Source organism: Haliotis rufescens, unplaced genomic scaffold, assembly GCF_023055435.1.
Source record: "Haliotis rufescens isolate VD_foot unplaced genomic scaffold, xgHalRufe1.0.p SCAF_42, whole genome shotgun sequence".
Lineage (NCBI taxonomy): Eukaryota > Metazoa > Mollusca > Gastropoda > Lepetellida > Haliotidae > Haliotis > Haliotis rufescens.
In genome coordinates, this window is record NW_025964135.1 from 419,943 (window position 1) to 492,031 (window position 72,089).

Consider the following 72,089-nt stretch of genomic DNA (forward strand, 5'->3'; position numbering starts at 1 on the left):
GTGTATATGGTCATGTTATTAAGAAACAAACGACGAGTGGGAGTTGTTTATTGTGCGATAAACAACGACCGAGACTCGTTTATTTCTATATGAGATATCAACATTACGTACAGCCTCTTTTAGGGTGTTAAATTAGGAAAAAATACACGCTTTACAATATTTACCCGTACTTAAATAATGATGATTCCTTGAATAGAATCCGACAGCGGCCATGATAGATATATTCCATTTTAGGATTTGAGTTTGGTCCCGCATATTCTCACAATTTTCTCGTCAATCATCTGTACCTTTTCTCCCAATACCGATTGTCATATCACTCTCATTTTCGGATTCTCCAGCAACATTTATTGGGAACAACTCACTAGACACATACCTCTCAAAAATAAGGTCAAATTTACAAATTTTACTTTTCAAGTTGCGAGTGCATGTTCGAATCTCAATAAATGACGTCATGATAGAACAATTTTTTATCGTGAAATAAATATCGCTTCCTTCTTTGTTCTTTGTGATTTATCGCGTAGCTATCTTATATCATCAAATGCCAATTTCTAATTGCTTTATCATGACGTATCCGTGTCATGTAGCAATAACATACACAAATATCGTTGACTTCGACGTTGAATAGTGTCATGAAATATGATTATCCTCTTGTGTGCAATATTTCTGGTTGATAAATCTAACATATTCTTACTTTAAGAATAGCGACTATACATTATTATATATCCCTTATCAGGTGTCTGTCACATTTGCAAAATGATACAAATATAAAAATACAACTGAACCTAAATGGAATGTTTTAATATCCTTACGTTGCTGAGTGCAGCATTTAACAACAAACAAACAAAACATAATATCTTTAAGAATTATGTTAACAATTCCGATGCTAAAAATAATCTCACAATCTCCATACCTCTTTCTCTCTATGAAAACATAATAACTTTTTTTTAATAATCTGAAGGAATAATAATGGCAATACTATCATAATTATCATCACTATTTATGTTACTTATCTTCAAGTGAAGTAGTCCTCCACACTATACATTCAGTGAAGAAGCCCATGAACATATGAACTATGTAACATACATTCATGGAAATTAGATGAACAGTTGAAGTTAGCAAATGATATTATTCGGTCGAACGTCTATCAGCCATCTATTCTGTTCATGAACAACATTTCACGTGGGACCAACAGAGGGAATTATGGCTATCGACTTGCTAATTATTTTTTATATTCATGCCAGCTCAAACGATCTATTGGCTTGATTTATTGTTATGGTATCCACAAAATAAGTAGGATCCGATTTTTTCCGTTTTTGTTGAAATAAAACTGAATAATATTTGCTGTTTATATATCAAAGTTTGCCAAATTGTTACAAAATGTTTGCCCACAGCAAGGCTACGTATCCCCAACATATTGTGCTAGGCACAGTATCACTGGACTGAGGGAGGGCGGTATTCCTCCTTGTGGGTCACCTGCTTGGCAATATGGGACGGGAAAACTGCAGGGGGTGAGGGCAGTTAAGTTGATGGTACAGACAGATAAGAGAGATCATTTTACAAATGTGAAACCTCAGTCCACAAAGGAAGAGGCGAAAGCTGAAACTTGGTGAGGTTTACAGAACAAAGGCAGTTATTTCTAGTTTCTTACTGACTCTCGAAGATACATTTAATAAAACATTTAATGCGTGTGTGTGTATGTGTGTGTGTGTGTGTGTGTGTGTGTTTGTGTTTGTGTTTGTGTGTGTGTGTGTGTGTGTGTGTGTGTGTGTGTGTGTGTGTGTGTGTGAGGTAGAAGAAGAATTGTATTCCATAAAAATGGCTACGTATGTAGTTGGGGTAGATATGTTGAATGCCCGGCCAGTATGACCTTTGAGTCACTACAGTTGCAGTCTTTAAAATGCGTATTTGAGTGAAAGAAAACACTATAAGTGAGTGAAACAAAAGACTTCAGTACAGGCACACCCAGTTCCCCAACCACAAGTCTGCATGTATCAATACTCATACCTGCCACATCCTCAACCACTTAACTTACTCACACAATCATCTGACAACATGTTCGCCAACCCTCGTATCACAACGCATGCACGCATGCACGCATGCACGCACGCATGCACGCACGCACGCACGCACTCACGCACGCACACACACACACACACACACACTCATCACATTCTTTTTTCCCCACCATTATGTCTACGTCAGCCATTATGGATCCATGCGCATGCTTTCATACATAATCCATCCTCCCACCATTCCCCAACATCCATCGAACTATATCCGCCCTCATGTATCGGTATTCGTGCTTTCATACATACATACACACCCATACCATCCATCGCAGTATAACTATGACTATAACCGCCTACGTGCATCAGCACTTATGTTCACATTGCATTGCATATGCATCGAATTACACGTTTAAAATATCGTAAATATTTTACAACATGTACATATTATATATCAGCAAACAGAGATTATTGTAACGCAATAGATTTCATCCGTCAAAACATCACAGAAAGAGGGACAGCCTGGAATTTTACAATGGCATCTGAATGCACTAAGACGTTCAACTGGTCAGGAGGTGAGAGTTGCGGAAGATTACGGTAAACTTCAGTTACAGATCTCCATTACGAATATCTAAAGTATGAATAAAGTTCACAGCTTGCTATGACGTGTACTTCATGCCTGCAGAATTAGCAATGTCCTTAGCTCTAAATTGTATGTCTAAATGCTTATGTAGACAAAGACCCAAATGTATATAGGCATGACCATATTATATTCTACGCAAATATCACCACATTTAAAAACAAAGCTAGATTGAGTCTTTGAAGGGCATTAAGAACTGATACACACAAGGGAAAATATTTACGGATGTCAACGGAGGAACACTGCGTTTCGGAATATATACTTTCTCCTTCATCAGGTGCATATTATTAAATGCTATGAGGCAGAGAACATATATTTGTACCTGTAAGAACAACAAAAGTAAAAAGATAGCAAAGAAGGGAACGCAACAAGGGAAGCCTACAGATAACTGGCATGGCGCTGATTACCCCGCCTCCCGTTTGCCCATTGTCCATTTCCCATTACCAATCATTCATAAGTTAAGTTTTGGCTTTAATTTGTCCATTGTCCATCAACGTCTATTATCTCCACCCTAAAAATATGTAGTTTACTGAGAAAGTGGTATCCAAATATAATGTGTGTTACTGTTGACCACTTTCTTAAAGGCATTGTTGGTTCAAAGCTTTCGGTCATAGAAGCCGTGCCATTTTTCTTTTGTCAGAGGAGTACACAAAGTATACGTCATCTGGACTAACATTTTTGGTTCGGTGGCTGGGTTAGATCGCCAACTTTGTGTTCTGGCGATTGGGTGCCTCACTCACAGTGTGGGTTCAAATCCCGGACGGGGCTCAACCCAAGAAAGTACGAGAATCTGTACTTTACTCAGAAAGTGTTATCCCAATTATAACATTTGTTGTCAAGAAAACACAATAAATGTATATTCGGCTTTAGATGGGTAATGATATCACAGACATATACGGATATTGATGATGACTTGGAGGAGCTTCGTAACGCACGTCTTCTCAATTCAGGGATTGGTAAATCCAAATATGTGTGCGCGTGCGTGCGTGCGTGCGTGCGTGCGTGCGTGCGTAAATGTGGGCCTGTTGGATGTTACATAAAACATTCATCTTGAGCGGGATGGTAGTTCGAGTTGGATTAGCATGTTAACTATATGATCTTCTTTAGGCAGAGAATGCCGCGCATGAATGTATTGACGAAATTCCTAGGTACATGGGGCCTTTTCGTCCCCAGGAATACCCACAGTGGAGACTTCAATGGGGATAGGGTGTACACAATGTGGTACCTGGTAGATTGTGTGTCATCGGACCGGACAACGTTGGTTTTTGACTGATTGTGGCGTAAAACACACTTATTCATTTACTTATATCGGAAATTGAATGTTCATCTTAATTGTTATTGTTGAACATGTAATATATTTTTAAAGAAATAAAACAGTGACATAATAACAACAACTTTATGTGAGCGCGAGTAGCTTTTTTGGAATGAGATGAATAAGTCTTATAAATTTGTAAGCTTCTTCACAACCGTGTAACTATGAATTGACTTTATTGGGTAATCAAAAAAGAGATAGGACCTAAAATAGCCAAATTTCATACGATTTCACTTGTCCACCATCTTGGATGCAAGGCGAACACATTTCAGCGCGGTTGAAGCCACTGAGAATGCCCCCTGCAGAGTTGGACGAACATTCTGCAGTGGCGCGGCTGAGTTGACCAGAGGCTATCAGCAGTATTTCCTGTCCAGGTTATTTAGGTCAGTTGTTTGTGTGTGTGCGTGTGTGTGTGTGTGTGTGTGTGTGTGTGTGTGTGTGTGTGTGTGTGTGCGTGCGTGCGTGCGTGCGTGCGTGCGTGCGTGTGTGTGTTTGTGTTTGTGTGTGTGTGCGTGCGTGCGTGCGTGCGTGTGTGTGTGTGCGTGTGTGCGTGTTTGCGTGCGTGCGTGCGTGGGGGGGGGGGGGGGGGGGGCGGGTGAGATTAGGGGGATAGATGATAGATTTAGCAACAAGTAAGGTCATCTTGAGTGGGAGGGTATTCGCAGATGGATTAGCATATGAACTATGATTCTCTTTAGGCAGAAAATGAGGATCCACGATGTTCGACCTGGTAGAAGTGCGTTATCAAACCTCACAGCATTGGTTTTTTGACTGACTGTAGCGTCAAAACAAACTCATTCATTCATTTACTTGAACTGAATGTTCATCTTAATTGTTATGGATAGTCACGGAGCCATGATCCAGAGAACAGGGTGTCATTAGATAGAATTAAACTAAGTAATAATAGGATTACCAGAAAAACGGGGTTTTACACACAAGCCAATAAACTTCGCTCATTAACACCAGAGTAAGTCAGTACAAGATTGAAAACTGCCCCATAATTATGTATGACATGCTTGTCGGGTATTGCTACATATATATGTGAAAACAAAGTTATTAAAATGAAGAGCAAAACTGATGAAAGTTAACAATAAACGTGTATACGTGTTATATCGTCACTGCAAAAAAAATGATTGTTTGTCTTTAGTATTAACATTCAAATACGTTATAACTGTATTAGCGATATGGTCTTTGTTCCACCGGTGAGTCAGCGTTAGCCGTACTATCTCGTAGTATAATTGAATTTCTGAAGACATCACGATACAGTTTTTACGATGCATCACGTCTGCACTAGCGCTTGATAACAGCCCTGTGTTTGGGTGTTTCAGTGGTTTAAATCGCTGCTCTTGATATTGTTGATTAAACTTTGATACTATGAACAATATAATGTTATGTGAGAGGTTGACTTTAGAACGGTAACATACTAATAGTATATAGGATGACATAAACAGAACAATGAGAAGTTCGTCCAGATTAGTGTATAGGCAACATTTAATAATTAAAATAATTACATTCAACAACTCCCCTTTTAAGTCCATTTTCCTGACTTATAAGTAAATGCAAGAACAATCGGCCGGAATACAGTGTATAGTTCTTGTCCACTTCCATATGACTATATAGCATACAATAAGCTATCGGGTCCCGTTTAGATCGGTTTGGGTGGCAGCCTAGATGGCCATAGAATAGTTTCATCTTGGAATCTCCCATATCACTGGGAATCCTCTTCAATTTAAATGGAGTTACTCGTTACGATTCCGAACCTTCACGTGACTGTGTTTATGAACCATTGTCAAATAGTGGTGACATTAAATCTAGGAAACAATACGCGAAATCGCGCATGCACAGAACGGAAAATTTGGTCAAGGCATTAAGTAATCCGCATGCGCAGAACGATTGATTTCAGTACTTCCGCTAAGCGCTTCGAATGCAGTGTCAAACGCGGGCCTGTAATCTAACACGCGGGGACTGACCAATGAAATCTGAGAAGTAGAAATACCGGTAGACGCTGCTGCTTGATTGACAATGTCAATCAAGAAAGGGAGGAGCTTAACGCTATCGTTCTCTCCCAGTAAATTCCGATGTCAAATAACGACGTTATTTGGACGGAAAAACGATGGTTTGAAAACGTCCAAATAACGTCGTTTTTCCGTCGAATGACCATATACGGAAAAAAACGACGTTTTCGTGTTTGCAGTGAGTGTCAGCACCTTTCAGCGATAAGCTACCAACATAAACTCACAGGATTGCGACATACAACTAGCAATTTTATCATCTGAAAGATGTTGGAAGGCTCCTAACGAATCAAGGGTCATAGGGACGTCAGGGCTACAATTACCTATTCCATATTGATTAAAGATGCCTCAAGCTCTTAATGCTCTTTGCTGTTCTCCATATGAAGCTATTTTGTTTACAACTGCATTATTTTTTCTGGCCTTTTTTCGGTTTCATGAGAGTTGGCGAGATGGTTTACACTGACCATCTTCATTTGGTACGATCTCAGATGTCTTAGGATTTCAGATGTCACAGTCCAAGGGACATGTTTAGAATAAACCGTCAGATCGTCAAAGACAGATCAGTTAGCAAGGAGGTGCTCGCTCCACATCCAAGGTAATGCAAGTGAAATATGCCCACTAAAAGCAATGAAGCAATACCTTGCACTTCGTCCAGCGGGTTTGGTTTTTCCGTTTTGCCATGGGAACAGTCAACCTTTAACAAGATACCAGTTTGCAGCTATGGTTTCCAAATGCATCAGATATATGGGACTCGACCCATGTAAGTTCAAGTCACATTCGTTCCGTATTGGAGCACCCACTTCTGCCGCCAAAATAGGCGTGTCATCGGAGACAATACAGTTGTGGGGTCGATGGAAGTCTAAGGCGTACTCAACTTACATTAGACTCTAAACTTTGGATGCACAGTCAATAACTTCAGGCAATTTGATATTTATAAATAATTATTATTTTTCCAGATGTATGGATAATAGGCTCCTGATTCATTTATTTGGCTCATCGTCAATCATTGAGGTTGAAACTGGGGAACAATCTAGGGTTACGATTTCACTGGTTTGGAAAGCGGGGCATGAAGTGGTCAGAACTCTTGCAAGTCGTCCAGACACAATTAGGCTGTATACCTCCCCCAAGTCTAATACTCTTGCATTTGGGATCAAATGACCTTGTTGACCAGAATATTGGTTCCCTTGTTTGGCATGTTACTGATGGCATCTACTACCTGACTCAACTGCTACCATGGTTATACTGGCATGGAGTTGTCAATCCAAAGGCGATAGAGAGGGCTCGACGTCGACTGAACCAAGCTGGGTTCAAAGCAGTTTTGCATTGGGGTGGCCGCTGTATTTATAACAAGCTTACCATGTCTGAAACAGGATTTTTCCGCCATGATGGCGTACATCTTTCCGAAGTGGGAAATGCATTGTTTGTGAACACTTTACAAGAGGCTTTTCAGCAATTCATGGCAGATACTGAAGTAAAAAGTAAGGTAATTTTAGCTAATTAATCTCCTACACCATAACCAATATAACAGTAATCATAGTACAAGTATTGGAGGATATGTGTATAGACACATCTCGTGGCATAACACTCTTGGGCTGGGAGTAGTGATTTTTGTGTTTTTGGGGTCTTTGAGGCATACCCTCTAGGCCCTATTGTATAATGGTGGTTGTAGAGCCTACAGCAGACCCCCTATGCGCTTTTCCATGGGGGGTCCCATCATTTGGCTCTGTATGGTTTGTACCCTCAGAGCCGCGTTTGCTGTTCTGTCCGGGCACCTTCGGGTTGACAGTCAGCCGTGTTTAGCGTTTCCCAGCCCAGGAGTGTTCTCCAGTCCTTGTACTTTTCTGTATATAAACCTGTGGCCTTACATCCAACTCAAGTCTTTGTGTTTTTTCTTGCAATGGTGCAGCATCTACTTTTGCTAAAGCATTATCCTAAAATAATTAATTTTATTATTAATTAATAAAATGCATTATTTTGGTAATCTTACATTATTCCAATTCAAGGGGCTTTCTCCCTATGCATTTGTGTTCCACGGTCAAAGGGAAGCTACTCTTCCTGGTTTAATAGTGCAAGGGAAGCTACTCTTCCTGGTTTAATAGTGCAAGGCTCCTTATCAGTGTATTATTCAGGATTGTTCTTCACATGCTCTAAACAAAGGGAAGTAACCCATGTTGCAGCCGAATTTAGTTGCTACATCCTCTTTTCATCCACACAACCACACCGGTAACACGTTTTTCCCTCCCATCCCACCCATTACTTCTCATTTCAAACGTACATATCTGTATAACATTTCTTCAGTTGATAGTTAATCTAATTGCAAGTATTTGTATGTATCAGGAACATGTACTGCTGCTTGTTTTCCTTTACATTGTAGTTGTGGCAAGTTTTGGACAATTCAGTATATGCCAGGCAAGAGGTGTCCTGGCATAAACATGCGTCGAACAAGTCACAGGGGTTTGTATGTGCACAACAGGTGAAGATCCTGGACTAGCACATTCTACACATTACAACGCACGACAATTGGTTTGTATCATCGCATAACACTCTTGGGCTGGGAGTAGTGATATTTTTGTTTTTGGGGTCTTTGAGGCATACCCTCTAGGCCCTATTGTATAATGGTGGTTGTAGAGCCTACAGCAGACCCCCTATGCGCTTTTCCCTGGGGGGTCCCATCATTTGGCTCTGTATGGTTTGTACCCTCAGAGCCGCGTTTGCTGTTCTGTCCGGGCACCTTCGGGTTGACAGTCAGCCGTGTTTAGCGTTTCCCAGCCCAGGAGTGTTCTCCAGTCCTTGTACTTTTCTGTATATAAACCTGTGGCCTTACATCCAACTCAAGTCTTTGTGTTTTTTCTTGCAATGGTGCAGCATCTACTTTTGCTAAAGCATTATCCTAAAATAATTAATTTTATTATTAATTAATAAAATGCATTATTTTGGTAATCTTACATTATTCCAATTCAAGGGGCTTTCTCCCTATGCATTTGTGTTCCACGGTCAAAGGGAAGCTACTCTTCCTGGTTTAATAGTGCAAGGGAAGCTACTCTTCCTGGTTTAATAGTGCAAGGCTCCTTATCAGTGTATTATTCAGGATTGTTCTTCACATGCTCTAAACAAAGGGAAGTAACCCATGTTGCAGCCGAATTTAGTTGCTACATCCTCTTTTCATCCACACAACCACACCGGTAACACGTTTTTCCCTCCCATCCCACCCATTACTTCTCATTTCAAACGTACATATCTGTATAACATTTCTTCAGTTGATAGTTAATCTAATTGCAAGTATTTGTATGTATCAGGAACATGTACTGCTGCTTGTTTTCCTTTACATTGTAGTTGTGGCAAGTTTTGGACAATTCAGTATATGCCAGGCAAGAGGTGTCCTGGCATAAACATGCGTCGAACAAGTCACAGGGGTTTGTATGTGCACAACAGGTGAAGATCCTGGACTAGCACATTCTACACATTACAACGCACGACAATTGGTTTGTATCATCGCATAACACTCTTGGGCTGGGAGTAGTGATATTTTTGTTTTTGGGGTCTTTGAGGCATACCCTCTAGGCCCTATTGTATAATGGTGGTTGTAGAGCCTACAGCAGACCCCCTATGCGCTTTTCCCTGGGGGGTCCCATCATTTGGCTCTGTATGGTTTGTACCCTCAGAGCCGCGTTTGCTGTTCTGTCCGGGCACCTTCGGGTTGACAGTCAGCCGTGTTTAGCGTTTCCCAGCCCAGGAGTGTTCTCCAGTCCTTGTACTTTTCTGTATATAAACCTGTGGCCTTACATCCAACTCAAGTCTTTGTGTTTTTTCTTGCAATGGTGCAGCATCTACTTTTGCTAAAGCATTATCCTAAAATAATGCAATTCATCTCCCACAGCGAAAGATTCACTGAGTGGACACTGGCTGTCTTCCCTGGGAATGTTCAGCCATCGACCAGTTTCAACTGGTAATCCTTGGTTAGAAAGTTCTCTTTAATTTTGAGAGCAGTAGATATTTCGCACATGAAGGTTGATTCTTCAGGTAATACGACCTTTGGATTTCCGCTTGGGCTTTCTAGCTGCCGTGAGTCAATTTGCTCGTTAAAGCGTGACAAGAGACTGGGATACCAGTCTGCAAGGACAGCTAAATAAGCTTACGCATTTTTGAAAACTGATTGGTTACCCGTGATCTATGAAGATTTCGACAAAGGGCGCATGGTAATTAATTTCTTCAGCCTAAACAAACAGACAAATAACGGCGAAAGCTCATCGGATGTCGTTATTTGGAAATACCCCTGATGGTTTCAGTTTAATAATAAAAAAGTATCCCTGAGTAAAAGCATTTGCGTATTTCGGATTGCGTGAATGAAACAATTACTACTCCCTTGTTGTCATCCACATTTTCTGGTATAACCAACCCTACACTTGTGTATTTGTCGTAATTCACTTGCTGCTCAGTTAATGAATTTTAACATGTATACTTAGTTGTAGCACCACTCAGATTATAAAGGTTCAAATTTGGTCTTTCTTGTACTTAGGGTAATTATTCAATCTAAATCCAGGTTTGAAGTGAGGTGGAATGTGAGTTATGTGATATGCATGTGGCAGCCCAGCAAGAGAAGTATGGTCAGTTGCTTTACTTTTTTTGTAAATCAACTGATCATTCCCAGACATCAAAGGATCAACAGGAAATACGTTGATTGATTAATTACTGTTATCTTGCACAGTGGATATGTCAAAAGTAAGTGTTTACATGTGAAGGTAGGTTTACTAAACCTAGGGAATACACTCATTTCATGGCGTGAAGTACAGATGTAAAAACAACATACTTTGTTCAAAGGGTAACCGATAATACACTGATCGGTTGTTCATTGTTATCTAACTCAATGTATGTTTTTAAGAACCGTGGACATTATAAAAATAGTTGTCACGTGGGCTTTCTCAGCTAACTTGGCACCTATGTGAAACAATTGAAACAAACAATGTGATCAGTTAAGAAACAAACACGGGTTATAATATTCGATACATTTAAATAACGTTTAAAAACGATATATTACAATATTTTAATATATTTCATGTATATTCCAAATATTGTTTCCAAATAATTATTATTAAAGTATTTGATTCTCACATAGACATTTGACATCGAATAAGTATTTGTGTACAGCTGCAGACGCAATGGATATTGTTCCTTTATGTTGATATTCCCGGATACATTATAACTTTGGTAGGTTGTAATAATGATATTTGCATTTTGTTTTCATTCATTCGCTGCAGCTTTGAACAGAATCATTCTTGTTTGGTTGGGAAGTTTTTCGATGCGCGATAGACGTTGTTTTCACAAGTATTTTCTTTTGTAAGCGTGTATATGTTACAGTCAATGTGTAAAATATGATTCACTCAGGCAATTTATTAAATATCTAAATATTTCAGTCATTTTACAAATTGACTGAATAATCCATTCATTTATTTAACCGACTGACTAAAAATGATAAAGACGATCATAAGAGCTTAAACACATCACAATATATTAATTATGCTAAGAAAAAAAGCCAAACAATACAGAACTGTACTTGGTGATGATATTAAACATAAACAAATATTTGGAATTCGTTATCATATTAATAAAGATGGACATATTTTTCAGTTAATTTGTAAAATAAACTGAATATTTAGGCGTTTAATACATTTCCTTAGTGAAATCTGTTTACATTTTGAATGTAAACATATACACACGGTAAAATAAGCAATGTTCAGATGAAATATTTTCTTTGTGTTGCAAGTCAAAACAGTGTACACAAAGATCGCACAATTACCAAGCAAGTGACTTACCAAAACTGCATCACCATTACCGATGCTCCCCTCAAATATACCTACATTTCTAAAACTGTATTTCATTTTTGTTGATCAATGTGACCATACGTCCTTCTACTTTCAATAAAAATGCGCTTACGAATGGCGAGCACAGGTCGCGAACAAGTCTAGATTTCTGCTATATCATCCGGGTACTCACTGGGAAAATACAGTAATGCACAGGTAACAACTACTCCCGCGGAATTGCTTTAGATCAGTGCTCCTTTGTGCGTTGAAATACTATATATTGTAAAATGCCAAAATGATGTATCAAGGATCAAGTAGAAGATACATTGATCGTAGCGCTGGGAGTTTATTCAACAGACCCGTGAAAATAACACTGCTGTATCTTATTATTTATTTTAGATGACGCAGTCAAAGCTCACTTCTCCTGGCGGCCATTATCGAACGGCCAGCTAAAACACAACCCCGCGCTTACGTCTACAGGTCTCTTCCTGTAGTACGGTAATTAGTATTCTCTCCCTCAAGTGTATCCTCAATGATATAACCCACCCTCATTAATTACATGCTGCTCTTTTCCAGCCTCACGGCTATGGAGCGGTGTCCTCCCATTAGTTAGACGTCCCAATAGTTAGACAGCTTATAACAACACTTTAAACGGTTGAGTGTACACTAATCCTTATGCTTGTTACCTCAGACTTTAAAATGGAATAGTCCAGATAAGATCGGACAAACAAAGAAAAGCAGCTTTAAATAGATAGTTTAATATTATACTTCACATTTAATGACACTTTACATTTGATAAATTTTATACAGTTTGTAACAACACTTTGTGACAGTTTTTGATAATGTAAACTTTACATTTAATAACTTTTACAGTTTTATCCCAAACGAAGCAAATGTCCACAAGCATCTAAATACTCAATAGCAGACTTGTCACCCTGCTGCAGCTGATCTTTGAGTCGTACCAGGCAGTTCTCTGTCTCTCTGTAGATTCTCTTGCGGCAGCGTGGTGCCGCACCAAAGTTCAATTGCATCACCTTAGTCCTTTCACTGAACTCAACTTTCTGGATGACTTCAATGAATCTGTAGATGTTAGGGTGAACATGTGGCAGTAGGTAGTTCAGTCGGCTGTGGAATCCCTCAAGGTTGTTGTTGGTTCTGGGTCCATCAGTTTCGAAATGGTTCCACATGCGCATTGAGAATCTGGCGTCATCATCCACCCAGGTTCTCACAATATAGTCGTTAAAGTCCACAGCTCTAGGCACATATGGTGTCGACTGCATAGCTTGAACCCACGCATCCTGAACAAAGGGAATGGGCAGCAGAGCTAGCCCAGCTGCTCGTCGAATCCACTGGGTCACACGGGGGTCCTCCTTATACATGACTGCAAGTCCAAGACTTTGAGTCTTTCTCCAAATAGCCTGGGTGAAATGAAAAAAACATCCCTTGATCACTGCTTGCGGAAACTCTGTCTCGATCGCGCTGACAACGGCCTGTTCAAAGTCGATCTGTATCTTGCTAGGTGACATTAGTCTGTTGAGTCGCTCTTGAACTTCTGTCTTCAGTTGTCGAAAAAGCCGGCCATAGGTTGTTGCTTGACGATCTGGCAAAAGGGCGAACACTAGAGGGAAGGTGTTTTGACCAACTCTGGCATGAATGATGTATACTTGATCCCATAAATCTGGACATGATGTGAAGGTACCATCCATTCACTTGAAATGGTTAACAGTTAAACAAGTTAGGTGGGACCTAAAAAAAAGGTTAATTCTAACCAAGTCAAAAATACGGGATGATATTTACCTGTAAAGTGCACTTTTCACGCTCTGAAATGATGGCATCGCTGGGATGCTGGCTTCATCTACTTGAGTGACTTGCTCCTCGTACAATGCCTGCATCTGTGTGGTTTCTTCTCGCGCTCTTTTACGAAGATTGCTGACAAAGGTCACTCTGGTTTCATCTTCAGGTGGATGGTTATGTTCCGACTGATTGCGAAGAAAGTCACCGACAGTCGTACATTTCCCATTGCATGTCTTGACGACACATCTCCAATGTGTGCAGGTTTGCCTCTCACGGTTTCTGTTGTAAATATATCCATCTGATATCAACTGCTTACTTCCACGCCGAGAGGTAATGTACTCTACTTTCCTTAAACCAGCCACCATCGATACTGATAATGATACGTACCTTACTTACTTACTTACTTTGGAGATTTAACGTGCGCTTTCCGACTGATGCGTATTTCGCACACGGGCCCGGCCAGGCCATTTAACGTGTTTCCGAAAGGGGCGAAGGTGGTCTGTGCAACCCAAGAGGGGGGTTTTAGGGGTTGCTTATATAGAATTGGGGAATTTTGAGATTTGGAATAGATGCCGATGGGATTGGGGAGGAGAACTAAGGGAGCTGGGTATGGTGGATGTTTGTTTGTTTATGTGATTTTGATTTGGTAGGTTATTGTGTTTTTAGATGCGTTTTATTAGTTCCGTTTTATTAAGAATACGCCTAAGGCCTTGAAGTTTTCTAGTTTATTTTGTGGGTTTAGTATTGCTTCTAGAGTTAGAGCCTTGTTTAGATTGAGGGTGGTTTGTAATGCGGTTCGATGTGTTAGGTAGTGTGTGCAGTGGATGAGTGCGTGTTCTGGGGTTTCCGGTTGTTTGCAGTGTGGGCAGTTACCTGTAGTGTGTTTTTTAAATTTTTTTAGGTGGTTATTTAAGTTCGTGTGTCCTGTTTGGAGTTTAGTGATTACTCTGTCGATTTTTTTGGATGGATGGAGAATTTTTGGTTTGGTTAGTGGTTTGCTGAGCACTTTTTTGATTTGGCTGTTTGAGTTTAGATATAGGTTATGCCATTTTTTGGTGATTTTTTGCTTGTTTACACTTTTAATTTCTGATTTTGAGATGGGTAAGTTTAAGCTTATTTCTGGGATTTTGAGGGATAGTTTAGCTGCTTTATCGGCGTTTTCATTACCGTATATTCCTACGTGGGCGGGTATCCACAAGAAGGTTATTTGTTTGCCTGCCTTAGTTAGGTCGTTGGAGCTTTTAAGTATTTGATTTATTAATTTAGGTCGGTTTTTGGTATTTTTGTTTTGGAGGGCTTGCAGTCCACTTAGGGAGTCGGTAAGTATTAGGATTTTTTTGTGGTTTTTGGATTCTTGATTATGTAGGGCTGAGGCCATGCCCATTAGTTCTGCCGTGAATATTGATTGGTTGTTTGGGAGTCTGAAGGATTGTGTGGTTTTAGTTGGTTGTGTGGTATGGACTCCGAAACCTGTGTGTTTGGAGGTCGGATCTGAGGATCCGTCCGTGTAAATGTGACACCAATTTGGCCAATTTTCGTGTATGTATGCTAGTGTGGTAGTTTTAGCTATGTTTGGGTCGGTTTGTTTATTTATTTGGCTAGCTAGTGTTGTGTCTATTTTGGGTATTTTAAGTTTAGGGGTGAAGATATTTGATTGTTTGCAGTTTTGTTTAAGATTTTTAATTTGGTGTTCATTTAGGTAGTTTGTTATTCTTTGGGATATTGGGGTAAGTAAGGGGTGTTTACGAGCTAGAGCTTGGTTTTTGGGGCTGATGTTTTGGTTTATTAAGTTTTGGATGAGAGGGTTTGATTGGGACGCGTCCCAGAAATTTAAGCTTAGCTGTTCCCTGCGTAGACTTAGTGGCATTTCTCCTGTTAAAGCCTGAAGTGAGGTGTAGGAGGTGCCATGTTGGGTGCGTGTAATTAGTTTGAGAGCCTGATATTGTATTGAGTCAAGTTTTTTAGATAGAGAGTTGTTTAGGGTGTTGTATATGGCGCAGCCGTAGTCTAGTTTTGATCTAATTAGTGATATGTAGAGAGAGAGGAGGGTATCTTTGGATGCTCCCCAGTTAGAGCCAGTTAGGCATCTTAGGGTGTTTAGGTCTTTACTGCATTTAGTTGTTAGGTTTTGGATGTGAGCATCCCAGGTGAGATGTTCATCGAAAATAAGTCCTAAGAATTTGGTTTGTTTTTTAAATTTGATTGTTTGATTGTTTAGCTGGAGGAGTGGGGAGGCGGGTTTCATGTTTTTATGTTTGAATACTATTCCTGTTGTTTTTTCTGAGTTAAGGGGGAAGCCCCATTTGTCAGCCCCTTGTTGTATTTTATTAAGAGATTTTTGGAGTAAACTTTGGACCATGTTCATGCTTTTAGTGCGGATCCAGATGGCTCCATCATCCGCGAATTTTGATGTGTTTACTTTAGGGGATAGGCCCTCGAATAGATCGTTTATCATTATATTGAAGAGGGTGGGGCTGAGGATACTGCCCTGTGGAGTACCATTTTCTAGGGGACATTGGTCCGATAGAGTTTGGTCTATACCCACGGTTATTTTACGATTGTTTAAGAAGTCCTGGATGTAGTTTATTATCTGACCTTTGAGTCCTATTTTTTTAAGTTTTTGTATTAGCCCATCGTGCCATACCATGTCGAAAGCTTTAGAGAAGTCTAAGAAGATGCCTGTGGTATATTGTTTATTTAGCTGTCCTGTCTTAATATCTTGTTCTAGTCGGGCGAGGTTATCTAGGGTTGAGCGGCCAGGAGTGAAACCGCTTTGATCTGGGTTTATGATGTTATTTTGGGTTAAGTAATGTTGTAATCTATTTTTAGCCATTGATTCCATTACTTTACATAAGTTTGAAGTTAGGGATATTGGTCTATATGAGTTAGCTTGATTAGCTGGTTTATTAGGTTTAGGGATTGGTATGACTAGGGCCTGTTTCCAGGGAGTAGGAACCTGTCCGTTTAGGTAGATGAGATTGTATAGTTTGAGTAGTGCCTGGAGTAGTTTTAGGGGGAGTTTTTTAATTATTTGGTAAGAAGTTAGGTCTAATCCTGGGGCTGTGCCCTTTTTCCTGTTTTGGATTACGTAGAGGAGCTCCTCCATTGTGTAGGGTTGATTTATTTCTAGATTGTTATTGTTTGGTTCTTTTGTGGGTTTGTTTTCTGTTTTAAGTTTATCTTGGAATTTTTTACTGAAGTTGGTGTTACTGCTAACGGCCGAAAAGTGGTTGGCGAGATTATTTGCTTTTTGGGCGGGGTTGGTTGAGTTGTCAATGTTAGGGTTTTTTTTATGTCGTTTTAAGCCTCTGATGGCGTGGATTTTGCGCCAGACCGTTCTGGCATCACAAGACCAAATAGCGTCCATTCCAATTTGGAATGAACGTTGGAATGCTTTGGAAAGATCGCTCATTCCAAACTTTCCAAAGCTTGGAAAGATCGATCTTTCCAAAAAATCCAAAATTGGAATGGCAACATTTCCAAACATATTTCCAACACTGGAAATGTTTGGAATGACTTGGAATGGTTTGGAATTGTTTGGAAATGTTTGGAAATATGGTTAGAAGGAACAAGTTAACATATGTTTTATCAGTAATTTGAACAATAAAAAGACTATGAATTAGGGGCTTTAGGGGTTGCTTATACAGTAATTTTGAAATTTTGAGATTTGGAAAGAATGCCAAGAGTGGGTGGGGGACGAACTAAGGGAGCTGTGTGTTGGGTGGTTGTTAGATAAGGTAGTTTTGGTTTTATTATTTAATTTGGGGTTTAAATGCGACTTATTAGTCCTGTTTTAATTAGGTATAAACCTAAGACTTTGAATTTTTCTAATTTATTTTATGGATTTAGGATTGATTCTAGTGTAAGTTCGGTTTAAAGATTTAGGGTGGTCTGTAGTGTTGTTCGGTGTGTTTGGTAGTGTGTGCAGTGAATGAGTACGTGTTCTGGTGTTTCTTGTTGTTTGCAATGTGGGCAGTTTCCTGTTTTGTGTAGATTAGCTATTTTACGGTGATTATTTAGTTTGGTGCCGCCTGTTTGTAGTTTAGTAATAATTCTGTCGATTGTTTTGGATGGGTGTAGTATTTTTGGTTTATTTAGGGTTTTTTTTGAGTACTTTCCTGATTTGGCTATTTAAGTTTTGGTATATATTTTGCCATTTTTTGTTGATTTTTTGTTTAGTGAGACCTTTGATTTCTGATTTTGAGCTGGGTAAGTTTAAGCTTATTTCTGGGAGTTAAAGGGATAATTTTGCTGCTTTATCTGCCTTTTCATTACCAAAGATTCCTACGTGGGCGTGGGTCCAAATGAACTCTATTTGTTTACCTGCCCTAGTTAAGTTGTTTGAGCTATTGAGTATTTGATTTATTAGTTTGGGGTGGTTTTTAGTGTTTTTGTTTTTGAGGGCTTGTAGTCCACTGAGGGAGTCGGTTAGGATGAGGATTTTTGTTTTGTTTTTAGATTGCTGATTGTATAGTGCTGAGACAACTACTGACTGATATAGAAGATTTAACGTGCGCTTTCCGACTGCAGCGTATTTCGCACACGGGCCTGGCCGCACCATTTAGTGTATTCCAAAAGGATGAAAGTGGTGTGTGCAACCCAAGAGGGGGCTTTTAGGGGTTGCTTATATTGAATTTTTGAGATTTTTAAATTTGGAATAAATGCCAAGGTGGGTGGAGGAGGGAACTAAGGGAGCCGGTTGAGGTGGGTGTTTGTATGTTTATTGGATTTTGGATTGGTAGATTAACTAGTTTTTAGATGCGCTTAATTAGGTCTGTTTTGATTAGGAATACGCCTAGGGCCTTGAAGTTTTCTAGTTTATTTTGAGGGTTTAGTAGTTCATCTAGAGTAGGAACCTTATTTAGATTAAGGGTGGTTTGTAGTGTGGGCAGTTGCCTGTGGTGTGTCTTTTAAGTTTTTTTAGGTGGTTATTTAGGTTCGTGTGTCCTGTTTTGAGTTTTGTAATAAATCTGTCCATTTTTTTAGAGGGGTGTAGCATTTTAGGTTTGGCTAGTGGTTTTCTGAGCACTTTTTTGATTTGGCTATTTGAGTTTTGATATTGATTATGCCATTTTTTGGTTATTTTTTGTTTGTTTACACTTTTAATTTCTGATTTTGAGATGGGTAGGTTTAGGCTTATTTCTGATAAGAGATAATTTAGCTGCTTTATCGGCGCTTTCGTTGCCGTAAATTCCTACGTGGGCGGGGATCCACAAGAAGGTTATTTGTTTACCTGCTTTTGTTAGGTCGTTGGAGCTTTTAAGTATTTGGTTTATTAATTTAGGTCGTTTTTTTGTATTTTTGTTTTGGAGGGCTTGTAGTCCACTAAGGGAGTCGGTGAGAATTAGGATTTTATTGTTGTTTTTAGATTGTTGGTTTTGCAGGGCTGAGGCCATGCCCATAAGTTCGGCCGTGAATATAGATTGGTTGTTAGGGAGTCGGGAAGATTGTATGGATATAACTGGTTGTGTGGTATGGACTCCGAAGCCTGTGTGGTTGGAGATCGGGTCTGAAGATCCGTCAGTGTACATGTGACACCCATTTGGCCAATTTTCGTGTATGTATGCAAGTGTGGTGGTTTTACCTATGTTTGGGTCGGTTTGTTTATTTATTTGGTTAGCTAGCGTTGGGTCTATTTTGTGTATTTTGAGTTTAGGGGTGAAGATATTTGATTTTTTGCAGTTTTGTTTAAGATTTTGAGTTTGGTGTTCATTGAGATAGTTAGTTATTCTTTGGGATATTGGGGTGAGTAAGGGGTGTTTGCGAGCTAGAGTTTGGTTTCTTGGGCTTATGTTTTGGTTAATTATGAGACAACTAATAGGTCTCAAGATTAAGTATTCGGCTGGATGACAGCTGCCATTTAATTACAAAACAGACAGTCGTCTAGACGGCTCACATGTAAGTGCGCCGACATGTGCCTAAGATCATAAAATGGACAATCTTTGGTAACATCTAATTTATTGTTGTCTCACGCCAGAGCTGTGAATAATTCTGTTCATTGAACAATTGGAATTCAGGAAGTTATCAATAATTGTTTTACTTAAGATAAGATAAGATAAGTTGTTTATAACATAATATTATGATGTCAGGACGTACTACATTCAAAACCATATATTTTAAAATCAATTTAATGACAGACTATGATTTCCAAGTCCCGATTAGCAAATCAATGAGGTATCAGTTTCACCACATGTGCACAGACCGATTTTTCATAACTATTCTCCAGTTAAAGTCCTATCCTCTTATCAAAAAATCTGTGAGAGTGATCATCATTAACGAAACTCATTCTCGTCAAAGAATACAGAACAAATGAAGAATCAGATGCATACATTTATTGCCATGCTTCATTTATCACGAAGTAGATTTACATACATTTGTGAATAGCACTTAAACTGCGAAAATGAATTTTACCATTGTCTATATTATATTATAAGTATTAACCATAATATGGATTTCCGAATTTATAAACGACTCCAAACGTTGATATTTCAGACAAAAACAAAGTCAGCCGTCTTTTAACGTTCAAGGGAAAAGGGTTTGCTTTCACAATTGAACATTTGTTTTCACCAAAGGACAATCAAATCAAGCCAAAAACAGTAAAAATACACATATATGGTTAGCGACCGTCATTTATAATAATAATATAGTTTATTACAGTGTCATGTGTTACAAAGCAATACAACATTTAGCACATACTTAAAATACAAACACCAGGCCTCAGTGGGCCGAAATGACACCTTAAGGTATTACAAATATTAAAATACAAATAGATATAAAAAGTAATCATGCACATTCTTAATATCTACATATACACATATTCACTAACACAATCACATAATGCACTCATGCATACACACATATATACATACGCACTCACGCACGCACATTATACAGCGAGGGGGAAATTCGTCTGCTCTAACTGCCTTCACAAAAACATTCCAGGCCTTAATTACCGAGGCATCTGTGACTTAGTAGCATTACATTCGCTGCGTTTGCAGCATATAAGATGTGTAATCTGTGGAGTGACTAAAGTAATATTACGGCTGAAATCTTACTTGCATGGTTGTTTTAATAGAAAACTTACGGTTTAAAAACACAATTGTTCTTATATAATGTTTTTAGGTTTGGTTTATAAATACAAGAGAAGATTTTTTATACATGTAAAACTGGTCGAAAATACAGCTCAACAATAGAAACATAAAAATAGGAGTTGTGAATAGTGACAAATTTTAATTACATCACCGTGTCAATAATTATTGATTGATTCCGTCAAACTTTCAAACCATTTATTGCCATGGACGTACACTACTGCCTAAAAGTTCATTCCCCTAACACGCGTTGAGAACGCGTGTAACACGCATGTGACACGGGTGCTCAACGGGTAGCAGGTGTGTAACACGGGACCGGGTTCCAGTTGAAGTTGACAAAATTATCAAATGAATAATGAGATAAAACAAAACAGTGAGATGTGAAATTTGAGTTAATGAGCGGCCATTGAGCTGTGTTCACCAGACCGTAAATACAAGGTCGGCCCGTCTTAATTAGTGTTCGGTTGTTAGACTTTTATGGCATGAACCATTCCACTAGGGTCCCGTCTAGCCATTGTGGCTAGCCGACAGTAGAACAGTAGTGAATTTAGATGCGAGTTTATTGCTAGGGGAACCCCCGTGTTGACACGATTGTCGCGGGTTGGTAAATGTTCGCCATTAATAAAATGATTGTTTGTGGATTGCGAACATATTCATTTGCCCACACGAGTCATTCCATTTGATTGCAAAGATAACGTTTTTCGTTCGCCAAATTTATGCTTTAGACAGTACAATTATGATATAGCCGTCACCACACTAATGTCTCATTATTTCACGTAGGAATATGTCACATTTCCCCACACCCCACTTTCTGTTTTGTATTTTGAAAGAATAAATAAAAGAAGGTTTTGTGTGGGACACTTTTATACTAATTATAAGAGGATGTTGTAAATGAATATGAACAGCCATGCTGTCTGACTGTTGATAGAATTTGAGATCTTCACAATCACCGGGTGTGACCATGTAGACAGAATCTCGTTAGGGTTTGTGATTTTTACATTTGCCCAATGACCATAGTGAGTATTGCTGGGGATACCAAACGTAACAGTTTATTATTAGAGGTTGTGAGTACCTACACCAAGTAGATAGGATATATTTAGGATTTTAATCCTTCTTTGAGAGGCATTTAGAAGTTGGAGTACTACGTTAGGATAAGATTTGTGGGTGACTTTAATCCTTTCTTTCTCTGTGGGTAATCCTTTCACGTTGATTGGAGGAAGTCACTCAACCAGGTCATGACAGGTCGTGAGTTTACTCACTAACTACTGTGAACGTTTTTGGCATAACATCCTTCTTGTATAAACATAGAAACGATGCTCACTCACTGTTAATCTTCTGCAGTTTGCTGGCAAAGTGGGGATAAACCTCAGTGTCAAAGACGATCAAACTTAGTTCGAATCCTTGTTTATATGTGACATCTCCCAAATGGGGACATGTTCATAAACTTGGCAAGTGATGATGAATTTTAATATTATTATAGTTTATGAAATTGTTAATAAAACTTTAATAAAATTGTGCTTCACTCTCACGAAAAATATATTGTCTGTGAGTAAATTTATATGTCACGTTTCATCGGCATTTTTCAGTGATATTGGGACTACATTAAACTGGCTGGTTTTACATTTCTGATACAGGTGCTTGACTGACTGAGTAGTTCATGATCAATTAGATATGTTTAAATCAGTCAAGTTTGCAACAATAGATGAATAAGTTGATACATTTGGACCGCAGTTACTGATTAACAACTTAAGACATAGAGACAGGGAGGAGATATATAACCAAACCTATGGTCCTTTTGAGACAGTTGACAGTTAGAACGTTGGATTAAATGACAGTAACTAATTTGAACATTCCCCAGTAATATCATAAAATACATCATAACTCATAACAGTCCGAGAAACAGCTTCCAGCCATATACTAGTATTGAAGGGACAATCGCTTTTGACAGTTTAAAAATAAACTCACCTTAAGGTGCTTGGCAAGTCAAAACTGACCTCCCTGAATATGTTTTTTAGGTTTGACAGCAACTATGCTTGTGGATTTCAGCGATAGACATGATTTGTTAGCTAGATGTTATTACAATAAGCGAAAATGTCTTAAAAGTCCACAGTTTGTTTAATAGTACAAAAAGTGTGTTATAGATCTATCAACGTTTTCTTTTATTGAACATAATATTTGCACTATATTGCTGTTAGCTGTAAATAATCTAGCCTCCCCATGTACGTAACTGACATATATTTATGTATGACCAGAACAGCAAATAAAGCTCTGGTAGATAGGTACCTCGGAGATTTAACGTGCGCTTTCCGACTTAAGCCTATCTCGCACACGTGGAAGCACTTATACAATTAGGGTAAAAAAGTGTAATGATTAAATAAAGAAGTGCACCCCCCCCCCCCCCCCCCCCCCCCCCAAATATATAAGTTTGCAGCCTATTCTAATAAAGTTAAAGTGGTTGGGGTTGGGCTGGTTGGAGTGAGTGATAAAAGAATATTCAATAATATGGAAAAGTTTGAGCCTGGGGGTGGGGGTGGGGGGGCACGGCGTCGGCTGGCGAGCATGTGTGGCGGTATCCTTCTAGTAGTCTCTTGGTCAGCTTCTCATCCTGGGGGTTGGGATTCTGGTAGAGACTCTTGGCAAGGAGGGCGGCGGTATTGGCGACGAAGTGGTTTGAGGTCGGTACGCCACTACTCTGGAAGAAGTGGTACAAGTCTGTGTAGTTTGTGATGTCGTACTCGATGTCCTGTCCCCCCTTCTTGTGCACCATGACGAAAGGGACTCCTTGTTTGGCGTAGAGATGTTCCTTTGGGGTGTTGATCTGGTCAACCTTGAGATCCGGTGTCCCGGTATAAACTCTCCCCCGTACAAATTCTCCCCCCGGAGATTTTATACCGGTACAGATTCTTCCCCGGCGAATCTGTTCTGAAATAAAATCTCCCCCGGGCGGATATATTTCGCGCCCCCCTCAGTATAAAGTCTCCCCCCTGATTATTCGGTTTGTTGCAATGTCTTTAAGTACTATATTCTTTAAATAGTTATCTTTAATGTAAGGAGGGTTACTTTAAAAAATAGATTATGAAATATGGTCATAATGAATTGATATTTCAGAATATTTTATTTGGTAACTGTACCTTCCATCCTAAAATAATTATAAGACATAATCATACCAAACAAAGGATGGGAGACATGAGTCTCTACAGAACTTGTTGTTTCTAATACAGTTGTTGTTGTCTGTATACATTTTTTTAATATACCAGTTTGAGTCTACATGCGAACACAATCGATGGTTGAAATGTTAGTCTAAGAACAAAACATGAACTAATTCTAAAGAACTCTGATGTATAAAGTTACCTTCATCTTTGATTGACTGATGTATTTTCAATCTTTATTCAGCACTGAAGAGGCCACAGGCCTATAGTACGAAGCATTAAGTTTATGAATAAACTGTTATAAAATATTCATAAAGTATCAGGGGTCATTTCAACTTGCAAAATGATTGACATAGTCCTTTATAGAGCGAGGATTGGGCTGTTTTCTCACCCGATTGACTGACATACAACATTCACATGGTTTAGAATGGTACAATGAATGGTAAAGCATGCAAATTACTCTAATACGCGATATTTCATAAGAAAATATCATATCTCCGTTAAAACATAAAACCAATATTTATGAGTCTACATATTGATATAAGACTTTATCACTGTATCCAATTCCAACATTTTAGATATAAACTTTCGGACAGTTCAGTTCAAAATTCTTCAACCTTTAATACATCACAGGGATTTGTAGCAAGACGACGGGAATCTACAGTCTTGACTGTGTGTGTGTTTTTTTTATGAGAATGTTTCTCACCGACCTTAGCGTGTAGGGGTGTGATGTCCTGGGCAGGAAATGACAGTGTTTTGACTACTCGTCTTTCATTAATTAACGTTATGGGCATCCCTAATTAACATTTACTAATTCATGTTAAACCAACACAGGATGTTTTCTGGAAGTGGACAATCGCGAATGTAATAGGGCTGACACGACATGTGTTAATAACTGTCCTAGAACTTCTTAAGTTACTAAACATTCTTTATATCTAACGACTAATATTATATCCACCTATATACCACTTTATTGTCTCATATTGCGGATTCAAGAAAACACAGTGCTGAAAGTGAAGCCCTTTTCACTCCACATTCCCAACATCGTCTCTATCAGAAGTGTTTGGCAACTATTGAACTGACTGACTGACTGATATAGAAGATTTAACGTGCGCTTTCCGACTGCAGCGTATTTCGCACACGGGCCTGGCCAGGCCATTTAGTGTATTCCGAGAAGGGTGAAAGTGGTGTGTGCAACCCAAGAGGGGGCTTTTAGGGGTTGCTTATATCGATTTTTGAAATTTTAAAATTTGGAATAAATGCCGAGGTGGGTGGAGGAGGGAACTAAGGGAGCCGGTTGAGGTGGGTGTTTGTATGTTTATTGGATTTTGGATTGGTAGATTAATTAGTATTTAGATGCGCTTAATTAGGCCTGTTTTGATTAGGAATACGCCTAGGGCCTTGAAGTTTTCTAGTTTATTTTGAGGGTTTAGTATTTCATCTAGAGTAGGAACCTTATTTAGATTGAGGTTGGTTTGTAGTGTGGTTCTGTGTGTTTGGTAGTGGGTGCAGTGGATGAGTGCGTGTTCTGTGGTTTCGGGTTGTTTGCAGTGGGGGCAGTTGCCTGTGGTGTGTCTTTTAAGTTGTTTTAGGTGGTTATTTAGGTTCGTGTGTCCTGTTTGGAGTTTTGTAATTAATCTGTCAATTTTTTTAGAGGGGTGTAGGATTTTAGGTTTGGCTAGTGGTTTTCTGAGCACTTTTTTGATTTGGCTATTTGAGTTTTGATATTGATTATGCCATTTTTTGGTTATTTTTTGTTTGTTTACACTTTTAATTTCTGATTTTGAGATGGGTAGGTTTAGGCTTATTTCTGGTATTTTGAGAGATAATTTAGCTGCTTTATCGGCGCTTTCGTTGCCGTAAATTCCTACGTGGGCGGGGATCCACAAGAAGGTTATTTGTTTGCCTGCTTTTGTTAGGTCGTTGGAGCTTTTAAGTATTTGGTTTATTAATTTAGGTCGTTTTTTTGTATTTTTGTTTTGGAGGGCTTGTAGCCCACGAATCGAGTCAGTGAGAATTAGGATTTTTTGTTTGTTTTTTGATTGTTGGTTATGCAGGGCTGAGGCCATGCCCATAAGTTCGGCCGTAAATATAGATTGGTTGTTAGGGAGTCGGTAAGATTGTGTGGATATAACTGGTTGTGTGGTATGGACTCCGAAACCTGTGTGGTTGGAGATCGGGTCTGAAGATCCGTCAGTGTATATGTGACACCAATTTGGCCAATTTTCGTGTATGTAAGAAAGTGTGGTGGTTTTAGCTATGTTTGGGTCGGTTTGTTTATTTATTTGGTTAGTTAGCGTTGTGTCTATTTGGGGTATTTTGAGTTTAGGGGTGAAGATATTTGATTTTTTGCAGTTTTGTTTAAGATTTTGAGTTTGGTGTTCATTGAGGTAGTTAGTTATTCTTTGGGATATTGGGGTGAGTAAGGGGTGTTTGCGAGCTAGAGCTTGGTTTCTTGGGCTAATGTTTTGGTTAATTAGGTTTTGGATGAGAGGGTTTGTTTGGGACGCGGCCCAGAAATTAAGGCTTAGATGTTCCCTGCGTAGATTTAGTGGCATTTCTCCTGTAAGGGCCTGAAGTGAGGTGTAGGAGGTGCCATGTTGGGTGCGTGTAATTAGTTTAAGGGCTTGGTATTGTATTGAGTCAAGTTTTTTAGATAGAGAGTTGTTTAGGGTATTGTATATGGCGCAGCCGTAGTCTAGTTTTGATCTAATTAGTGTTGTATATAGTGAGAGGAGGGTATCTTTGGAGGCTCCCCAGTTAGAGCCGGTGAGACATCTTAATGTGTTAAGGTCTTTGCTGCATCTAGTTTTTAGGTTTTGGACGTGAGCCTCCCAGGTGAGGTGTTGATCGAAAATAAGTCCTAAGAATTTGGTTTGTTTTTGGAATTTGATTGTTTGGTTGTTTAGCTGGAGGATTGGGTAGGCAGGTTTCATGTTTTTATGTTTGAATACTATTCCTGTTGTTTTATCTGAGTTAATGGAGAAGCCCCATTTGTCTGCCCATTGTTGTATTTTATTTAGAGATTTTTGGATTAGGTTTTCTGCCATTTTAATGCTTTTAGTGCGGATCCATAGGGCTCCATCATCCGCGAATTTTGAAGTGTTTAGTTTAGGGGATAAGTGAGTGAGTGAGTGAGTATGGTTTTACGCCGCTTTTAGCAATATTCCAGCAATATCACGGCGGGGGACACCAGAAATGGGCTTCACACATTGTACCCATGTCGGGAATCGAACCCGGGTCTTCAGCGTGACGAGCGAACGCTTAACCACTAGGCTACCCGACCGCCCTTAGGGGATAAGCCCTCGAATAGATCATTTATCATTATATTGAAGAGGGTTGGGCTGAGAATGCTGCCCTGGGGAGTGCCATTTTCTAGGGGACACTGGTCCGATAGCGTATGGTCTATACCCACGGTAATTTTGCGATTGTTTAGGAAATCTTGGATGAAGTTTATTATTTGGCCTTTTAGTCCTATTTTTTTTAGTTTTTGTATTAGCCCGTGGTGCCATACCATATCGAAAGCTTTAGAGAAGTCGAGGAATATGCCTATGGTGTATTGCTTGTTTAGCTGTCCTGTTTTTATATCCTGTTCTAGTCAGGCAAGGTTATCGAGAGTTGATCGGCCAGGAGTGAAGCCGCTTTGGTCGGGGTTTATGATGTTGTTTTGGTCTAGGTAGTGCTGTAGCCTATTTTTAGTCATAAGTTCCATTATTTTGCAGAGATTTGAGGTTAGGGATATGGGCCTATAGGAGTTTGTCTGATCTGCTAGTTTATTTGGTTTAGGTATTGGGATTACTAGAGCTTCCTTCCATGAGGATGGGACCTGTCCGTTTAGGTAAACTAGGTTGTATAGTTTAAGTAAAGTTTGGAGTAGTTTGGTAGGTAAGTGTTTGATTATTTGGTAAGAGGTGAGGTCTAGGCCAGGGGCTGTTCCTTTTTTTCTATTGTTTAGTACGTGATTTAGTTCTTCTATGGTGTAACTATTGAACTGCATGGCAAGTATTTATAAAACGACCGGGGGAGGAAATATTCTGGGGGGAGATTTTATTTCGTAGGGAGGGGGAGAATTTATTTCGAGAGGGGCGGAACTGTACCGGTATTATTGACACCGGCCACATGGAACTCTGGGTTGGAGAGTGTAGTTGTCGCAGCGCGCATTGATCCGGGAACCAGACCGGAAGTGACAGTTTGGACCGTCGCTTATGTCATTTCAAAAGGAGAGTTATTTCCCTTTGGAACAAAAAGATTGCCCAATAGTCAGTGTTGATAAGTCAATAATGATCGGTTAATCATCACACGAACAGTGATGATGGCGTTGAAATATGAGCACATACAGTCGTGCTGTGACTCGTTTGATTGAATTTGTTGTTATTTATTGTCAAAAAAGAAAGACGATATTTGCAATTGCAATAAGCTCCCAATTTATGCATCACACAATATGTTATTGCAAATTTCCATTTCATCTACCCTGAGCCTTTTTCCAATATTAAATGTTCAGCTCTTACAAGGAACGTCACAGAAAGTAGTATAGGTAATGGTGATTCTGCCGCAACCCCACTGGAGCCAGATTTATATACCTATACTGTTACTACAGGGGGATTTTTTTATGTGTAAACGCTGATGCGATTCAACGATCGTCATGAGATTAAGTTAAATTGACTCTAGCTCACCACTACCTTGAGTCAATCAATGATACCATAGAGGGAATTTTTAGCACAAAAACGATGATGAGACTAAACTAAATTGTAATGAAAATATTCTCTATTTTTTTTACTCATACGCATACCATAATTTTTAAACAAAGTGATATTCAACATTTTTACTAAATTCTTCGTTCATTTTACTAGGAGACCAGACTATATACTCTTCTTGGTAATTGGAAAGAAACAATTGATGACCGTATTTTGTTTAACATTTTTGTGTGTTGAAACACTGTTATATTAAAGGGAAATATAACCATTTAGTCTGTTCGGGTAACCAATTCTAGCTATTGTTTCCTGAATAAAATATTATCTACTTCAGGCATACACATATTGTTTTGTGTCATGTGACACCAGATGTTGTCATGAACCAATACTCATGTCGAAAACAACCATAGAAATGTGAAACATCAATGCTAGAGAATAACCAAGTTCGATTTTCCAACGAGAAAATTCCTTTTGGCGTGAACGTTGACAATAGCGGTACAAATATATTAATGGATCACTGAGCATCTGTTGCCTCCGATGAATAGATGAAGTTATGCCGCAACAGTAAGCTCTTAGAAGTCTTGTTTGCCAGCTGGGACCATGTCAATATATCAGGTATGAAATACATTTACACGTTGAACGCATTTGACAGAGAGTATTAGTTATCTTGAACGGTTGGTGAATTCTGGAGTATTCTGGGGACGAATATATTTCGTGACACCGGAACTACTGATGCAACTGATTTCAGAGATCTTATTAATCCTCGCAAACATTCGGTTTTAACACTAACTACGTAAAAACTGTCAACATATCCACGCCGTTATACTCTGATTAAAGATCTAAAATATATTCCTTAATACAGGCTACCATTTGAAAATGGTATCAGTGTAATACCAGGGGCTAGAATATCATGGTGCAACCAGGTTTCTGTTAAACATACAACATCATAACTATCTAATTCAGCACTGATTAAATCTACTTTAAAATCTACTAAGACTCCTTTCGTTTACATGTATAATCTTTATAAGCAAAGTAACCCAAAATATAGATAATGTGTATCATCTTCCCGAAATGATCAGCATGTAGAATAGATTCGAAAACACCTGTATTGAACAACATCAACCGGCATCGTCAAAGCAAAGTGTACATGTAATTGTTACAATGGTGCTGGCGGTGAATATTAATGAAGAACATCTTGTTAAAAAGACACACCGAAACTGATTTGCATAACTGATGACCACAACATATTGCAAAATATCAAAATAGTAAAAATGATACAGTTTAACCTAACACTGAAGAGAAAACAAGAACGACACAGAAAAGTAAAATAGTACGTCATATAGAACTGAGATAAAGTAATCTGAGAAGGGATTCATACGTTATATACAACTTAAAAATATAATATTATGAAAAACGAAAGGAAAGGTGGGACACCCCCCACCACACACCCCACACCCCACGCAAGTAACTAAATGTATAATTCAGAAAAAATAAAGGAGATAAAAAAAAAGAATAAAAAAACACATAAACAAATGAACATTAAAACTATTGGCAACTGCATGGCAAGTATTTTTAAAATGACCGGGGGAGGAAATATTCTGGGGGGAGATTTTATTTCGTAGGGTGGGGGAGAGTTTATTTCGAGAGGGGCGGAACTGTACCGGTATAAATTCGCCGGGGGGGAGATTTTATTCTGGGGGCGAATATATTTCGTGACACCGGCCGGGCCCTGTAGTGGTTGATCGGAATGTCTGACTTTTCCACTAGTAATTAAAGTTCTTTGGTATGACCTCTTTTATCCCTGCTGACGTTATCCTAATGTTCAATTTCAGTCTGCCTAACCAAGCGTAAGAAAGCATTGTACATGTTCTGATAAACTATACTGATGCAATTAAGCAAATGAATATTTGCTGTGGGCAAATATCTATTTTCTATATATATAATTTTTGGATATGAAGCATTCTAGTTAATTGTGGATACACTGGGCAGACAGAATTGTGTTTATTTCCAGGCCATCCTGATCGTCGTTTACTACTATAAGGTGTATGTTTTGAGGCAAGATCAAAGGCGCCGCACAGCATTTATTAGATAACAGACGGGGTCGTCCGTTTCGCTTTAAACAACCACCCCACCCTGTCTGTAGGAGTTATATAATCGGTGCGCAAATAACTGTGTCAAGTCCACTGCCGGGCTGATGCGGTGTCAGTGTCAGCAATGAACATGAATGCTCAAATTATAGTCCTGTAGCACTCACAAGTTGCTCAGCCAAAATATTTGAAAAGTGTATATTCAATTCTCTGATAACAGCATATATAACCTTAGAAACACAGACCTATGCTTAATAATAATTTCTTCTGGATATGATCAACCTGCGGAACCCTCTATCCGATGAAGTAACTAATGCTCGCTCATTAAAAGAAATCAAATCATTAATTAATCGTTCTGATGCAATTACTAATAATTTTGACTTCAAATATTTTCATAGATCATGCCAAATTGTCCACTGTCGACTTAGGCTCGGATGCAGTGACTTAAACGCTGATAATTTTAGACGACATGTATCAGACATACCAGACTGCACTTGTGGATATCACCTTGAAGATGCAATTTACTTTTTCTATAACTGTCAAAAAATACGATAATATCAGAAACACTGTGTATTTCTACACACATGGGTATGGTCTAAAAATGATACTACGTGGCAGTAGTTAAGCAGTTCTACGAACATGACTCTTCTTAAATCAGTTCACGACATCATTGTCAAAAGAAAAAGGTTTGAGTAGCTTAATTTTATGCATGTAGTAAAGGAAAACTGCATTACCTTATTTCACAGACACCACTTGCTTCAGTGTATTGGCTTCGTGTTTTTCATTTGTGCATTTTGTATGTTTATGTTCATCACTCTCTTATATATATCCAGCTGTTGTTAAGTTGTTACCTGGAGAGGTATTACATAAGCAAGTTATGCTTGTTTACCGATCCATATTTCTTTTGAAATAAAAATACGTTTAAGCCAACACAGCTAACCCTAAAACACATGATTGTAAACTATTCAAAAAGGGGCATTAATCTCTGGCTTCTTCTCGGATGTCGGACTCAAACTCAAACTCATTTATTCTTAGAATAACATGACATACAATTATCTACAATTTTTATTATGTACAATTTAACAAAAATAATAAAAATAGGATACGTGGATACTAACACAATTTACCAATTGTATTGTACACATTGTTAAGGAATTTAGATAGGCCTTTTAGATTTCTTACACTGTTAGTGGTCATAATTTTCTTAAATGTTTGGAAACTTAAGATATTGCTTATTTAAGAGTTCATATCGCCGTTGGTGAAAAGCTTCACATTGGAATAAATAATGCAATTCATCTCCCACAGCGATAGATTCGCAGAGTGGACACTGGCTGTCTTCCCTGGGAATGTTCAGCCATCGACCTGTTTCAACTGGTAATCCTTGGTTAGAAAGTTCTGACTTTAATTTTGAGAGCAGTAGATATTTCGCAAATAAAGGTTGATTCTTCAGGTAATACGACCTTTGGATTTCCGCTTGGGCTTTCTAGCTGCCGTGAGTCAATTTGCTCGTTAACGCAACCGAGCGTGACAAGAGACTGGGCAAGGACAGCTAAATAAGCTTACGCATTTTTTAAAACTGATTGGTTACCCGTGATCTATGAAGATTTCAACAAAGGGCGCATGGTATTTAATTTCATCAGCCTAAACAAGCAGACAAATAACGGCGAAAGCTCATCGGATGTCGTTATTTGGAAATACCCCTGATGGTTACAGTTAATTAATAAAAAAGTATCCCTGAGTGAAAGCATTTGCGGATTTCGGATTGCGTGGATGATACAATTACTACTCCCTTGTTGTCATCCACATTTACTGGTATAACCCTACACTTGTGTATTTGTCGTAATTCACTTGCTGCTCAGTTAATGACTTTATAACATGTATACTTAGTTGTAGCACCACTCAGATTATAAAGGTTCAAATTTGGTCTTTCTTGTACCTGGGGTAATTATTCAATCTAAATCCAGGTTTGAAGTGAGGTGGAATGTGAGTTATGTGATATGCACGTGGCAGCCCAGCAAGAGATGTATGGTCAGTTGCTTTACTTTTTTGTAAATCAACTGATCATTCCCAGACATCAAAGGATCAACAGGAAATACGTTGATTGATTAATTACGGTTATCTTGCACAGTGGATATGTCAAAAGTAAGTGTTTACATGTGAAGGTAGGTTTACTAGACCTAGGCAATACACTCATATCATGGCGTGAAGTACAGATGTAAAAACAACATACTTTGTTCAAAGAGTAACCGATATTACACTGACTGGTTGTTCATTGTTATTTAACACAATGTATGTTTTTAAGAACCGAGGACATTATAAAAATAGTTGTCACGTGGGCTTTCTCAGCAAACTTGGCACCTATGTGAAACAATTGAAACAAACTAAGTGATCAGTTAAGAAACAAACACGGGTTATAATATTCGATACATTTAAATAACGTTTAAAAACGATATATTTAAATATTTTAATATATTTCATATATATTCCAAATATTGTTTCCAAATAATTATTATTAAAGTATTTGATTCTCACATAGACATTTGACATCGGATAAGTATTTTTGTACAGCTGCAGACGCAATGGATATTGTTCCTTTATGTTGATATTCCCGGATACATTATAACTTTGGTAGGTTGTAATAATTATATTTGCATTTTGTTTTCATTCATTCGCTGCAGCTTTGAACAGAATCATTCTTGTTCCTTTCCGTTTGGTTGGGAAGTTTTTCGATGCGCGATAGACGTTGTTTTCGCAAGTATTTTCTTTTGTAAGCGTGTATATGTTACAGTCAATGTGTAAAATATGATTCACTCAGGCAATTTTTTAAATATCTAAATATTTCAGTCATTTTACAAATTGACTGAATAATCCATTCATTTATTTAACCGACTGACTAAAAATGATAAAGACGATCAAAAGAGCTTAAACACATCACAATATATTAATTATGCTAAGAAAAGAAGCCCAACAATACAGAACTGTACTTGGTGATGATATTAAACATAAACAAATATTTGGAATTCGTTATCATATTAACAAAGATGGACATATTTTTCAGTTAATTTGTAAAATAAACTGAATATTTAGGCGTTTAATAAATTTACTTAGTGAAATATGTTTACATTTTGAATGTAAACATATACACACGGTAAAATAAGCAATGTTCAGATAAAATATTTACTTAGTGTTGCAAGTCAAAATAGTGTACACAAAGATCGCACAATTACCAAGCAAGTGACTTACAAAAACTGCATCACCATTACCGATGCTCCCCACAAATGTACCTACATTTCCAAAACTGTATTTCATTTTTGTTGATCAATGTGACCATACGTCCTTCTACTATCAATAAAAATGCGCTTACGAATGGCGAGCACAGGTCGCGAACAAGTCTAGATTTCTGCTATATCATCCGGGTACTCACTGGGAAAATACAGTGATGCACAGGTAACAACTACTCCCGCGGAATTGCTTTAGATCAGTGCTCCTTTGTACGTTGAAATACTATATATTGTGAATGCCAAAATGATGTATCAAGGATCAAGTAGAAGATACATTGACCGTAGCGCTGGGAGTTTATTCAACAGACCCGTGAAAATAACACTGCTGTATCTTACTATTTATTTTAGATGACGCAGTCAAAGCTCACTTCTCCTGGCGGCCATTATCGAACGGCCAGCTAAAACACAACCCCGCGCTTACGTCTACAGGTCTCTTCCTGTAGTACGGTAATTAGTATTCTCTCCTCAAGTGTATCCTCAATGATATAACCCACCCTCATTAATTACATGCTGCTCTTTTCCAGCCTCACGGCTATGGAGCTGAGATAAAGAGTCCAAGTCATCATAAAGTAATTAGGGTCCAATAAAAACAATGCGCCGCCAAACCTCATACATATTATCACTGAAAGTCGTACTACAGACGGTTAATGTCAAATCACAATAAAAGCATTTTAATTGCAATAACATGTTCCAGGACCATCTATTATCTTAACACCATCGGATTTAGAAGCAATGGTCGTATAAAACAAGACAGATCTATTTAAACACAACAGTATTCATGTTATTCCCACAAAATCACATAAAGAAAGGAGACATTAGCAAATACATGTGTATTATCATTTTTCGTCAGGATAACAAAATGTTCTCTCCTTGTTACCACCTCCAGGTTCAGCTTAAGACGGGTCCTCCTTTGGTCAAAAGTTTGTTCCCCCACTAATGAGTGTGTCACGCGTTGCACACGAGTGGCGGTTGGGGTGCGTGTAAGGGGAATGGACTTCTAGGCAGTAGTGTACACGGTTTGTATATTCACGTTGATTGGACAGTCTAGACTGGCGCCAACTAATCATGACGGCGTCTTCAGAACAGAACACAACTTTATTTCTCTCAGGTTTAGGCTTACGTGGATAACGGAACATTTTGTTTAAGTGATAGCACATTTGTAATTCAATCTAATATACTTTCCTTGATTGATTATATGGCTGCGGTCGTAGATCCGGATGTATCTTAATATGCTCAGTATATACACAGGGTTTATTGTTATACTATTAGGATTAATAGAAACAATTGAGTATTTATACCCTTGATCATAAAGTTAGTCACTACTTTCACACTTTGATTTGTATGATTTGGGTTATGATTAAATTGTCAACAACAAAAATCAATCCGTGTATATGTGTATTATATAGTGTACCCCAATACGTAATTAAATTGTGTATAAATAAGGACACTAGGTTACTTACTGTAATTGATTATTTGATAAACAGATTCACATTTAGTTGTGTGATATGTCACAGAAGTAAAGCTAATTCATAACAACTAATTGTCCCATTTATTTGGTTTCTATCTTTTATATGAAACAAATGCTATAACATGGGGTGATAAACTTCATTGGAAATAGACGTAGCATATAATTGTCCACATGAACAGTCAACTCTGTTCCAGATATGTTTATTCATTTTTTCAGCATTTAAATCGTTGCATTCCTGGCTAAATAATTCATTTGACGAAATATTGTTCCCTGTTTTGAATTACAGTCAGATAGTTCCAGAACAATTATACAATTTTCAGCCCTATGTGTTGCGCATAATTCCGAGATAATTCGCATTTCATATTCTTGTACGAACACTTATCAAAATTCATTTATACCTAGTACTATTATGTACATATGTATATTAGTTCAAATTATAATAATGAGGCCCTCTATATTCTCGAAACGGTCTTTGTTCTACGACAACCGTAAGTCGGTATGGGAAAACAAAATATTTGTTTAATTGTTCAAAGTTCAAAGTCAATGTCATATGATTATAGGCAAGGAAGATAAGAAATTAGATATAAAGAGTAGCCACTTTAAATGACAGAATTTCTTTTAGTTAAATTTGCTCATGATTTGGTCTTTTTCGTGGAACATAGTGCCAAAATACTCTTAATTATTTACTTTCATGTCATTACTAATCTCACATAAGGTCAAAAGTTGTACAACGTTTAACAGATATGATTATGACATGTTGTATCCAAATATTTCCAAACATTTCCAAACAAATCCAAACAAATCCAAACAAATCCAAGCTTGGAAATATGACCTTTCCAAATATTGGAATGGTCATATTTCCAATTGGAATGGTGGTATTTCCAAGTTTTGGATTTTTTGGAATGGATGATATTTTGTCCAGTGCATCTGTACGGTTATTTATACCTTCGCAGAATTTTTTCCAGTCTCTACTTTTGGCTATTTGGACTAGTTTTCGAACCTGGTGGTTTAGTTCGTGGGCTATGTTTAAATATTTGTAGTCGCGTTTTGCTTTATTGAAGGCTGATTTACGTTTTCGTCTAGTCTGTTCTATTTCCTCATTCCACCATGGTACCGTCGGTTTGCCTGTCTTAGATGTTTTGAAGGGGATGGAGGTTTTGGCTGCGTTTATTATATAGTCTGTTAGGTTTTTACAATAGGTTTCTGGATCAATATTTTCTATTTCGTTTAAGTTAGCTTCGTTGCAGATATCTTGGAATTGGTCCCAGATACGTACCCCAAGATCATTTTTATTTGTTTGATGAGTAGATAATCTCAACTCAACTCCTTCAACTGATCATACAGTAAGACAATTAAGCTACTCCATAGTTTACATAGTAAATCTCATGCCTATTGAACCTGTGCTGAGAGTAAGGTATTTTAGATTAATTAAACGAAATTGTAACATATATACTCCCTAAACTGTGAGTCCCCTATCCCTACTCAGTACTTTAATCTAATAAGGACTGATCCATTACACCTGTAGGTATAATCCCTCTTTGCCTAGGTAAAATTGTCTAACAATTGGGACGTCTAACTAATGGGACGTCTAACTAATGGGATATAACCTATGGAGCTGAGGTAAAGAGTTCAAGTCATCATAAAGTAATTAGGGTCCAATAAAAACAATGTGCCTCCAAACCTCATAAATATTATCCCTGGAAGTCGTACTACAGACGGTTAATGTCAAATCACAATAAAAGCATTTCAATTGCAATAACATGTTCCAGGACCATGTATTCTCTTAACACCATCGGATTTAGAAGCAATGGTCGTATAAAACAAGACAGATCTATTTAAACACAACAGTATTCATGTTATTCCCACAAAATCACATAAAGAAAGGAGACATTAGCAAATACATGTGTATCATCATTTTTTCGTCAGGATAACAAAGTTTCTCTCCTTGTTACCACCTCCAGGTTCAGCTTAAGACGGGTCCTCCTTTGGTCAAAAGTTTGTTCCCCCTCTAATGAGTGTGTCACGCGTTGCACACGAGTGGCGGACGGGGTGCACACCCGTATTCAACACGTTGCACACGGGTATCACACGCGTGACCAACCCGATGCACACTGGTTGCGTAACGCGTTGCCCATGCGTGTAAGGGGAATGGACTTCTAGGCAGTAGTGTATCTGGAATATTGCTGAGTGCGGCGTTAAACAACAAACAAATAAAATACGTTGTATGAAAGCATCAGGGTTAAGCAAACACACTCGTAAGCTTTCATATCAGCGTTAACTGTGTGAATCAACAAGACATATTTTCCCTGGGCCTGTTCTGTTCCTATAGGAACACAATGACTGGGCCCGTTTCTCCCTCATCAACGTCGCAGTAGATATGTTGAGAGGCCCGTGATGTGGTGTCCCTTGAGGGAAGTGTGTCTTCCGGATCTGTCCTGTAATCACAATTGATTATAATTTAATTTAATTAGACATTGTAATATTACAAGTGAAAGGTAATGATATTGTCGGAATCGTACAATGAACATTCCGCTGTGTCGCCTTTATTTGTATTTGGGATGAGTACATACGCCTGTAGTTCTCTTAAATGCAAGAATGTGTTCGCGTGTGAAATGTGCGTGTGTTATTAACGCAGCTCTCAATTAAAGCTACATGACGGCGGCCCGTATATAATCGAGTCTTGGCCAGACATTGATCTGAGCCACGATCTACGCCGTCGGTGTGCGCTGTTACTCGCCATCAGACAAATCACCGAGCCTCACCACCCGATCCGGTAAAGTCACCTCTTTTGAGGGACAATGTCCAACCCAGAATCCCGACAGGTTGTTCAGCAGTAGCATGACTTTTAAATGTATCGTCACTTCCCTGAACGTGTCCTTGGACGAGTTGCTTTAAGGCTGGACTTAGATAATCAACGTCCCAGAAGGTGCCTTCGAATCCCATTCAGAACAATGAACAGCACTACTTCTCAGTAACACACCTGTTCTTGTGAGGACTTGTATGCCCCCTCCCCCGATAGGTTTAGCAATACCAATATTCACATAGTTAAAACAATATAAAATGTACCCAAGAAGTAGTTAGTACCCTAAAATAGCAAGACATATAAATTCATTAAATATTAGTGTGGAAGAATGATAGTATCATCTGGTCACCAACCTTCTTGCAGCAATACCCTTCCTGTAGCAGATGTAGTGTGACACCAGGACACCAAGGATGAACACCACACAGCCTATCGGGAGTCCGATGTTGATACCATTGGACTTGGAATCTGCTGAGGAATCATAGCAACATAGATAATGCAGAGAAACTTCGTGAGGACATCGGTGGCTACAAGTTGGGTTGGTGGAAAGACGGGTTGGTGGTTTGGTGAGTAGGTGAGTAGAGTTTGTGGTAGTTGAATGGGCTGGTGTTAGATTGGTTGGTACATAGATGAGTTGATGAGTAGGTGGGTTTGATGTGTTTAAGATGGGTTGATGATTAGATAGGCTGGTAGATAGATGGGTAGATGGGTTGGTGGATAGACAGAATGATGTTAAGATGGGTTGATGGTTAGATAGGCTGGTAGGGAGATGGGTTGATGAATCGATACATTGGTGGGTAGATGGATTGGTGTTCAGATGGGTTGATGGATCGATCGTAGATGGATTGGTGGTAGATATAGAAAGATACAAATAATATAAAATAATAATAAATTTTATACAAGTAACAAACATTTTGTTTATTCAAACAATCACTTTAGTTAAAATGATAATCTTCGTTTGAGTATTTTGGGGTACCTGTATCACATGTCTGTGCATGAAGACAATAGTCCCTGGAACAGTTGCTGGTACAGGAAGGTTTACATCCACGTTCGCTGACGTCACATCCGTTGACACATGCGCCAGTCATCTGATCACAGATCCCCTCGCGGCAAACCTCACAGCTGTGATTACAAAACTCACCATAATACCCTGGTCTACATCCATCTACACAGACCCCGTTATGTGAGCTACAGGTGTGGTTCTTGCAGCGGTCACAGGGCTGACAGTCCCTCCCGAAATACCCAGGTCTACATCCGTCCACACACGCACCTGCAGCATCACACCTTCCCCCGCTACAACCTGCACTGCATGGAGAGGAGCACCGTGGACCATACCAGCCTCCTACACAGCCATGGATACACTCGCCACTCTGGCTGTGACACTCAGATGTACAAAACACTGAAGCACGTTCACCAGGGACCAGACATCTGATTGTGTCAATTGTGTTGGAGCTCAAACGACAGTGTTGGTTGCACACCTCAAGACAGTACACATCGTTTATTGTATAATTATTCTCACATTGAATGTTGCAGTGTACACCACCATAACCAGGTATACAACCTTCGGTGCATTCCTCAATGCCATTCCCAGTCGCCTTACACGCATTATTCTTGCAGGCTGGGTTACATGGTGATTTACACTTTCTGCCGAAGTATCCAGTGTGACACTCGGTTGTACATTGTCCTGTCTCGTCGCAGCCGGAACACGCCTGGTTGTCCGCGCACTGTGCTGTTGTAGAAAATAGATAGAAAACATTAACAATTCATCCCGTCATAGTCCGTGATTCCTATCGTAAATGTATGATATGTGTGTAGGATAAAACACGTCAGACGGTAGTTATGAGATCTCAAACCAGTTGTTTAATCCCAGGGTAAGTGATTTATCTAACTCATACATCGAAAAGAGAAACAACACTTTAGAACATTTTTATGATTCAAACATACTTTCCCTGAACCTTAGGCAACGGGCGTAAAATATTTGTTGTTGGCGTACGAGGACAACTAACATTCTGAAAGGCATGCTGTCGTATCAGCGCCTCTGTAGCCGAGGAATACACACTGGCTATGGATACGAATGTTGCGTGTTCGATCCACGGGAATATAAAAAAATCATTGGTCATTTGATTTTACATTTCATTACATTGTGTTCAAATGCAAACTTAATTTCTTGCGAGAAACTTTCATATTTTACAATATCAACGGAAGTTGTTTGAATGAAATTCCCGGGATATTATAACATTCCTGATTATGAGATTTTTCCCGACTGGAGAACAATAGGATGACGTCACTGGAGGTTTTTAAAGAAAGACAAAAAAACGCAACTATTCGTATTGTACACTGCCTACAAACAATCCTCATGCGTATTTGACACGGCGCTGATAGTTGCTTCCAATAGGATATACGCATAATATTTGCAAAACAAATTGCCCCTTTTGAGGGACAAAAGACATGAATAAATGATCGAAATGAATTCTTCTCCACGCTCATTGACAAACTGCGCCGCGAATAGCTGCAAAATTGCTGATGCGGCGTTAAGCAATATTCACTCACTCACTCACTCATTGACAAACTGGATATCGAAAGTTATGTTCAAATTGAACTTCTGGAAGAAAATGATATGCTCGCTTTATTCTGGGGCTCAGTAAACTTACAATCTGGAATTATGAACCAGTGTACATGGGAAAACATATCATTAATATTCTGTAAATATGTCTTAAATTTCAGAAAGGCATAAGATTAACCCCAATTTAATCTGCTTTATACTTATAGTGCTCACTTTAGTGCATAGTCAGTGACGAAAATATGTGTGAGTGAGTGAGTGAGTGAGTGAGTGAGTGAGTGAGTGAGTGAGTGTGAGAGAGAGAGAGAGAGAGAGAGAGAGAGTGAGAGAGAGAGAGAGAGAGAGAGAGAGAGAGAGAGAGGAGAGAGAGAGAAGAACTGTACAGCACAAAAATGGCTACATAGTTCGGGTAGATATGCAGAATGCCCGGCTACAGTATGCCCTTTGAGTCACCACATTTTCAGTCATTAAAATGCGTAAATCATGTGTGTGTGTGTGTGTGTGTGTGTGTAAATCATGTGTGTGTGTGTGTGTGTGTGTGTGTGTGTGTGTGTGTGTGTGTGTGTGTGTGTGTGTGTGTGGTGTTACCAGTACAATGCATTTGCTCTGAGAATATCAGAGATTTTGTAAATCTTCGGATGTTACTTCGGGAAGAAATTGATGAGGTGCTCGTCCGATTTAGGAATGACAGTTATATTGATTATCTTGAATGTATATTATGCCGCTCTGTTACAATGTCTGCTTATCCGTTCTTTATTCTGTGGTAAATATCTACCACAACATATAGGGGATTATTAGCTGCAGGAAAAAACTGTCAGTGGTTGATTGATTGGTTATGTAAACTTGTTCCCCATTTTGTTTGCAGATGATTAGATTTTATTATCCGAGACGTCAGTCTACTTTGTTACTGTAATGAGGTAAATATGAAAGAAACAAAGGTAATGGTTTTTGGTAAAAGGGGTCGCTTCAAAGGCGATGACTTTTGGTCTGTTGATGACAGGGCACCTGAGGTTGTCGATAATTTTAGTTGTTTAGTAAAATATAATTACCCACACCGGAAAGTTTAGACTTGCCAGGCTGATTTGGTTGGTAATAGTAAAAACAAGCCATACATGTTTTCTGCATAATATTAGGAAATGATATTTGTCTGCATGAACAAACGGCAAATTATTTGATACTTTTTGATACCTTTTATATCAATTACGGATGTGGAATTTAGGGATTCTGTTACGCTGTAGAATTGGAACGGGTAAATTTAAAAGGACAATAATACTGCAGTTTATGGGGATGTATTTAAGAGTATTAAGCTACTGGTTTACTTTTTCAAAAATGACAAATTGTCTTTGAAGTTAGCCTATGGTATTTTCGCGAAACAAGTGTAGTGAGTGAGTTGGATTAAACGCCGTTTTTAACAGTATTCCAGTTATAACACGGCGTGTCAGCTTAATGTGGGAGGAAAGCCCGAAGTGATGAAGGCCTCAGACGATTATCATTTCTGAAACCCACGAGCACGGGTATGGTGCTGACAAACCTAGAAACATAATCGGGGCGAACTGGGATTCGAACCGACAATCATAGGTTTCTGGCGTGCCCAAGGGACGCAACTCTGCACAGCGAATCGCAGCTTCTTAGACGACTGGGCCACCTGTGCCCCCTGCGAGTACGTAGAAGGTACAGCAGATATAACAATTCAGCTTCTTTAATAACGTCTAAGCAACTTCGCAATGGAAAGGTATATCACTAGATATAAATGTACTTCATTTATAAAAGAATTTAATATCTTAGAGAGGTCGCTTGATGACAGTAAATCATTTTGGAAGCAAGAAAAATACATTGGATTTAATAGTCCATCTCAAATAAATATTAGCGCATATAATTGGTACGAGTATTTTAAAGATCTGTTTCAAGTTTCAGCTTTGCACAAAGATGAGTTTAGACCTACACTGGATGTTTATGATGCTGTTGCTGAAGCAGCACGTCATCGTGAGTCCACACTTACACAACAAGAGATACTAAATGGTATACAATCATTGACAAGAGCGGTAAGTCTTCAGGGTTAGATATGTTATTACCGGCATCATGTAAAATAAATTATGCCATACATGCATATTTTATTTAAATAAGATTTATTCAACAGCCCAGTTTCAACGTGCTTGGGGTAAAGGAATAATAGTGCCAATTTATAAAAAATGGCCCAAGAGATGATCGTAATAACTACAGAGGTATAAGTTCAAATAGTGTATTCAACAATAATTAACTGTAGATTGAAAACATGGGCCGAAAATAATAACAAAATAGGTGAGAAACAGGCAGGTTTTCAGCCCGGATATTCAACAGTGGATAACCTGTTCACACTTACTGCCTGTATACAAACAAATTGAAGTAAACGTGGAGGTAGATTTTATGCTGTATTTGTTGAAAAAAACCTTTGATTCTGTAGACCGAAAAACACTTATGTATGTTCTCCGCAAATGTGCCTGTTAACACTGCAAACACGAAAACGTCGTTTTTTTCCGTATATGGTCATTGGACGGAAAAACGACGTTATTTGGACGTTTTCAAACCATCGTTTTTCCGTCCAAATAACGTCGTTATTTGACACTTATTCATTTACTTGTATCGGAAATTGAATGTTCATCTTAATTGTTATTGATGAACACGTAATATATTTTTAAAGAAATAAAACAGTGACATAATAACTACAACTTTATGTGAGCACGAGTAGCTCTATTGGAATGAGATGAATAAGTGTTATAAAGTTGTAAGCTTCTTCACAACAGTGTAACTGTCGTGATATTTGCGTAGAATATAATATGGTCATGCCCATAAACATTTGTGTCTTTGTCTACATGAGCATTTAGAAATAAATTCTATTGCTAAGGACATTGCTAAATCTGCAGGAATGCAGTACACGTCATAGCAAGTCATCTTTATTCACACTTTAGATATTCGTAATGGAGATCTGTAACTGAAGTTTATTGTAATCTTCCGCAACTCTCACTTCCCGACCAGTTGCACCTCTTAGTGCATTCTGATGCCATTGTAAATTTCCAGGCTGACCCTCTTTCTGTGATGTTTTGACGAATGAAATCTATTGCGTTATATTAATCTCTGTTTGCTGATATTCAATAGGTACATATTGTAAAATATTTAATATTTTAAACGTGTAATTCGATGCATGCAATGCAATGTGAACATAAGTGCGGATGCACGAAGGCGGTTATAGTCATAGTTATGGTGCAATGGATGTAGGGGAATGGTAGGAGGGTGTATGTATGTAAGCACGAATACCGATACATCAGGGCGGATATAGTTATAGGTCGATGGATGTTGGGGAATGGTGGGAGGATGGATTATGTATGAAAGCATGCGACTTGATCCATGATGGCTGACGTAGACATAATGGTGGGGAAAGTAGAATGTGATGTGTGTGTGTGTGTGCGTGCGTGCATGGGTCGTGAGGGTTGGCGAAGATGTTGTGAGATGATTGTGTAAGTAAGTTAAGTGGTTGAGGATGTGGCAGGTATGAGTATTGATACATGCAGACTTGGGGTTGGGGGACTGGGTGTGCCTGTACTGATGTCTTTTGTTTCATTCACTTATAGTGTATCCTTTACTCAAATAATGATTTACGCATTTTAATGACTGAAAATGTGGTGACTCAAAGGTCATACTGTAGCCGGGCATTCTACATATCTACCCGAACTATGTAGCCATTTTTGTGCTGTACAGTTCCTCTCTCTCTCTCTCTCTCTCTCTCTCTCTCTCTCTCTCTCTCTCTCTCTCTCTGTCTCTCTCTCTCTCTCTCTCTCACACACACACACACACACACACACATTAATTGTTTTAGTATCCTCGAGAGTCAGTGAGAAACTAGAAATAACTGCCTTTGTTCTGTAAATCTCAACAAGTTTCAGCTTTCGCCTCTTCCTTTGTGGAATGAGGTTTCACATTTGTAAAATGATCTCTTTTATCTGTCTGTACCATCAACTTAACAGCCCTCGCCCCCTGCAGAGTTTTCCCGTCCCATATTGCCAAGCAGGGGGCCCACAAGGAGAAATACGGCCCTCCCTCAGTCCAATTATACTGTGCCTAGCACAGTATGTTGTGAATACGTAGCCTTGCTGTGCCCAAACATTTTGTAACAATTTGGCAAACTTTAATATGTAAACAGCAAATATAATTCAGTTTTATTTCAACAAAAACGGAAAAAATCTGATCCTACTTATTTTGTGGACACCATAACAATAAATCAAAACAATAGATCGTTTGAGCTAGCATGAATATAAAAAATAATTAGCAAGACGATTGTCAAAATTCCCTCTGTTGGTCCCACGTGAAATGTTCTTCATGAATACTGTAAATCATGAAATTAACGCAATAATAAGTCAGCACATTCACGCGAGTATAGAACCCTGGCCTAAAATGCGTCATGACATTTATGAGCGTAGCCTTGCAAAAATCACTGTAGACTCACAATTCAACAATGTAGTATTGGCCGATAGACGTTCGACCGAATAATATCATTTGCTAAATTTAACTCTTCATCTAAATACAATTAATGCATGTTACATAGTTAATATGTTCATGGGCTTCTCCACTGAATGTATAGTGTGGAGGACTACTTCACTTGAGGATAAGTAACATAAATAATGATGATATTATTATGATAGTATTGCCATTATTATTCCTTCAGATTATTAAAAATAAAGTTATTATGTTTTCATATTAAACATAGAGCAAGAGGTATGGAGATTGTGGAGATTATTTTTTAGCATCGGAATTGTTGACATAATTCTTAAAGATATTATGTTTTGTTTGTTTGTTGTTTAATGTCGCACTCAGCAACTTAAGGATATTACAACATTACATTTAGGTTCAGTTGTATTTTTGAATTTGTATTATTTTGCAAATGTTACAGAGACCTGATAAGTGATATAATAATGTATAGTCTCTATTCTTAAAAGTAAGAATATGTTAGATTTATCAACCAGAAATGTTGCACACCAAAGGATAATCATATTTCATAACACTATTCTACGTCGAAGTCAACGATATTTGTGTATGCTATTGCTACATGATTGGTTATGACACGGATACGTCATGATAAAGCAATGAGAAATTGACATTTGATGATATAAGATAGCTACGCGATAAATCGCAAGAAAGCGATATTATTTCACGATAAAACATTGTTCTATCATGATGTCATTTATGGAGATTCGAACATGCACTCCTAACTTGAAAACGTCGTAAATTTGACCTTATGTTTGAGAGAGATGTGTCTAGTGAGTTGTTCCCAATAGATGTAGCTGGGGAAGGTAGATAAAGGCAGTGCCCGAACAATCGAATCCGAAAGTGAGAGCGATATGACGATCGGTATTGAAAGAAAAGGTACAGATAATCGACGAGAAAACTGTGAGATTATGCGGGAAAGACCAAACGCAAACCCTCCTGTTCATAAAATGGATTTATCTCGCATGGCCGCTGTCGGATTCTATTCAATGAGTCATCATTATTTAAGTACGGGTAAAGATTTTAAAGCGTGTACTTTTTCCTAATTTAACACCCTTAAAAGGGCTGTAGGGGTAATGTTGATATCTCATATAGAAATAAACGAGTCGTGATCGTTGTTTAACGTACAATTAACAACTCCCACTCGTCGTTTGTTTCTTGATTACATGACCATGTACACTAACATTATATCTTTTCATGTTTATCAGTCAACAAAAGCGACAAAAGCATTTCCATTATCATAAGAAAACCTTGCCAGAAGTAGCGCCAACTGCACAACACCAGGAGCATGTTTCATGATTCATCATAAAGAATGATGACACTGGGTGCTCGCAAAATCGCGAGCTCATTCCGATCCACTAGTGGCATCCGCCAAAAAGCCAATTGTTCATCCGAGAAGGCAGAGAATTGCATCAGACATCATTTTGGTCATTGATACGTAAACCTGGAAATGCCGTCTACACGTCCAACACAAAGCCAAAGCCAGGACCCAAATCCTTTAAACCCACCCAAGGTTCTGTTAATTACATACATTTCCCCCTAACCTTAAGTAATCTATACTAGTTTGAAGTAAATCGTATTTACCCATATGAATCGTCTTATGTTATTTATTGCCGATAAACAGAATATGCACACTTTCTGAAAGTACTGTGTGATAAGTCACGCACCAAACCTATACTCTCGATATACATGCTGCTATTACTTAACAAGATATATATAAAAGTTTATTAAAGTGCCAACCTTTCCTGGCGTGCTATCATTCTAATTTGAAACAATGACATAAATAGTTACTTCTCATCTTTCAATATTTTTCAAGGTCGGGTTAATCACAAACATATTTGAATATATACAACAGCTATACTTACTTATCTTCATACTTAAAGGCATCAGGTTTGTCTGTCATACAGACCCTGAAACAAATATGTCCAACACAGCCCAATATTTGGCAAAATGAAGAAAGTCTCTTGGCTCTTTTTTATTAGTTTTTATAACTATTGTTTAGCAACTGTTTTTCTTCTTCTGTTAAATATGTTCATTTCAGAGATTAGATGTTATTCTAGCATCAGGTCTGTGGTACGTTCATTGCATCAGCATTGACATTAAAACGATATTTACATAATATATAAATACATACAGAGGAAATGCATAGTATTTACCTTTTAAGGAAGAGTGCAGGACGACTTGCTTTATACATATACACGTGGACATATATGTATGGACATTTGGGTGAATAGAGATATATCTCCTAACAGATAGTGTTCGTAGATGACTGTAGAACGTACATGAAGAAAATGGAATAATTATGTGAGTAATACCACGTTTAGCAATATTCAGCCATATTGCGATATTGGTTTCCAACATACAAGACGGACCATGAAATTATGACTTGAATTTGGACCTGGCTTTCTGGTGTGATGTAACACCCTATAATCTCCGGTAGAAAAAGAGTTTAAAGCACGAATTAAGATCACGAGATGATACTGATGTATACATCTGGACATATATTTGCTAGTATTACTACGTTAATTCATCAGAATATAATGTATTTTGCACAAAAGGATATTGTAGGACCGACGCTGACATGCGCATATAACCTATTCACTAGTGCTGTAATATTTAATTCATTTGTCTTTTGACACATATCGATAGGAACATGGAGAGTCTGTCTGAAGATATAAAGACATGCATGAGATCTTTTGGATAGTTGTACTCCACGGCGGGGCTAACGCTTAGTCTCTGAAAATATATAATTTTGATTACAACGAGAAAATATATCTAAGTTTAAATGGAGCCCAAGTGTGATGGAAATTTCAGCCTGAACCTGTCGAACATCTAGGCTTGTTTCATTTGGGGCTATAGCATTACAGTAAGGTCTGGGCGGAAGGGAAAACCTCTTTGCACCCATCGGATACAACGGGGGAAAAAAAAGGAAAAATGTCGGAAGTGTATATGTTTAATCCTTCTAATTTTTGTATTTAGATACATGTTTTGACTTTAAAGTAATTACATGTATCTCATGTTCGAAAATGTATTATTGGTATCTGTGATGCTAGTACCGTTTTGTCGCCATTGTGTAGCTTTTGTGGAGTTATTATGAATATCAAATACATGTCTTGAAATATGGACTTGTAAAAGAACTCATCATTGAACCATATGCAGTCTAACCCATTTAATTGGCGTGTATGGATATATTATCCATCTACTTATACACACTTATTATGGACATATACAGAATTTCATTGTACCTTATAATTTAAAAAAATATCCGTGAAGATCTGGGTTTGAATAGACCTTCAACAACCCATGCTTGTAGGAAAGGCGACTAACATATTCGGGTGGGCAGGCTCGCTGACTTGGTTGATGCATGTCATCGTATCCCAATTGCGTAGATCGGTGCTCTTGATGATAATAACTGGATTGTCTGGTCCAGACTGGATTATTTACGAACCACCGTCATCTAGCTGGTATATTGCTGAGTGCGGCGTTTAACAACAAGCAATCAACCAAAAACTATTATCAAACACCTTCAAACAATGAGAAATTAAAATGATATTTTCTACATATTTTGCTCTATTTATAACATAATTTGATTCATAATTTAAGTATTGCGTTCCTTTCTTGTCTGTCATTCAATGTACATGTTCAAACCCCTAAACTTTAAATATTTGATTTTTCACAAATGGTTTCGTTAGTGAGTTGCCTAGATCTCTCGTTTCCTACTCACACGACCAGATTAAAATAATTCGTTTTACTATCATATTTCAGTTTATTTAATTCATTATACGAAATTAATCCTTCATTTATCACAGTATAGATCATATTCGTTTATATCACTATCTGATGTTAAGGTTTAAAAGCAAAAAATATAATTTATTCAAAATGTAGAAAGATACGAAATTTGCCATTATTTTACTTTTAAACTGTACAAAGTATAATATAATGATCAGACTGCCTGCAACGGACAGTGTTTAAGAAAGAAAGATTAGTCGATTGGTCCCATTTTTCAGATATGCCCATCAGTAGTATTACTGTATATCTCCAGAGAGAAGTTTACATTGTAGTTCTCATTATTTGTGGATAATTCAAAAAGCAACATAGAAAATATATAATCTACCATGACGAAAGAATACCGAGTATACAATAACTCGCAATTGTTCAAAAGAGATTTAAAATCACAATATCATATCTGATATAAAGAGAGGTGGTAATGATTTAATCTCTACATTGTGCCCTTGTTCGTGAGCCCTTGTTCTATTCAGCTAACAGCCCAAACCCGAAACTCCACAACATATCCGATTACACTGACCCGGGCTGACCAAGTTCTCTATGCGGTACTGACGCCCTTTTTCGTCTCCCAGACCACAGAGAATAAATTTAAAAGGAATCCAGCTCAAGTCTAGAACGATTTGGCAAGCCTAGATTGCCTCAATTCTATTCATGAAAGTAAGTATTAATAAAAAATACTGTCTTGGCTGCTTCAGATTACATTTTGTAGATGCATATTTTTAACTACGAAACTTTTTTTCTGACACCGGCACTGTCCCTATTGAAGCTATTTATAGCTCTAATAAGAATTTCGAATTGTCGTTCATTTGATGTCAATACATCGATGACAAGTGAGGATATCATATTGTAATCGTTGATGCCGCGCTACACTATAATAAAAATTATAATCAAGTTGACTAGTATGTACATTACTACAGTGAACATGTACATGATCATGCCCTTCGTAATATCAAATACTGATATATTATTGTGTGATGAATTTAACTGGATCAGTGGTAACATGTGATATTAATATTCCATCAATTTCTTTCCTGGTTGGCCTATCCATGTCTACAAAATGAAAATAATACAATTAAAATGGAGCACAGAACAATTCTTAATTTCAGGCTGGAGCTGTGGAAATCTGGACTTTCCCAATCATTATAGACTTGAGTTGGTCTCATTTATTACATTATTCTCTTGGGTCTACGTCACAGCTCATACCACAGAATAACAAGAACATGATTGCCCCCCACCGGAGCTCCTGGATTTTGGTTATATCATCTAACATGGCCAACTCTGCTCTTAAGTAAACAAGAACCTAATCAGCGAGGGGTCCTTTATCATCACTATTTTAAAAATCGGATATCTCTCCCCAAAGACCTGGTTAATATTATATTTTCTACAGAATATTCGAAGTGAGTGAGTGGGTGAGTTGGTTCTACATATGTATACGGTTCTATTTTAAATGACTGCAGCGCTCCATTATGAAAACACATTGTTTTAACGCCGCTCTTAGCAGTATTCCAGTGATATATGAGCGCGGTCTGTTGTATAAGAAATAAATGCAAATTGAATCTTGAATCTTGAAAGTTGTAACTTTTCGACAAATAAGTATCCCATGCAGTATATCAACTGCAATATACTGTATACAACATGCAGTATACAGTGTGTCGAGAGCTCTGCGCTGGGCTTGAGCACATATTTCCTACCCCTCTCCATTCGGCAAACACCTCATGGGGGTTGTAATGAGGTCACAGGTCAGGCGTGCACTCGTCAGTTGTCTGATACGGTCAAGACTAAGATCTTCCGGAAGACCACTGCACTAGATATGTGGATTGTTGATGAGGTACTACGTGTTTGGAACTGGGAGTTGAACACTAAGCACTTGTAGAGAAGAGCTCACAATAAAACGTTGACGGACTTGTGTTTTTCATTTCAAGACGTATATGTATCAGGTTGAACTTCTGCGACAGATATAACTTGGTTACCGCTTCCTAACTGTAAATTTAACTGAACTTTACGCCTTTTATAAACATTTGTGATGGGGCGACAATGCGACAACGAGACATAGCTTGACTTTGAAAATGTCGCGTTACGGCATCGTCGCCCTTTTGTATAAATTAAAGAAAATGATTATTCAAAGAGCGACAATGCGACCACGCGACAATGTCCCTTCCATAAAGATCCGTGCACATAAAACTGAGTTATGAAATATAAGTCTAAAATGCCAATAAAAAGATAAAGTGTTGCAGCTTCTGATTCCATAGATCTTGAAGAAGTATTATCAATAATGGGTTGGGTGGTGAGTTCAACTGCATGCCGAGTCTAAACACTGTTATTAACAATAATGCTCTGAGTCAATACATTTTGTCAAAAGTATGACATGTACGAGGGCTGGCTGAAAAGTTCTAAGCCTAACTGTGAAAGACCCGTATCAAGTCGATGGTTTTCATTTATTTCTCCACATAGTCCCCTTCCAGGTTTACAAATGTTTGCCAGCGATGCTGCAAGGCCTGGATGCCGGTCAAGAAGAAATTTTCTTCAGCCACCCTAATAAAGTCATTCACTGCGGAAATGACGTCATCATTACCAGGAAAATAGCGACCGGCTAGTTCTTTTTTCATTTTGGGAAACAGGTGGAAGTCTGACGGGGCCAAATCAGGTGAATAAGGGGGATGGTCAATGAGTTCGAAGCCACAATCATGGTTCGCTTACATGGCAACCACCAATTTCTGAACAGGAGCATTGTCAGGACTCCTTTAGTGAGCATTCCCCGTCGCTTAGCTTTGATAGCTTCCCGCAACTGTCTCAGTAGGTCAGCATAATATCTTCCATTGATAGTCTGGCCTTTTTCAAGATAGTCAATCAGCAGAATACCCTTGGAATCCCCAAAGTCTGAATCACCTTTCCAGCAAAAGGAACCGACTTGGCTTTTGGGGGGGCTGGTGATTCCGGATGCTTTCATTGTTTAGACTGAATTTTGGTTTCTGGTTGAAAGTGATGAATCCAGGTCTCATCCATGGTTACAAATCGGGCCAAAAAATCATCGGGATCTGCTTCAAAACGGCATAAATTGTCACGGGACGTCAGGAATCTGACACGTTTCTGATCCGCTGTCAAGAGCTTTGGCACCCATCTTGCAGAAACTTTTGTCATTCCCAACTCGTTGATGATAATGTGCTTAACCCTCTCATGAGAGATGCCCACAGCACTGGCAATATGTCGAGTGGTCAATCGTCGATAAGCCATCACATGCACCCGGGGAATGTTTTCCGGAATGGTTGCTGTTGAAGGCCTTCCTGGACGCGGGTCATCGTCAAGGCTTTCTCTGCCACGCTTGAAGTCCGCAGCCCAATTCTTTACAGTGGAAAAGGAAGGGGCATCATCCCCTAACACTACAGTTGCAGTTCTTATGTCTATGATTTATTAAATGATTGTACTTGCAAAATTGTTGGTGGAAAAAGTTTGTTTCAATCCGATTGAGATATCCCACTTAGGCTTAGAACTTTTCAGCCAGCCCTCGTATTACCCGAAGGAACATATTGTTTATACTCGTCCATGTTTTTGACGGACAATATAATTTACATGCTCGGTAAAAGTGAGGACGGGCATCATTGTTTGTTTCCGTGCTTTGTTCAGGCAGAGACCATATATCGGTATATGGTCTCTGGTTCAGGTGAACAATTGACTTGTCCTTGCATGTATTTTTGACGGGTGCCACTTGTGTGACAGGATACGCTCACCTTTTCCCGAACAGCCGTTGGATGGCCTGAACCACTTCGGATTTTTATCCCACATTAATCTGATACATCGTGATATAACTGAAATGCTGTTGAAAATGTTTTTTAATGCGATCACCGTAGTGTGTTACTGCAACTATCCAAATTTTGTGCAGTGATGTTATGTAATATGTAAAAGAAAGCATATTCAATTATCCAATTGATTTGAATACAATGTACTTGCGTCACTTATTTTATTAACGTTCAAAACCGTAATTTAAACACATATAATAACAGATTACATACACGCATGGTGCCTTGACATACTACTAGCTTTAATAGGCCATCCCGGCATAAAATAGTTCCCCCCAAAGCGAGGAACATATATACCTCAGTAAGTCAATCACAATGACAGAGCGTCGTAATACATTTACATCAAGTACAATACGTCAAAATGGCCGACATGATAAACGTGACGTGAGATATTTCAGAAGTTGTTAATTAACCTGTGGCTATTTCAAGCCTTTATCATTACTGATCAATTGGCCGATCATTGAAAGGTGATTGTAAAGATGTGTCAAATAGATACAAAGGTAAATTCATAGATTGCTGTAGATTGTCACTACGATATGTTGGATTTTTTTCAGGTTTTTTTTTCTCTAGGATGGGTTGTAGCGAGGGTATCCTTGAACGAGCAAGCAACCAAACTCTCTGACTTGTCCCAGATTAAGCTAAGACGCTAAGTTAAAACAATTAAAGGGTCTAAATATGAGAAACAACGCTTCTGTATGAATTCGTACCCGGGAATTCCCAGGGTTTTCCCCAGGAATGTGGAAGTAGTCAGTGTTTATGCCATTTCAAGAATACAGTCACATGAAAAACGTCATGTGACCGACCTCTCATCCAATCGAAAAGACGTATATCTTGTAAACTTCACATTAAAAAGTTAGTTACTGGTATAACCAAATGAAACACAACCCATTATCCGATAGAGGTAACTGTGCATAGCGGAGGGATATGTTACCACAATAAACTTGGTAACATTGTTTGGTTTGACTTCTTGGCGCGTGCTTAAATTCCATTGACATGTTACATAACCTAAAACTGGCTTATCAGCAAATATCGCTTCACTGCGCGCGACAGATACTAGAGACAGGCATGCCAGAAATACGAAACCTAATGCTTCTGAAAGGAAGCCATAGGAATCACGTGCGTCGGGGGACCAGCGCCATCTGATTGGCCGTTGACAGTTGTACAAAGCGGAGCAAAAAGCATCGTTTCTCCGTCCATTTTACGCTTGAAAAACTCGACCCTTTTCTGGACACTTTCAAGACACTCACCAATTAATCAATTTTAATGAATTTTTAGTCGTTTTTCCGCCCAATGACCATATACGGAAAAAACGACGTTTTCGTGTTTGCAGTGTAAAATGTTGTATATGATTCAGTCTATATACTCGTCTGTTACAGCATGTGTGCGGTATAACGCTGGTTTTACGGAGTGTTTCGACTGTCAAATTGGACGAAAACAGGGTTATGTGTTAATTGTGCCCAATTAGATTTTAACTTTTACAAATAAGTTCGCAGCTGAAATTCTTGATACTTGTCGAAGAGAGGTACAATTATTCCCCGACTTACATGACTTATTTCTGTTGGTGTTTGCTGATGATGTTATTTTTATTTCTGATCGAGTAAGTGGGCTACAAGAGCAAATGAATATTCCAGATAAGTATTGTTAAGCTTGGAAGTTAAATGCTAACCTGTTGAAAACTAAAATAATTGTTTTTCTTAAAGGTGGATGTGTTAAACAATGTGAGAAATGGTATTATCGTAACAAACTGTAAAATCTGAAATGTGAAAATCTGAAATGTACATATTGTAATCTGAACAATATCGAAGATCTGTTTCATTTCACCTTTATGTATCCATCCTTAAAAGACATTCGAAAGTAATACATGCCAAATAATTCGACCGTCAGTCCAACAATTTATTCGCCTTATGGCAAGCCCAAATTATCTAAATTAAAAATCTGTTATGTTACTTCTCCAATATGCCCTCAAGACCAGAAATGTAGAGAGATGAAACGACTGGTTCGACTGCATCCTGTACTGTATTGTATACACTTAATGTACTTGGGCCTATGACCTATCATACAATAAACGTTTGAATTACAAAGACTTTTTCAAGTGCCCTTAGTAAAGGAAGAGGTCGAAGTTACTGGAAACTGAAAACATCAGTACTTTTCTATAAAGGTTATGTTAAATCGGTAACGGAAACCCTGATGAAATGCGAGTGATTCTAGAAGGAAATTAATCATAAATGACTCACTGTTTCTTAATTCATTTCGGATGTAAATAAGGGGGAAATTAATTTCTGACACATAATGTATTTATAAACAAGTAAGGAAATGAAAACATGCATCTAATATAGGGGGGAAATCTATTTTTAATCTATAAAAGAAACACTCCTGCGATCATATCATATGGGATAAGGGGGACGTCAATATTCCAAGTTTCTCGAATGTTTGGCATAACGAACAGTTACATTTCTCTACTGGGGGACAAATACGTCAAACGGATTGGGTTGCAGTGAGACATGGGCGTGGTGGACCTGGACAATATTGTCTCATTACATTAATTGTAATTGTGAATGTATACTTTTACGGCTTTTTATTGGCTGGTCACATACATGGGAAACTCAAGTTCATAAGCGTCTGACAACACACTTTGACGTTCAGACGTTTTTAACGAGAAAATGACAGAAACACTAATTAATTCCTAACGCATTCCTGGGGAAACCCGTGGGAATTACCTCGCATGAATGAATACAGAACCAGTTTTCCTGATCATTTACACACGTTAATCTTGAACTCAGTGAATGAGTTGAGTTTAACGCCGCTTTTAACATTGTTCCAGTTATATCACGGCGTGTCAGCTTAATGTGAGAAGAGACCCGATGTGATGCAGGTCTCAGACGTTTACCACTTCGGTGAAACCCATGAGCACGGGTATGGTGCTGACAAACCTAGAAACATAATCGGGGCGAACCGGGATTCGAACCCACAATCATAGATTTCGGGCGTGTCAAAGGAACGCAACTCTGCACAGCGAATCGCGGCGCCTTAGACGACTAGGCCACCCGTGCCCCCCTTGAACTCAGATTTTGTGAATGCTTTGGAAAACGTCAAAGTGTTTGACTGCTTGCCGTGATCGAATATTCTCGCTGCGACCCATCCTAGTAACCCATTAAAACTATCGGCTCCGTGGTTAGACTTACATTAGCACTATACAGCAATCTATTAATATATTTCAGCACCGATAATCACCCGTCTGATCGGAGAACTGATCAATTATTATTGTTGCATGGGAATTTAACTCTAAAATAAAGAACACAATAATACATGAACATGCGGGTCTCTTTCTTTCGTGCTTTCTAACATACCGAGCAAACCGGTCCCACTAAATAACGCCCGGGGGCCTCCGGAAACGTTCGGAAACGCCTGGAAACGTCCGGTAGCGTCCGGAATTGTCCGGGCAACGCAAGGGAGCGTCCGGGAGAATGATACTAAATAATAAAGTGTATTAATATTCTATAAAATTGTGTTCTTGTATTAATTATAATAAATAACATACAGCTGGAAAAAAATTACATACACCACTCTTCTTTGTAAATGGTGAATCTGCAAAGCAAATACGATTTGATTTTATTCCAACTGACGCCGTGTTCGTAACTTAATCTTTGAGTAAACTCATTCAAATCTGTAGGATTTAATAGCTATGATCTCCACCCTTTTGTATGTGTTATAATATGGCGCCGAATGGTTCTCTCTACCAGCTTCTATGCGTGTGAGCTGCTAAGCAGCATACGTGGTAAGGATACGATGCAAATACAGAATATTCTGTCATCCAAGGTCTAGACCTAAAATCATCAACTGGTTCCACCATAGCAAATCTTGGAATGTGGACGCTGACAGGATACATAGACAATGCAGACTACTACTCCTCGGGAGACTGTGTATAAACTCAGTCATATTATATGTGCATACTTAGCCTTAGTCAATGCTCATAATATCAAAACTAACACCAGCATATGTGACACAGTGATATTAACTGCTTGTAAATATAACCTTAAAAATGTCATTAGAATGGAGAAGAATTGTATGTGATGCAATATCCTCATCTGTAGAAGGTAGGTGGAAACTCAAGACTGTCAGTGTACCCCAAATTAATCTGTTGTGTCGTCATATTGCTCACTTTTGTACACAGTTAACGACGAAAATATATGAGTGTGTGTTTGTGTATTTTATGTGTTAATAATGCACCCATCTATATAAATACTAGCACAATGCATTTGCTCTGAGAATATCAGAGATTTTGTAAATCTTCGGATGTAACTTCTGGAGGAAATAAAGAAATCCATTCATTCATTCATTCATTCTCTCTCATTTATCGATGATCATGATGTCAATCACTGGATTGTCTGATCCAGACTCAATTATTTACACACCGCCGTCATATAGCTGGAATATTGCTGAGTGCGACGTTAAACAACAAACCAACCAACCAACTCTCTCATTGATATGATATGATTGTTTAAGTATACAGCCAACCATACATCAGTCGACATAATGGTGCCTCTAGTGTCCACTATTGAGGATTCATCTGTCACTCGAAGTAAAGATGAGCTGTCCTACAGGATTCATCACCAAGTTTCCGTGAACAATGGAAGGTTCATGACGTACCGGAATTGTTTCAGACAATTATCAATGCAAAGAACGCCGCACACGACCCCATCAGCATTATTAAAGCGATTCACAACAACGAGTTCATTCAAGGGATTATTCAGTGTAAAGGAAAACTGTCGTCAGTGATTAATTATACACAGGATCAAATTAAGGAATGAAAACAGTTCTGCACAAGTGCCTCAGAAAAAAAACAGTTGGGGTAAGAGTTGACGGGGGGATGGGGTGGGTGGCTGGCTATAATGTTATTATTATGCCATATCAATATGTTATATCGCTCTGGTAGTTGTGTGCCAAAAAGTTTGGCCGAAACCTTTTTATCTCGCGATATTTTCTTTTTGAGATAAATAAACTACTAAAAGTTTTGATATTGAGCAAGCTGAGCATTTATGCATGTCATACTTAATTTAAATGTTTCGCAAAGCCTTCTTGGTAAATAGATATGGCGAGTTTTATTTTGGGGTGTAGTTATGCTAATCGCCAGTCGAATGGGTTCGACATCAGATGCTGGGGAGTGACACACTCTGTTGAATGGGTTCGACATTAGCGTGGAGAGCTTTAAACAAACAAACCTATATTTTTCTCGGTTGTCGAAAATGAGACAAACATATACATGGCAGTACGTTAGGGGATGACCCGGAGTAGAATAAGTCTTCAGCAACCCATGCTTGCCGTAAAAGGCGACTATGCTTGTCGTAAGAGGCGACTAACGGGATCGGGTGGTCAGGCTCGCTGACTTGGTTGAAGCATGTCATCGATCCCAATTGCGTGGATCGATTATCTACAGACCGCCGGCATATTGCTAAGTGCGGCGTAAAACCACAACCACAACAACAACAAACAAAACGTTTGGGGAGAGAGGGAAAAGTTTCCAGATTCGTGTAATGGTCACTTGCACGCTGATGGTGGCGATGATGCCGGAAGAGTAACGAAGGTGTCACGTGCTGGGAAGAAGCCTCACCGCTTTATGAACGTTTAGTTACAACTTTATTTAGAGTTATACCGTTTTGTATACGTCCGCTCGGTGTGCACCGGCCCGCGAGCACCCGTTTTGTTGTTAGTAAAATTTTAAAATATGACATCACCCACTCCAGACGTTTGCCATAAAGGAACGTCTGCAGGAAATAGAACGCCAGGACTTTTGAAACCTTTCTCGAAACTCATACATTGTTGACAACAGGGAGGCTCACAAGGGAAAACTGACAAAAGGCAATGTCGGAAATGACAGTGAACAACAGATCACCAAGGGAGTCAAAATATATACACCTGTACATTGAAGGAAGAGGGCGATAGTTGGGATAACATGTGTCAAATCCATATCATGTGAATAAAATATATTTACTTGTGTAACACGACACATGTTGTAGTTACATGATACAATTCATATGTATAAACAAAGGTTGTACTGTAAGTAATAAATCAGTCTTACCCTGTGTGGAAATTACCATCAGAAGCAGAACAAGCACCACAGAGAGGACCATAGCTTGTCTGGTCTGAAACGAAATTAGTCCGTTAACATGAGGTCGGTGAACTAACTTACTGAAAATCAATAAACGGCGAACATATATATATTCTTATGTTGATATCACAGTTGAACACATACTGACATAGAAATATCATGAACTTGATATGCATCAGCTTTGTGAGATTCCTTTTGAATGATCTTAATCTTACCTTTCGCACAGGGCGTTACAGCAATGAGTGAAACTAGCGACTGTTTGTAACATTTTCATCTTCCCCCTGAAGAGAAAGTATGACGTACCAATCTTCCTCCAGAGGAGGAAGTATTAGCTGCAAATATTAGTAGCCCCGACTAGGTCAAATGAAATATGAAAAACACCACCTGTCGCTAAAAGTTAAATTTGAATATTGTATTGTAGGGTGCAAAGTCTGTTTACATCATAGACAAAACTTATGGTGACAAGTTAAGGGCACAAACATGTTTTAAATGGTGTGCAAACAATATAACGGACACATGTTTATATTCAAGGTGTTACACTGCGCAAAAAGGGCCTGATTCGGTGTGCACACTTTAATTATTTCCCGCACAGCTCCTAAAACCCAATAGAAGCAGAGTCGATTGTACGATTCCGACTATATCATGAGCATCTGTTTATGAATCACTATCAAATAGTAATGATACCAGGTGTTCCCGAAAATGCGAGCGTATCCTGCCACAAACACATGCAAAGGCAAATCAATTGTTCCCTTGAAAAAAACCAGTTAATATATGTTATCAAAATAGGGAATTGAATCCGACACAATTTTTGTTACTGATGCGTCAAATTTGGAAATACTGCTGGAATATCGCTCGACATGAAGGGAAAGTTGACTATTGGAAAGTTGAAGTCATCCCTCTTGTCATACAGTCTTGTGTTTAGTCACTCTGAATGTTTATGTTTATATCTAAATATCAAAAAGATGAGGCAGTCTCTCTGGTTTCCTTTATGACATGCATCAACCAAGTCAGACCTATTCTATCCCGGATCTTCACGGGTACCTTTATTTCTAGTTCAGGTGGGTAAATCATACAATTAAACATAGATATAACAGTAATAATATATATATATATACACACATATATATATATATATATATAGAGAGAGAGAGAGAGAGAGAGAGAATTGTGGTCGCAGACAAACGATATTCTATGATACATATCGTGAAACAGCTATGATTACATGTCACTGGCTACAACGTTTAGACCCAGACCGTGGGGCATATACTTCCTCTTTAAAGGAAGGCATCAAGCGTCACCAGAGGCTGGAAGACCTAACTAGGACGTGACCTTAGCGCCTCAAAATGGATTTCTCTTCTCTTTCACCAGGGTTAACTTCCAGTTGGAAAAACACAGCGTCGTTAAAAAAAGGACGATCATTTGGGATTAAGCAGCGATTGGACTAATCGTTCGATTGCGACCTTTGAGCACCCAATGGACGGACAATTTCCAAGTGGTGGTTAGATAACTGGAAAAGGGCTCATTATTGGTATTCTCCACAATTTTATCTACAGAGATTATCACGCGAGTGTGTCTGGGAATGGTAAATATCCTGTATTAGGAATAAACATTGTATATAGCGTGCCTTGCCGATCTAAATACATAGTGTTCATTCCTAATACAGGATATTTGCCATCCCCAAACACAGAAGCGTGACAACCTCTTCATCATATAGTGACATTCTTCAATTGGGAAGATGACGCCATTGTTGCTGCAAAATGGTGCCAAGATCTTGCCAATTCTGTGGTTGGTTCTGGAGAGTGCGCAGACTTCTGCCAAGAGCATCGACTGTACGGTTGAGCAAAACTCTTGTTCCCGAAAACTAGGCGTGATCATTGACTCAACACTCAGTCTGGATAACCATGTAAGCAGTATGTGCAAGACAGCTTACATTCCCATCAGGAACATCAGACAGATAGCAAGATACGTAGACACAGCATCAGTCAAGTGCCTAGTCCATGCATTTGTAACATCAAGACTTGACCATTGTAATAGTCTTTTGTATGGTACCCAGCAGCAGCATCTGGATAGACTACAGCGTGTGCAAAACACTTATCACACGGAAGTCAATGCGTGAACACATTACACCCGTCCTGAAAGAGCTGCATTGGCTACCTGTGAGACTCAGGATCGTGTTCAAGCTGATCATGTTTGTCTACAAATCGATCCATGGGCTATCCCCAGTATAACTCCAGGAACTCACTGCCCTTTACCAACCTGGCCGAACACTAAGATCTGCAAACAAACTACAGCTTGCTGTTCCACCAACCAGCAGAACAACATATGGCGACAGAACCTTCCGAAAAGCAGGCGCAACTCTATGGAATACACTGCCAATTGATGTCAGGGGATCTGAAGATCAACACCTTTAGATCAAAACTCAAGACCATCCTCTTCAAAAGAGCTTACGACTGAGCGCTCTTGAGCAGGCAGTTGTCTGGATAAGTAGCGCTATATAAATGCGTAATTTAATTAATTAATTAATCCCAGACGTGTTCGATGGGATTGAGGTCGGAAGAACTTGACGGCCAGTCCATGACGTTGACCCCCGCATTCTGAAGGAAATGCCTTGTCAAAATTGCTGTGTGGGGTCTGGCATTGTCGTGTTGGAAGATCAAACCTAGTCCATGTGCTGCCATAAAAGGCAGAAGTTCTGGTGCCAGTACCTGGTCGCGGTAAGCAGCAGTGAGGTTGCGACGGGTGACAAGAAGCCTGGAACGTGCATTGCCACAGAGAGCACCCCACACCATGACACTTCCGCCTCGAAATCTGTCAACTTCCTGTACACAACACTGGGCGTAACGTTGATGACGGCGCCTCCACACCCTCGCCCTACCATCAGCGAATCGGGATTCATCACTGGAGACGACTTGATTCCAATTTCTCTGAGTCCACAGTGTCGCTGTGCCCACAATTGACGTTGACGTCTGTGTAATTGAGTCAGAATCGACCCGCAGTATGGCCGTCGTGCTGGAAGGTGAGCAGTTCTCAGACGGTTTCGAACAGTTTGCGAAATCAGTCTTACCCTAAACAGTTCATTTCTGGTTGATGTAGCCGTCAAAAATCGGTTACGGAGGTGACGTAAGACAATCTGACGATCCTCTGCATGTGACGTCACACGTGGTCGACCTGGCCGAGGGCGATCAGCGGTGGTACCCGTTTGCTGTAGACGTGTCTGTAAATCATAAACAGTTTTTTGGGGGTGTTTTTTAATTACTGTTAACAAGTATGGCTGAAAACACGTGCGGTATTATGGCCACGTGACAAGTTGCACGTGAAAAACTTTGAAACATTTTAAAAAGATGAAACTTGGCAAAATTCATCATCAAGGTTGAAATTAAAGTGTCAAATGTTCTTAAAGTGAAACACAACACTAGTCTCTGAGAAAATGGCATCACAAGTCAGTATCTCGTGTGTCCGCCAGGTGCATTGATGACTGCCGTGCAACGTCGATACATGTAATGGATGAGGCGGTTGATGAAGGCCATAGGCACTTGTGCCCACACTCTGAGGAACGTCTGACACAGTTCAGCTGCAGTTGTCGGCCTTGTTCGGACGTCATTCAGCCGTCTTTGAATCTCGTTCTTCAGGTGCTCAAGGCACTCGTGAAGAGCAACCTCCCCGTGGTGAGTGCTGGGTAACGCTAATAGCTCTTGCCCTGTGTGGACGCGAGGTAGAATGTGCCCTCAGCACCCCATTGCTGGTCGTAAAAGGCGACCTAATTGGGCAACCCGTTTGCCGTGGGTTGCGCCCCTGTGTCGGCGGAGGACGGGATTCTGGTGGTTGAGGGCACTGGAGCCAGGAACCGGTGTTCCTTTTGCCCAACACACCACTTCGACCCTTACTTCGTCGGGTGGTAGAATGTGCCCGATTCTATCAATCGGCTAGTCACGCCATGCCCTGTGTATGAAACACGCTCATATAGGAATATTTTGATTGATGTGAATATTGGGTATGCATGTTTTAAATGAAATTCTATGATATTAACTTGCCTAGAGTCCTATGCCAGAAGGCGGTGGCTCATGGGCCATTCTGGTACTTTTGATCTCTGAGGGGGCACGGGTGGCCCAGCTATCTAAGGCGCCGCGATTCGCTGTGCAGAGTTGCGTCCCTTGGACACGCCAGAAACCTATGATTGTGGGTTCGAATCCCGGTTCGCCCCGATTATGTTTCTAGGTTTGTCAGCACCATACCCATGCTCGTGGGTTTCACCGAATTGGTAAACGTCTGAGACTTGCATCACTTCGGGCTTTCCTACCTCATTAAGCTGACACCCCGCGATATAACTGGAATACTGTTAAAAGCGGGGTTAAACACAACTCACTCACTCACTCACTTCTGACCTCTGAGTTCTATATGTCTTCAATTTCATGTCATGGGCCGAACTAGCCTGGCATTTTATTTGATAGACAAGTGCAGCTATTCATGTTGTTCTTACTGGGGTATACTACTTCTGTATCCCTGACGTTTGCATGTTGGAGATCCGGTGCAATACAACAACACTCTTTGTAGCACTCCAAGATGGGGAGCAGGGTAGCTGTTTCTGTACGATAAACTTCACATTCTTGGGCGCGGTTTCTAGTTGTTGAATCAAGAAATGAATCACCTTTAAAAATAAATCCTTTTGCCATATCAAAAGCCATTGCAGGTATATGTGGTGAAGTCAAGAATGTTTCACGGCTCCGGAGCGGTTCTCTTTTGGTAGAGTGTGCACGGAGACAGCAAGCTATCAATCTTTTGAGATGTACTACATTCGCAAACACGGAAGTTGCTGTCTCTGCGCACAGAACGCTAAACTCTAGTCGAGGCATCATCCGCGACAGAGCCCGTTGTCTGGCAGACATGACAGAAGCGGAAATTCTTGATGAACTCAATGAGCAACATGTTACTTCAGTGAAACGTTTCACTAGAAAGGATGGAGATAACATTGTCCCAACAAATGCATATTTGTTCACTGTTTTACTGTCGACCATACCGCAATCTATAAAGGCAGGCTATTTTAACATCGGAGTGGAGGTGTATTTCCCCAATCCACTCCGATGTAACAAGTGTCAGAAGTTTGGACACGGCTCCAAATCATGCGATCAGCTGATTGTTTGTCACCGTTGTGGTGGAAAACATGACGCCTCAGATTGTACAGCTGACCCCAAATGGGCGTATTGTATGGGTAAACATGTTGCGTCTTTAAAATCATGTCCTCTTTGGCAATATGAAAAAGATGTCTTTACAGTCAAATGTCAAAACAACAGGAGGCTAAAAAAGTCATTGCCAGACGGTTGGCAGACGGGTTGGTGGATAGATAGGTTGGTGGGTAGATGGGTTGGTGGGTAGAGGGGTTGGTGGGTAGAGGGGTTGGTTGGTAGAGGGGTTGGTGGGTAGATGGGTTGGTGGGTAGATGGGTTGTGGGAAAAGGGGTTGAGGGGTAGAGGGGTTGGTGGATAGAGGGGTTGATGGATACATGGGTTGGTGGGTAGAGGGGTTCGTGGTTAGATGGGTTGGTGGGTAGATGAGTTGTGGTTTGCAGGGTTGGTGGTTAGATGGGTTGGTTGGTAGAGGGGTTCGTGGGTAGACGGATTGGTTGGCAGACGGGTCGGTGGATAGATAGGTTGGTAGGTAGAGGGGTTGGTGGGTATAGGGGTTGGTTGGTAGAGGGGTTGGTGGGTAGATGGGTTGGTGGGTAGATGGGTTGTGGGAAAAGGGGTTGAGGGGTAGAGGGGTTGGTGGATAGAGGGGTTGATGGATACATGGGTTGGTGGGTAGAGGGGTTCGTGGTTAGATGGGTTGGTGGGTAGATGAGTTGTGGTTTGCAGGGTTGGTGGTTAGATGGGTTGGTTGGTAGAGGGGTTCGTGGGTAGACGGATTGGTTGGCAGACGGGTCGGTGGATAGATAGGTTGGTGGGTAGATAGGTTGGTGGGTAGAGGGGTTGGTGGATAGATGGGTTGGTGGGTAAATGGGTTGGCGGGTAGAGGGGTTGGTGGGTAGATGGATTGTTGGATAGATGTGTGGATTGATGAATGGGTTGTTGGGCAGAGGGATTGGTTGGTAGATGGGTTGGCGGGTAGATGGGTGTGTCGGTAGACGGGTTGGTGGGTAGATGGATTGGTGGGTAGAGGGGTTGGTTTGTAGATGGGTTGGTGGGTAGAGGGGTTGGTAGGTAGAGGGGTTGGTTTGTAGATGGGTTGGTGGGTAGAGGGGTTGGTTGGTAGAGGGGTTGGTTTGTAAATGGGTTGGTGGGTAGAGGGGTTGGTAGGTAGAGGGGTCGGTTTGTAGATGGGTTGGTGGGTAGAGGGGTTGGTGGGTAGATGGGTTGGTTGGCAGACGGGTTGGTGGATAGATGGGTTGGTGCGTAGAGGGGTTGGTGGGTAGACGGATTGGTTGGCGGACGGGTTGGTGGATAGATGGTTTGGTGGGTAGAGGGATTGATGGGTAGACGGGTTGGTTGGTAGAGGGGTTGGTGGGAGGATGGGTTGGTGGGTAGAGGGGTTGGTGGGTAGAGGAGTTGGTGGGTAGATGGGTTGGTGGTTAGATGGGTTGGTGGGAAAAGGGGTTGTCGGGTAGATGGGTTGGTGGATACATGGGTTGTTGGGTAAATGGGTTGGTGGTTAGATGGGTTATTGGGTAGATGGGTTGTTGGGTAGAGGGGTTGTGGTTAGATGGGTTGGTTGGTAGAGGGGTTCGTGGTTAGATGGGTTGGTGGGTAGATGAGTTGTGATTTGCAGGGTTGATGGTGAGATGGGTTGGTTGGTAGAGGGGTTGGTGTGTTGATGGGTTGGTGGGTAGATGGGTTGGTGGGTAGGGGGTTGGTGGGTAGGGGGTTGGTTGGTGGATGGGTCGGTGGTTAGATGGGTTGCTGGTTAGATGGGTTGGTGGGTAGATGGGTTGGTGGGTAGAGGGGTTGGTGGGTAGAGGGGTTGTGGATAGATGGGTTGGTGGGTAGATGAGTTGTGGTTTGCTGGGTTGTTTGTTGGAAGAATGGGTTCGTGGATAGATGTGTTAGTGGGAAGATGAGTTCGTGGATAGATGGGTTGGTGGATAGATGGATTGTTGGATAGATGTGTGGATTGATAGATGGGATGTTGGGCAGAGGGGGTGGTGGGTAGATGGGTTGGCGGGTAGATGGATGGGTCGGTAGATGGGTTCGTGGGTAGATGGATTGGTGGGTTGATGGGTAGATGTGTTCGTGGATAGATGTGTGGATTGATAGATGGGTTGTTGGGCAGAGGGGTTGATGGATAGATGCGATGGTGAATATATGAGTTGTGGGTGGATGGGTTGTTGGTCGTATAGGTTGGTGAGTTGGTGGGTTGTTTGATCGATGGATTGGTGGCTAGATGTGTTTATGGTTAGATGCGTTCATAAACGAGTTGGTGGGTGCGTCCGAATCTGCGTAGAGATACGTCATGTTGATTGAGCATTGAGCTGCACTCACGCTTGTTAAGCAATACTGGTATCTTCCGGGATCTGTCTGAAACAGAGCGGCGTGGTCCCCCCAGCACAGAATGTCAAGTTGGTGGCATTCCACGCACGCTTAATAAAGAGTGTCGATATCGCCCTGAATCTGTTTAATATCTGAAACCGGCAGCGGTATGAACCCCTCAGTTTATTTGCGGAAAATAGTCGAGAAATGAGTTTTGACAGCCGCTCTGATGTGTGTAATTTATTTGAAAAGTGTTTAGTTTCGATTTGCCTCAGTCAAGACGGTAATAACCAAATCAACATTAATATTCATTCATTGGATCAAAACTGTATTTTGACAAAAACTGTACCCCCCGTGGACACAGCCAATGTTTATGATGAAAACCTACTGAATATGATGTTGTGGTAAGATGCGTCGACTGATTGTGACAACGTGTCCCCATGGAGGAAGGTATTGGCCATGCACCCAGTTACTGGTTTGCCTGATCTGAAATGATTATTTACAGACTCACTCACTCACTCACTCACTCACTCACTCACTCACTCACTCACTCACTCACTCAAAATGGTCATCCAATGTGGTTGTTGATGATTATTCTATACTGCAATATTTTCCTGTTATGAAAGTGAACACGGATGTTGTCTCTTGTGCTATTTTATGTACATAAATCTCCCTCGTTATGCTGGCGGTTTAAATAACATGTGCTTTAACAACTGACACTGAAAGCAGTGACTACGCCTTGTTGGTCCAGGGCGTTACACAGACGTCTTGATAAGTGTTTCTTTCCTGTGTACATCTTTCATCCTCAGCAAAGAGTCGTAGAGGTTAAATAATATCCACTATAAAATACTTAAACCATTCCAGTGTACCTATGTGTTTTGACCCGGCAAAGATCTGGGTTAGGATTGGTCTTCAGCAACCCATGCTTGTCGTGAGGAGTGACTAACGGGATCGGGTGGTCAGGCTCGCTGACTTGGTTGATGCATGTCATCGTATCCCAATTGCGCAGATCGGTGCACTTAAGATGTCAACCAATCTATTATTTACATATGGCCGTCATATAGCTAGAATATTGCTGTGTGCGGCATGAATAACAAACAAACAAACATATATGTGAAAACTACATTGTGCTTATTTGCTCAGTATGTTTGTTCACGTAACATGGGTTTGACATCACAACAATGCGAAGAATGATCCTATCATGGAAGACATTATAGTTAATACGCTGTTACTCCGAAGGAAGAGTTATATTATGAAATAAGATATCACACGTCTGTTGTTAGGACCACGTCTTCCACTGGAGACAGATAAGTGTCACCTGTTCTCGGGTCTTCAGTGACTACGTCAGGGATCAGATGGGTGTAGGACCGGGAACTGGACGACGTTGTACTTTCTGATGACGTGTCATCCCCTCTGTGTACAATTGCCGGGGCCGCTGGGAAGACGTCAGCTATCACCGACATGCCGAGATCTAGGTCTTCTTCAGGGTTACCATTTTGTATCTCGGGGTCGCAGGATCGGGAAGTGGATGAGGATGAAATCTCTGATGACGAATCATCACCTCTGTGTACAATGGCCGGCGCTGCTGGGAAGACACCAGCTATCACCGGCATGCCAAGATCTCGCACTTCTTCATAGTTTTCTTGGCAGCCATTTTGTATCTGCCCGCCGGCGTCCATGTCCTCCTCTTCTATGTCACAGTACTTGTGCCACGCCTGGTACTCCACAGAAGGAGGCTGTACCGCGTCATCTCCCGGTCTGTCCCTGGGACAACAGAGAAAGAGCAGTACGTGTTTTCTGTTAAACAAACCCAGAGAGAGATCGTGCGTGTTGATTTACGCCGCACTCAGCAATATTCCAACTATATGACGGTGGCTTGTAAATACAACTATCTGGTCCAGACAATTCAATATCTGATATGAGCATCGATCCACGCAAGGTTGCTTCAGGACTATTCTAATTTGGAATCCCTCAGGCTTGTTTTGCAGTATGCATCAATATATCGTCACTTACATGAACGTGTCCATGGACGATCATGTATTACTAACCTTCTTGCAGCAAGACCCTTCCTGTAGCAGATGTAGTGTGATACCAGGACACCAAGGATGAACACCACACAGCCGGTCGGGAGTCCGATGTTGACACCATTTGACTTGGAATCTGTTGAAGAATCTAAACAATATAAGGGTAACGCTATTTTTGCAGAAGCATGGGGTCTTCCATTAACTAGGGGCGGTCGGGTAGCCTAGTGGTTAAAGCGTTCGCTCGTCACGCCGAAGACCCGGGTTTGATTCCCGACATGTGTACAATGTGTGAAGCCCATTTCTGGTGTCCCCCGCCGTGATATTGCTGGAATATTGCTAAAAGCGGCGTAAAACCATACTCACTCACTCACTCACTCACTCTTCCATTAACTTCTAAGACCCACGTCACGTACCCCTATCCTATGACGTCACCTAACAACGGGTGTGATAATGGCCCGTCGTCAAGCAATATGGTGGCATTATCAAGTTACAGTGGCCCGCTCATCTGTGATAATATGCGGGCGGTTAAATGATGATTCTATCCATTTTAGCTATATTGTAAATATAATGTAGGGAAGGATTGTGGTGACATTAGTGGCCTCAGATGGTTTGACCGGTTGTGGGGCGGCGGTGGACAGATGGGTTTTTGATCGGTTGTTAGTTAGATGGTTGAATGGGGGTAAATGGATGAGGTGGAAGCTAGATGAATTTGTGGCGGGTTGGTGGGTAGATGGGTTGGTGATGATGTGGGTTACCTGGCAGATGCGTTCATGATTAGATTGGGTGATGGGTGTATGGGCAGATGCGTTCATGATTAGATTGGGTGATGGGTGTATGGGCAGATGCGTTGATGATTAGATTGGGTGATGGGTGTATGGGCAGATGCGTTCATGATTAGATTGGGTGATGGGTGTATGGGGAGATGCGTTGATGATTAGATTGGGTGATTGGTATATGGGCAGATGCGTTGATGATTAGATTGGGTGATGGGTGTATGGGCAGATGCGTTGATGATTAGATTGGGTGATGGGTGTATGGGCAGATGCGTTGATTATTAGCTTGGGTGATGGGTAATTGGGCAGATTAGTTGATGATTAGATTGGGTGAAGGGTATATGGGCAGATGTGTTGATGATTAGATTGGGTGATGGGTAATTGGGCAGATTAGTTGATGGATAATTGGGTTGATGGGTGGGTGATTTAGGGTAGATTGTTTGGTGATGGTTTAGTAAATACATGTGTTGATTGTCAGATGGGTTGATAGATACATGGATTGATGAGTTGGTGGTTCGATTAGTTGATGGAAAGATGGGTTCGTGGTTAAATGGTTTGTTTGATAGATTTTTTTTTATAATGGGTTTGATAAATTATGTTTATTATGGGTCAAATGGGTTTAATAATAGTTGAATGGGTTGATGGTGAGGTGATGTGGGTGACAGACGTTTTGGTGAATAGATGGTTGTGGTTAGAAGGGTTCAAGGATGGCTGTTTGTGGGTAGACGTTGAGTAGTCAGATGGGTTGATGGGTTGATGGATAGATGGGTTTTTTTCTAGATGGATAGGTTGGTGGAAGGGTTAGTAGGGAGACGGATTGGTGGTAGATATGGTTACAAACTAACACAATATGTTAATAAAACGCGAGAAACAATAGGTTTAGTTGAGGTGATAATTGTCTTTTTGACAAAGTATTTTGGAGTACCTGTTTCACATGTCTGTGCATCAAGACAATAGTCCCTGGAACAGTTGCTGGTACAGGAAGGTTTACATCCACGTCCGCTGACGTCACATCCGTTGACGCAAGCGCCAGTCATCTGATCACAGATCCCCTCACGGCAAACCTCACAGCTGTGATTACAAAACTCACCATAATACCCTGTGGTGCATTCGCTCACACAGATCCCGTTGTGTTGGCTACAGGTGTGGTTCCTGCAGCGGTCACAGGGCTGACAGTCGCGCCCGAAATACCCAGGTCTACATCCGTCCACACACGCACCTGCAGCATCACACCTTCCCCCACTACAACCTGCACTGCATGGAGAGGAGCACCGTGGACCATACCAGTCTCCCACACAGCCATGGAGACACTCGCCACTCTGGAGGCGACACTCAGATTTACAAAACACTGAAGCACTTTCACCATGGACCAGACATCTGATTGTGTCATTTGTGTTGGAGCTCAATCGACAGTGTTGGTTGCACACCTCAAGACAGTACACATCGTTTATTGTATAATTATTCTCACATTGAATGTCACAGTTTACACCACCATAACCAGGTATACAACCTTCGGTGCATTCCTCAATGCCATTCCCAGTCCCCTTACACGCATTATTCTTGCAGGCTGGGTTACATGGTGATTTACACTTTCTGCCGAAGTATCCAGTGTGACACTCGGTTGTACATTGTCCTGTCTCGTCGCAGCCGGAACACGCCTGGTTGTCCGCGCACTGTGCTGTTGTAGAAAATAGATAGAAAACATTAACAATTCACCCCGTCATAGTCCGTGACTCCTGTCGTAAATGTATGTTATGTGTGTAGTATAAAACACGCCAGACGGTAGTTATGAGATCTCAAACCAGTTGTTTAATCCCAGGGTAAGTGAATTATCTAACATATACACCGAAAAGAGAAACAACACTTATGAACATTTTTATGATTCAAACATACTTTCCATGAACCTTAGGCAACGGGCGTAAAATATTTGTTGCTGGCGTACGAGGACAAGTGACATTCTGAAAGGCATGCATTCATTTCATTACATTGTGTTCAAATGCAAACTTAATTTTTTGCCAGAAATTTTCATATTTTACAATATCAACGGAAGTTGTTTGAATGAAATTCCCTGGATATTATAACATCCCTGATTATGAGATTTTTCCCGACTGGAGAACAATAGGATGACGTCACTGGAGGTTTATAAAGAAAGACAACGCAACTATTCGTATTGTACACTGCCTACAAACAATGCTCATGCGTACTTGACACGGCGCTGATAGTTGCTTCCAATAGGACAAACGCATAATATTTGCAAAATAAATTGCCCTTTTGAAACACAAAAACATGAATAAATGATCAAAATGAATTCTTCTCCACCCTCATTGACAAACTAGATATCGAAAGTTTTGTTCAAATTGAACTTATGGAAGAAAATGATATGCTCGCACTGTTCTGGGGCTCATTAAACATACAATCTGGAATTATTAACCAGTGTACATGGGAAAACATATCATTAATACTCTGTGAATATGTCTTAAATTTCAGAAATGTATCAGATTGACCCCAAATTAATCTGCTTTATCGTAATAGTGCCCACTTGTCTGCATAGTTAATGACGAAAGTGTGTGTGGCTGCTTGTACTAAAATTAGTCCGGACTGATGCCGATTTATAGTGCTAGCTCACTGAAATACCATGCCGCAGTTTAACATGAATACCCCACTCAGACACAGTATACTGACTCCGAGCCGACCAGTCCTTGTTTTAGCCCCTTAATGCCGAGCGCCAGACAGGGTAACAACTAGTACCATCTTTAAACGTCTTTTGGTATGACGCGGCCGGGGATCGAACCCCGGACCTTCCGCGCTCTCCGGTCGGACGCTCTACCACTTGACCACGGTGGGGGTCTATATATATACGCGCAACGGATATATATATTAAGTGTTACTAGCACAATGCATTTGCTCTGAGATTTTGTAAATCTTCGGATGTAACTTCTGTAACAATG

At 39.8% G+C, this 72,089-nt stretch overlaps 3 protein-coding genes across 3 annotated transcripts in view; all 3 read right to left on the bottom strand.

Moving 5' to 3' along the window:
* Positions 1 to 12,643: 12,643 nt before the first annotated feature.
* LOC125372533 lies at positions 12,644 to 13,474 on the bottom strand. The gene has a single exon (XM_048382868.1). It carries the CDS (start codon positions 13,472 to 13,474, stop codon positions 12,644 to 12,646), a length of 831 nt encoding a protein of 276 aa, XP_048238825.1.
* Positions 13,475 to 37,499: 24,025 nt separating this feature from the next.
* Positions 37,500 to 39,854, bottom strand: LOC124119352. Its single transcript, XM_048382939.1, has 3 exons — positions 39,103 to 39,854; positions 38,483 to 38,597; positions 37,500 to 37,761 (listed from the first exon to the last, which is right to left on the bottom strand). Exons 1-3 carry the CDS (start codon positions 39,212 to 39,214, stop codon positions 37,650 to 37,652), a joined length of 339 nt encoding a protein of 112 aa, XP_048238896.1. The 5' UTR covers positions 39,215 to 39,854; the 3' UTR covers positions 37,500 to 37,649.
* A 27,755-nt stretch (positions 39,855 to 67,609) lies between these two features.
* The window catches only part of LOC125372534, a 37,170-nt gene continuing 32,690 nt past the window's right edge, over positions 67,610 to 72,089 (bottom strand). The window contains exons 8-10 of the mRNA XM_048382869.1: positions 70,610 to 70,819; positions 68,393 to 68,504; positions 67,610 to 68,108 (exon numbers count right to left, since the gene is read on the bottom strand). Coding sequence (XP_048238826.1) covers positions 67,610 to 68,108; positions 68,393 to 68,504; positions 70,610 to 70,819 — 821 coding nt within the window. The remainder of the gene's footprint in view (positions 68,109 to 68,392; positions 68,505 to 70,609; positions 70,820 to 72,089) is intronic.

Coding starts and splice junctions, on each gene's coding strand:
- LOC125372533 (XM_048382868.1), bottom strand. CDS start 13,474: ATGGATGGTACCTTCACATCATGTCCAGATTTATGGGATCAAGTATAC.
- LOC124119352 (XM_048382939.1), bottom strand. CDS start 39,214: ATGACTGGCGCATGTGTCAACGGATGTGACGTCAGCGAACGTGGATGT. Junction 38,598..39,102: donor TGCACAGACATGTGATACAG/GTACCCCAAAAT, acceptor ATGATTCCTCAG/CAGATTCCAAGTCCAATGGT. Junction 37,762..38,482: donor AAGGGTATTGCTGCAAGAAG/GTTGGTGACCAG, acceptor TTGTGATTACAG/GACAGATCCGGAAGACACAC.